This window comes from Lepisosteus oculatus (assembly GCF_040954835.1).
Source record: "Lepisosteus oculatus isolate fLepOcu1 chromosome 22 unlocalized genomic scaffold, fLepOcu1.hap2 SUPER_22_unloc_1, whole genome shotgun sequence".
NCBI classification, from domain to species: domain Eukaryota; kingdom Metazoa; phylum Chordata; class Actinopteri; order Semionotiformes; family Lepisosteidae; genus Lepisosteus; species Lepisosteus oculatus.
This window is the reverse complement of record NW_027167649.1, coordinates 734,157-806,245: the sequence shown is the minus strand read 5'-3', so window position 1 is coordinate 806,245 and position 72,089 is coordinate 734,157. Positions and strand designations below refer to the sequence as shown.

Sequence of the window (72,089 nt, the reverse complement as noted above, 5' to 3'; positions counted from 1 at the left end):
TGGAATCAGTGGGGAAAATAGACCCTGTTGAGCTTCACTCTAGTCTGGCACTGTGAAGAGACAGGAGAGGTGTAGAATAAATGGTGGGCCCCCCTCCTGGGGGCACTGCCGGTGAAATACCATTACTCTTATCTTTTCCTCACTTACCTGGTGAGGCGGGAGGGCGAGCCCCACACAGGCTCTTGTTTCTGTCACCCACCAGCCATGACCCACTCCGGGAACAGAAGCAGGTAGGGAGTTTGACCTGTCAAATGGCAATGCAGGTATCCTAAGACGAGCTCAGGGAAGACAGAAACCCCCCGTGGAGCAGAAGGGCAAAAGCTCGCTTGATCTTGACTTTCAGTATGAATACAGACCGTGAAAGTGGGGCCTCACAATCTTTTTGATTGTTGGGGTTTTAAGCAGGAGATGTCAGAAAACTTACCACAGGGATAACTGGATTGTGGCAGCCAAGCGTTAATGGCGACGTCGCTTTTTGATCCTTTGATGTCAGCTCTTCCTGTCATTGTGAAGCAGAATTCACCAAGTTTTGAATTATTCACCCACTAATAGTTAATAGTAGGTTAGTTTTACCATACTGATGATGTGTTGTTGCAATAGTAATCCTGTTCAGTATGAGATAAATCATTCGCAGATGACCTAGTTCTGGGTCAGGGTGTCGTACGTACTGTAGCAGAGCAGCCACCTCGCTATTTTCTACTGAATGTCAGCCCTCAATCCAAGCTTTTGTCGCGCTTTCTGACCAAGCGAGGTCCAGTGGTGGCCCGGATGTCCCACTTGCTCCCGGTGACCCGAGGCCCGAGCACAAAGTCACCCGGGTGACCAGACGGCCTTCCGACACAAGCAGGAGACCATACAGCTAACCGTTCATATTGGGTGACTAGGAGTCCCACCAAGTGTCAGGGGGTGACCAGGTGGCAGTCTCAGTCCTGTGTACGAAAAAGACTACGTCCCCTGGATGACCAGACGGCTAACCGTTCTTAGTGGGTGACCAGGAGACCCACCGATTGTCAGGCGGGAGGCACATTTACCTGCCAGCCGAGGCCAGGGAGGCATGGGTCCCCCTGTTTGAAAGCACCAAGGGTGAGAAAGAGTTCAGGGGAAAGAAAGCCCCGCTCACGGGTCAACCAGGAGCCGGACATGGCACAGTATTAACCGTTTCGGAGATATGATTAAGACTATGCCATCCATTTTGTCAATATTGAAAAATAGAGGACACATTGTTTTGGGAGTGCAGGACTTATGCTGACCTGAACTGGGTTCATGGGCACTAACTGAAAGCTCTGGGTCTCTACTTTCACATTCATTTGGTTTTAAGCTTGTAATATGCACAGTTTCTGAGATATTTGTGAAAATATGTCATCCCTGTTGTCAATTTCCCAAATATTGAACACATTTTTATGGATGCAGACATGATGCTCTGAGTCTTTGCTTTCATATGCATTTGGTTCGGACCTAGTTATATGCACTGTTTCAGAGATGTGAATGAAAATATGTCATCCATCTTGTCAATATTGAAAAATAGGGGACATATATTTTAGTGAGTGCAGGGAAAAAGAAATTAAACCTGGAAAAAAAAAGGGACCACCTAGCCTGGCGAGGACAAAGATGTTTGGCCGACTGCAGGTACTCCAGGTTTTTGTGATCTGTGTAAATCAAAAAAGGGTGATGAGCACCCTCTAACCAGTGCCTCCATTCCTCCAATGCCAGCTTAATGGCCAAGAGCTCACGGTTACCCACGTCATAGTTCATTTGGGCAGGGGATAATTTCTTAGAGAAGAAGGCACAGGGATGAAGAATCTGTTTTTCTCCATGACGTTGAGAGAGAACAGCCCCCACACCATGGCCAAAAGCATCCACTTCAACTACAAAAGGCAAAGTTGGATCAGGGTGTTTTAGGATGGGGGCTGTTGTGAACAGGTGTTTCAGACGCTGAAATGCTTCTTCGGCTTGAGGGGTCCATTTGCCTTGTCTTGGTCCTTTACGGGTCAAGGAGGTTATGGGAGTGACCACCGAGCTGAAGTTTCGAATAAACTTCCTGTAAAAATTAGCAAAGCCGAGAAATCGTTGAATGTGTTTGAGGTTCTTGGGTGTGGGCCAATCAGTAATCACCGAGACTTTACTCGAATCCATTTCCACACCCTCTGGAGAGATGACGTAACCTAAAAAATGAATCCTCGAAGCATGGAAGGTACACTTCTCCAGTTTGACATATAGTTTATTCTTGATGAGCCGGGAGAGTACTTCTCTGGCATGGAGAACATGATCCTGGAAGGAATCAGAAAAAATTTGAATGTCATCTAGATAGACCAAGACAAATCTTTGTAGGAGATCACGAAAGATGTCATTAATAAAAGACTGAAACACCGCTGGGGCATTAACCAAACCAAAGGGCATGACCAAATATTCGTAATGTCCATGGGTTGTCATGAAGGCCGTCTTCCACTCGTCCCCTTCCCGAATGCAGATTAGATTATAGGCCCCTCGTAAATCCAGTTTGGTGAAGACTTTGGCTCCATGAACCGACTCAAGTGCTGCTGGAATTAGAGGCAAAGGGTACCGATTCTTGATTGTGATCTCATTGAGGCCACGATAGTCGATGCAGGGACGAAGCCCACCATCCTTCTTTTCCACGAAAAAAAAACTGGCACATGCTGGTGAAGTGGATGGACGTATAAGTCCAGCTTTCAGAGAATCCTGTATGTAGACTTTCAGGGCCTCAGACTCAGAATTGGAGAGCGGAAAAATACGACCTTTAGGAGGGATAGTACCTGGCAAAAGGTCAATGGCACAATCATAAGGTCGATGAGGTGGGAGGGCCAAGGCCTCCTGCTCATTAAAGGCTTCCTGTAGATCGGAATATTGAGGGGGTATGGTAGGAACCCCTGAAGGGGACGTCGCCGTGATTGCAATTCGTACTGGTAGACGACAGCAATCTTTAATACATCTGGGTCCCCAAGCTAAAATTTCCTTTCGGGACCAAGAAATGTAAGGGTCATGCTGTTGTAGCCAAGGAAAGCCTAGCACCAGAGGATGTATTGGGGTCTCAAGGAGATAAAACCAGATGTCTTCCACATGGGTGGCACCAATCTGCAAGCTTATAATTTCAGTTTGCCATCTAATAAATCCTGGAGATACGGGGGAGCCGTCGATAGATTGAACACGAAGTGGTGTAGTCACCAGGGTCAAGGGTAATTTCCAAGTTCGAGCGATGGAGGCGTCAATAAAGTTTCCTGCCGCCCCTGAGTCTATAAAAGCTAGAAGAGGTCTCCTTTCATTACCCCAGAATAGTGTAGAACGAATAAAAAATCCAGAGGAAAACTGAGGGGATTGAGAAATCTCACTCACCTTAGGAACTTGAGAAGGTGAGCTGCGCCTCAAGGATGAGTATGAGGCAGGGCAGGCCGCTTTAAAGTGTCCCAATTTCCCACAGTACATGCAGCGACCCTCTCGTTGGCGCCTCTCTCGTTCTTCAGGGGTTAACTGGGTGCGGGCTACTTCCATAGGTTGATCTGAGTCGAAAGATCTGATAGGAGATAGCCGAGGAGCCTTTAATATTGGGGTCCGAGATCTTTCAGCACTCCTTTGACGAATTCTGATATCCAATTCCAACACTTGTGAAATTACTTCCTCCAAGGTACTGCCCAATTGCGGCATATTTACCAGACGGTCCTTTATTTCTTCACTGAGTCCTTGACGGAAAAGAAAAATAAGGACCTCATCGTTCCAGTGAGTCTCCGCTGCAGCTACTTGAAAATCTATAGCATAGTCTTGTACAGACCGGCGGCCCTGGTGGATGGAGGAGAGGCGGAAGGCAGAGTCTTGACCAACTACGGGATGACAAAAAACCCCCTTAAATTTTCCTAAAAAGAGATCATAATCCTGAATTTCAGGAGCCCCGCGATCAAGCAGAGCAGTAGCCCATTCCAAAGCGCGGCCGGTTAGCAGTGAAACTATGAAGGCGATCTTGTCCTGAGGAGAAAAAAAAGTTTCCGGATGGAGCCTGAAAACCAGCGCACACTGTGCTAAGAAGCCCCGACATTTCGTAGGGTTGCCGTCAAACCTGTCAGGTGGAGTTAGTGGAAGAGGTCGAGGGGCAGGTGTAGGAGCTGGCGGGGGCGGAGCCGAAGCGGCAGCTCCAGCGTTGCTTCCTTGATTGCCGATGGGCGGCATTGCAGACAGGTGCGCAGAGATCTGTTGGACAGAAGCCTGGAGCTAGAGTAAGGCCGAGCGAATCTCCTCTTGCTCCGCTGGGTCCATGTTAAATGGCTCAGTATTCTGTTAGGGATTTGGTACGAGGGACGGAACCAGTGAGTGAACCCACTTGCAGGAGCGAACAAAGCCAAGCCGTAATCCGAAAGCAAGCCGTAATCGTAGGAACGAGCCGAGAGTCCAGGGGAAGCCAGATATCCGAAAGGGAACGAGTACCGAAGCCGAAGCGTGATCTGAAGTCGTAGTCAGTAGAGCAATCCGATAATCCAGGGGTAGTCAGTGATCCGAAACAGAGCGAAAGTAACCAAGCCAAACCTGAGATCCGAAAAGCCGAAGTCCAAAGGGAAAAACCGCAAACTGAAAGCCAAGACGAACACAGGGTAGAAGTAGGAGTAGCGCAACCAGGAAGCTCGAAAGGAAAAACCAATACTGAGCAAAGAGGTAGGGAACGACAGGTGTTTAAGTAGGATGAGACGGGGGTGTGGTGGTGAATAGGAAAAACTGATAGGAAAGCAGGTGGATAGGGGCTACGCCTACTTCTGCCTCCTCCGTTGCCGGGAGGCAGGGATCGTAACAGAAGCATCAGACACAGAAACGGTAACAACATCCTTCTTTCTGTTCACTCAGTCTCTGGTGCCATGGCTCGGTGAAAGTGCGATGCGTGGGTCCAGCGATCTCATCCTGCCACTCAGATGGCACAGTCAGTAGTTAGTGGTACTTGATATTCCCTCCCAGCAGGATTGCAACGTCTGGAAGGGTATCTCTTCTTTACCTACACCCACTCGCCAGGTATCCGGTCGTGTCTCCTCTCTACTGGAGGTCCCCAAGCGTCCAGCACCTGTTCAAGAGCCCTGTGCACTGCTTCAGTTAACAAACCTACAATGTAATAGAGAGTTTAGTAAATTCAACAGTCCATTAGCCAAACTTGGCCTCCAGGGAGTTTCCTTGGCTGCCCGTGATAATCTCAAATGGGCTCAGTCTAACAGTTCCGTTTGCTCCAGCCCGCAAACTGCACAGGACCGCAGGTAGAGCATCTACCCATGGTGTTCCTTCAGTTGATATTTCCTTTGTTGGTCTTTTAGACTGTGGGTGATGGGGGCAATGTAACTTCCACCTCACCCATAGTGAGGCGATTACAACCTGGCACACCTTCCCAGTATGTATGCCCCTAGATCAGTATCCAAGGGGCAGGGCAGTCCGCACCACGGGATCATCTTTGTCATACACCTGGGTAGCCCCAAACTCCCTCTGACAAACTCAGCTTTTCCCATATTTTTCTCCTTCTTTTCCGTCAACTTACACTTTTCCGATATATAAACGGACCCTTACACTACTTTCTCAGACCATCAGTTAGCACACATGTTCGATTTCTTTAAGAGTTTTCTTTGTCGTGTGGGAGGTAACAGCTCATACAGTATGGGGATACTGTACTTTCACTTTGAAAAACGTGTGCATCCCTTCAGTCATTCAGCTAAGGCATCTGTTACCTCCAGATCTAAATGCCTCTCAGAGTCTTTAGAGAGGACTTACACCGCACTGTTCACAGGTAAGAAACGAGACCTCGAAAACCCCCTTTCTTGATCAGTAATTCACCATTAGCATCGCTGCTTTTGCCCCGGGGTGGATTTACACACTGAGCTTAATCAGGGCGATTCTCGGGTCTCAACATCCTTTAAATCCTGCTACTTAGTGCTTTGCCCTTTTATTATGAGGTGTGTTCATGTTAGTGTTGTGTGTATATGTATTCACAAACAAGGAAAACACCAAAAACATAGATATATATATCTTCTACTTCTCTCCTGTTCCCTTTAAAACAAAAAACCACGCCACGCCAATCCGTGCACGATCAAAGCGTAGCTAATCTCAGGACCCCGGGCGCAATTAAGGCCCACACCAATCCTGGATTATACGTGCATTTAATGCACCACTCTGCTTCAGAACCCCGGGCGCAATTAAGGCCCACACCGATCCTGAGCCTCAGAACTCCGGGCGCAATTAAGGCCCACACCAGTCCTGGATTACGTGCATTTAATGCACCACTGAAGCTCCAGAACCCTGGGCGCAATTAAGGCCCACACCAATCCTGAGCCTCAGAACTCCAGGCGCAATTAAGGCCCACACCAGTCCTGAACCTCAGAACTCCGGGCACAATTAAGGCCCACACCAGTCCTGAACTTCGCGGTAAAGGTCCAAAACCCGTTCAAAAACTCCACGCGCAATCAAGGCATACACCAGTTTCGAACACCTGTACACAATACCGCGAATCACTGTCTATCAGACCAAATTTTGGGCTTACAGCAAACCACCCATTACATACACTGGTGTTTCACCCAGGCCAGAGGAATTCAGAAACTCACGTTTACTCCATCATCTCAGGCAATTCTCGCAGGGAGCAAGACTTCCCAATCGGTCAGAGAGAGTCGGGACTTTTTTTAAAAAAAAAGAGGAGTCCTTACCTCTTAGTAACGTGAGCGCTGACCGTCTCTCCTGCCGATGGGAAGTTCTGCGCCTTCTGGAGCATCCGCCGACTACGCCAAAATTGTTGTAACAGAAAGAATAAGGTTCTGGATCCCGAAATGAAGTTAAACAGATGACTTTATTGCATGCAAGGAACAATAAAGCTGAAGTATTGTTCAATGTGCCGGTACAAACTTTAGGTTTATATAATCCTTCCTTCCTGTTGACCAACAATGATCACAAGGTAGAGATATTGTCCTTACAAGTTAAGAATGGCAAAGCTGTGATAAGGTAAAAGGAATAGAAATGCATTGAATTTGTAAAAATACTGTTTTTTTTCAAAATGAAAAGGCAAAACTGTTATGCTGAATTGCAGTTTCACTGTTACCTTTGTGCTATTATGTGGACTACTATGCAAGAGCTGTTTATGTTTTGGCAGTATGTAACTTCAAAGCACTCTGAAGTATGGAACTCTGTTCTGTTGACATTGTCTGTGATTAATACCAGGGACAAATACCCACACATGACATAAAATATACCAATCACATAGTATTGAGGGCAGAGCCACAAGATCACTGCAAACACTTCACTAAATACGCTTTTCCTGCTCATTTGACTTGATCCAGAATTTGTCATTTCTTAAAAGACCAGTCGGCCAAACTGCAGATCTGGATCCAAAATGTAAGCTCTAGTTAAATATGGTAATTTTGGGCAGCAAGCACAGGATTCCGTCAACGGGGACAGCGCTCTGTCTCCGAGACCTGTAAGCAGTACTATGCTGCTACATACCTGTATATGTTGGTTTTTGAAGGAGATGCAGTGCAGTGGGTCTAGGCTTGTGATCCTGTGGGTTGCTGTACTTCACAACAATATTTCTGGCCGTCTGAAGCTAAAAGCCCAGTAAGTGTTTTAATGCAATACACGAACTAAGAAAGATTATAATGGGAATATAAGTATTAGTTTCCTCATAAAAATGTATTCCTTTCATTTCATTTTATTTTTTTAAAGAAACTTACGTTACTATGATAGTTCCATTGAACTTGGGGGAAAAAAATCTTGGACTGCTGAATGCAGAATTCAAATCTATATCATTAAAATCACCTATTAGAGAATTAAAATTAGAACCTGCCCTGAAAGTAAGACATAACCAACAATGACCACAAGGTTGTCCTCCCACATAAAAAATGGCAAAATTGTGTTAAGTTAAAAGGAATAGAAATGCATTGAATTTGAAAAAATACTGTTTTTATTTCTAAATTAAAAAGCAAAACAGTTATGCTATAGTGTGGTATTGCTGTTATCTTTTTGCTATTATGTGGTCTACTGTGCAAGAGCTGCTTATGTTTTGGCACTATGGAACTCTGAAGCACTCTGGATTATGGAACACTGTGCCCTTCGAGACACGCCTATGAATGTTGCACAAATTATCATTGCATTGTGCATTAGGGACTAAATATGCTAAAAGTATGATTTTAAAATGTTATTTCACTTACTGTATGTTAATTCAATAAATTATTACATGTGTTTTGAAAAACAAGTCGAATTAAAATAAATGCTTTTGTTTTTATTTATCTTCTACCATTGAACAGGAAAATCTTTGTAGTTCAAGCCCACAAAGTGTCCTAATGATGCAACACATGATTTAAGGAAGATTATCACAGGAATATCAACATTGTTTCCTCATAAAAATGCATCGTTTCATTTTATTTTTAAATAAACTCATATTATGTATAGTAGTGTTCTTCAATTTTAAAAAAATCTAGCACTACTGAATGCATAATTCAAATCAATAAAAATAAAATCACCAAATAGAGAACTGAAATAATTTTCACTCAAAATAAGACATTACTAACAATGACCACAAGGTGGAGATATTGTCCTTACAAGTTAGAAAAGGCAAAACTGAGAAAAGGTGAAATGAATGCATTTGAATTTTAAAGACGAGTTTTTTTTTCTAAATTAAAAGGCGAAACAGTTATGCTGTAGTGCAGTTTCGCTGTTACCTTTGTGCTATGATATAATCTACTATGCAAGAACTGCTTATGTTTAGGCAGTATGGAACTCTGAAGTACTCTGATGTATGCAACTCTGTTCTGTTGACACTGCCTGTGATTAATACCTAGGACAAACACCCACACATGACATAAAATATATCAATCACATACAGTAGTATTGAGGGCAGAGCCACAGGATCACTGCTAAACACTTCACTAAATACACTTTTCTTACTCATCTGACATGATCCAGAATTGAAAATTTCTTAAAAGACCCGTCGGCCCGACTGCAGATCCGCAGCACCCGGCTCCGACCGGTGCACACGAGAGGGGCCGCGGCGCACATTGTCTTGTCCAGCAAAGACTCGCGCCCAGCCCCACTTCACACCCGATCCAGACCGACCCAGCCCTTAGAGCCAAACCTTATACCGAAGCTATGGATCTGACTTGCCGATTTCCCTTATCTACATTGTTCTAACATACCAGCAGCCACTTTCGCACACCCTGGTTGGAGCTCCCCCTCCCCTCCTTGCGGGGGAAGGCCAGGGTGCCAGGAGGGTTAAGCCATCATCTGCAGCGAGGGGGGGGGATGGCCGGCAGGCGGCGGGCGGCCTCGACCAGTGTCTAGGTGTCTAGCAGCTGGCTTAGAACTGGTGCAGACCAGTGGAATTAGACTTTTTAAAACAAAGCATCACGAAGGCCCGCGGCGGGTGTTGATGCAATGTGATTTCTGCCCAGTGCTCTGAATGTCAAAGTGAAGAAATTCAATGAAACGCGTATGGCTATGTCATTGGATCCTATCATCAGCACTCTGATGCGATCGGAAGAAGCACAAGTAAAACTCCAGAAACTCTGGATCCAGGTTGGAGGTGATGTTAGCAAAATCCTGCAGCTAAACGACCCAACAACCTTAACAGTGCAGTCAGAGGATATACTGCTTCCAGTGGAATGGGAACCCAGTCCCAACCAAAAACCAAAATTAATGACTCCATGCAACTGGCGTAATGACGAATTTGAGAACTGGACAAAATTACCTGTTCAAGGAAAGACACTATATCGCAGCACTTCAACTTCGGGCTAATGTATATCCCACCAGGGAAAGCTTGAACAGAGGACAAAGGGGATACCCAACACTCTGTCGCAAGTGCCAAGAGAAAACCAAAACATGCTCACATATACTTGGACAATGCCCTAGCGTTCAATGTGCTAGATTAAAAACTCAACAAGATCTCCGACATTTTAGCGAGCAGAATTGGGAAGTCAGAAAAGAACCACATTTCAGACTCGAAGGATCAAATGAACTGAGAAAACCCAACCTCATTTTCACACAAAACAAAGAATCAATAGTAATCGATGTAACAATACAATATAAACAGATCCTACACACACTAAAGGAGGCAGCAAGGGAGAAAGTAGTTTACTATGAGCCCCTGAAATACCAGATAAAAGAAACAACAAGAGCCGAAAAAGTTACCTTCTATGGCTTTCCAATTAGAGCGAGAGGAAAATGGCAGGAGAGAAACTACAATGTCCTTCAGAGTCTGGAGATTAGAGAAAGTAGACAGTAACAGCTAAGAGCCCTACTTTACTCTCTCGACATCCTCTCAATGTTTGGCGGCAAAAACACACCCACTGAATGTAACAATGATTGTATGTAACTCAAATGTATATAATGTAACTATAAAATGTTCTTCAATGTTATATTATGTACCTTTGTACATAACCGAAAAATGTTAACCCTTTTGCCAAATTAAAATCACAGCCATAAACCCCTTGCTGGCATCTAGCTAGGTCCTGCCCTTTATAGCCCTACCCTAGCCAGGACTGAAATTGACTGGTGGGCACTTGAACTAGACAACCCTCCTTGACTTGGGGATCTCATAATGATTACAATCGGCATGGGAGCCCTCAAAGGCATTGGTGGGTGTGTCATCCCAGATGCCGTCTTGCAAGCATCATTTTGGATGATTAAGTGGAGGGGCCACTGGACCCAGAAAAGAAATCAGTTAATCTGGTGATTATAAATAACCAAATACCTCGTCATCTAATAAGTGACGCACATGAATGGATGAACGAGATTCCCACTGCCCCTACCTACTATCTAGCCAAACCACAGCCAAGGGAACGGGCTTAGTGGAATCAGTGGGGAAAATAGACCCTGTTGAGCTTCACTCTAGTCTGGCACTGTGAAGAGACAGGAGAGGTGTAGAATAAATGGTGGGCCCCCCTCCTGGGGGCACCGCCGGTGAAATACCATTACTCTTATCTTTTCCTCACTTACCTGGTGAGGCGGGAGGGCGAGCCCCACACAGGCTCTTGTTTCTGTCACCCACCAGCCATGACCCACTCCGGGAACAGAAGCAGGTAGGGAGTTTGACCTGTCAAATGGCAATGCAGGTATCCTAAGACGAGCTCAGGGAAGACAGAAACCCCCCGTGGAGCAGAAGGGCAAAAGCTCGCTTGATCTTGACTTTCAGTATGAATACAGACCGTGAAAGTGGGGCCTCACAATCTTTTTGATTGTTGGGGTTTTAAGCAGGAGATGTCAGAAAACTTACCACAGGGATAACTGGATTGTGGCAGCCAAGCGTTAATGGCGACGTCGCTTTTTGATCCTTTGATGTCAGCTCTTCCTGTCATTGTGAAGCAGAATTCACCAAGTTTTGAATTATTCACCCACTAATAGTTAATAGTAGGTTAGTTTTACCATACTGATGATGTGTTGTTGCAATAGTAATCCTGTTCAGTATGAGATAAATCATTCGCAGATGACCTAGTTCTGGGTCAGGGTGTCGTACGTACTGTAGCAGAGCAGCCACCTCGCTATTTTCTACTGAATGTCAGCCCTCAATCCAAGCTTTTGTCGCGCTTTCTGACCAAGCGAGGTCCAGTGGTGGCCCGGATGTCCCACTTGCTCCCGGTGACCCGAGGCCCGAGCACAAAGTCACCCGGGTGACCAGACGGCCTTCCGACACAAGCAGGAGACCATACAGCTAACCGTTCATATTGGGTGACTAGGAGTCCCACCAAGTGTCAGGGGGTGACCAGGTGGCAGTCTCAGTCCTGTGTACGAAAAAGACTACGTCCCCTGGATGACCAGACGGCTAACCGTTCTTAGTGGGTGACCAGGAGACCCACCGATTGTCAGGCGGGAGGCACATTTACCTGCCAGCCGAGGCCAGGGAGGCATGGGTCCCCCTGTTTGAAAGCACCAAGGGTGAGAAAGAGTTCAGGGGAAAGAAAGCCCCGCTCACGGGTCAACCAGGAGCCGGACATGGCACAGTATTAACCGTTTCGGAGATATGATTAAGACTATGCCATCCATTTTGTCAATATTGAAAAATAGAGGACACATTGTTTTGGGAGTGCAGGACTTATGCTGACCTGAACTGGGTTCATGGGCACTAACTGAAAGCTCTGGGTCTCTACTTTCACATTCATTTGGTTTTAAGCTTGTAATATGCACAGTTTCTGAGATATTTGTGAAAATATGTCATCCCTGTTGTCAATTTCCCAAATATTGAACACATTTTTATGGATGCAGACATGATGCTCTGAGTCTTTGCTTTCATATGCATTTGGTTCGGACCTAGTTATATGCACTGTTTCAGAGATGTGAATGAAAATATGTCATCCATCTTGTCAATATTGAAAAATAGGGGACATATTTTTTAGTGAGTGCAGGGCTGATGCTGAGCTTGACTGTGTGGTAAATGGGCATTACACGAAGGTTCTGAATCTCTGCTTTCAAATGCTCTTAGTCTAAACCTTGTAATAAGCTCCATTTCGGAGATATTAATGAAATATTCCATCCATTTTGTCAATATTCAAAAATATTGGACACAATTTTTTATGGAGACAGACATGATGCTGAGTTTAAAACTGGGGATAATAGAAATTAAATGAAAGCTCTGAGTCTCTGCTTTCACGTGCACTTGATTTAAACCTAGTAACATGCATCATTTCGGAGATAGTAATGAAAACAAGCCATCCTGTTACGACCCCAAGTGTCTAGGGGTAAAGGGGTGTAACATTTAGAATAGTTTTTGGATGCAGTTGGGTTCTGGTGAGGGACTTAGGAAGCGTGATAACAAGGGATGGTGCAAAAAGTGCTTATTTTAAGGTGAATAAGTGACTGGTACGTAATAGGATACATTAACACAATGGGTAAGGAAACTAGAAAAAGAAAAAAGAAAAAGAAAAAATAGAAAAAATGGAGCTGGCTAAGAAAGTGAGGGAAAGCTAACCTAACTACAGAAGAGAACCCGAAACACTCAGTCTTCAGTGTCTTCTAACGCCCTAGCTAACCTTCACTGACTACCCAAAACCATACAAGACAAAAGGCACTCACCAGTCCTAAACTAGTGTTTCTAAAACAAAAATCAACTATGTGTGCAGAATGTACCCAACAACCTAAACTAACCCAATACACAAGAGTTCACACAAATACACAAGTGAACTATGAATACCAAAGGGAAAACGAGAGTGGACACAAGTAACAGGGTACAAAAGAACACCGAGGTTGATACAATAAGCCTTTGAAAGGTAATGGCTGAACGATGATGATGTAATACGGAAACAATGGTGTAATGAAGGGCCAATGGGGGAGGAAGAACAATCAAGGTCCGGAAGTGAGTAACATAGTGACAAAACACACATGGACCTCACATTTGGATGTAATACATCCATGTGGTCAATATTCAGAAATATTGGAAACATTTTTATGAAGGCAAACACGATGCTGAGTTTTTAAACTGGGGATAATAGACATTAAATGAAACATCTGAGTCTCTGCTACAAGCTACTGTACAAGCATTTTCTTTTTAAGCTTGCAGTATGCACCGTTTTGGAGATAATTATGAAACCAGGCCATCCAACAGTGCGGTAATTGGGCATTACATGAAGGCTCTGAATCTCTGCTTTCAAATACTCTTGGTTTAAACCTTGTAATATGCACCATTTCGGAGATACTAATGAAATATGCCATCCATTTTGCAGATATTCAAAAACATTGGCCACACATTTTTATGGATGCAGACATGATGCTGAGTTTAAAACTGGGGATAATAGACATTAAATGAAAGCTCTGAGTCTCTGCTTTCATGTGCACTTGGTTTAAGATTGTAGTATGCAGGAGGTCTCCAAGTTATCCCATAACTTTGGGATAATGATTGGCTCTAAGGGCTGGATTGGTCGGGCTGGGTTGGGAAGCGGGGCTGGGCTGGGCACAAGTCTCGGCTGGACGAGGCGCCATGTGCCATGGCCCCTCTTGCACGCCCCGGTCGGAGCCCACCCTCCCCTTCTCGCGGGAAGGCTGGGGTGCCGGGGGGGAAAGCCATCGTCCACGGCGGTGAATCTAGACATGCGTCGGGCCCTTCCCGTGGATCTCCCCAGTTGAGGCTCGCCTCGGTAAACCTCTTCCTGCCCGGGGAAGGCCGGCAGGTGGTGGGCGGCCTCGGCCAGTGTCTAGCAGCTGGCTTAGAACTGGTGCGGACCACGGGAATTCGACTGTTTAATTAAAACAAAGCATTGTGAAGGCCCGCGGCGGATGTCGATGCGATGCGATTTCTGCCCAGTGCTCTGAATGTCAAAGTGAATAAATTCAATGAAGCACGGCTAAACGGCGGGAGTAACTATGACTCTCTTAATTCCCTTGGGTAAGGAGTGGAGACTTATTGACCTCTACCTCCATGTGTTCCCGCTGGTAACTCTACTGCTCTGCTTGAGGATGTAGAGGCCAAATGAGGTCTAAATTATCTTACCCCTCCTGTGGGCCTGCCAACCCACTAGGTAGTACCCACGGCGAAACCTCAAAATGGAGAATAATGTTAATGATGAACCATACCAGATGGCATGTCGCCCAGGCAAATAAGATGCCCTGGAAGGACCTGGGGTTGGGACCTATTCCAATAAATCCCTACAGGACCCCAGTAGTTAAGAGTTATCAGCAGGCTCTCCGGAGGAGAGTGACCCGGGCTGGACTATACAGAAAACATGCTCTGGATGCTCCTCTCCTGGCTGGGTTTAAACAGTACCTTATACAGGACCTGGGTATGGTAAACTGCTCTCAGGAGGTAGGTATTTAAAATTGGGCAGAGACTCACAAAGTACATATTTTAACTCATATTTTAATTTTAACTAATTTTAGCACAGAATTCATCTATCTGAGATTGTGCCAGTCGCCCTGCAACTCACAACTTGCAGCCCACTGAAGCTAAGCAGATGTTAGCCGGGTCAGTACCTGGATGGAAGACCTCCTGGAAAAAACTAAGGTTGCTGCTGGAAGAGGTGTTAGTGGGGCCAGCAGGGGGCACTCACCCTGTGGTCCATGTGGGTCCTAATGCCCTAGCATAGTGACGGGGACACTATACTGTAAACAGGCGCTGTCCTTCGGATGAGATGTAAAACCGAGGTCCTGACTCTCTGTGGTCATTAAAAATCCCATGGCGTTTCTCAAAAAGAGTAGGGGTGTAACCCCGGCCTCCTGGCCAAATTTCCCATTGGCCCTTACCGTTCATGGCCTCCTAATAATCCCCATCTATGAATTGGCTTCATTACTCTGCTCTCCTCCCCACTAATAGCTGATGTGTGGTGAGCGTTCTGGCGCACTATGGCTGCCGTTGCATCATCCAGGTGGATGCTGCACATTGGTGGTGGTGGAGGGGACTCCCCATTACCTGTAAATCACTTTGAGTGGAGTGTCCAGAAAAGTGCTATATAAGTGTAAGCAATTATTATTATTATTATTATTATTATTATTATTATTATTATTATTATTAAAAATAAACCCTAAAAACATTTTTTTTAGATAGACAGCATTTCCAGATTCCTGTTTTTTATGGATCCGTCTGAAGCATCCTTGATGTTTGTGAAGGACATTCCCAAAACGTGCAATTTTTTTTACCATCTGAGGATGACTGGACTGTCTCACCAAACCATGCTAATTACATCAAAAACATCAACCAGTTCCTGTGCTACATCCTGAATACCACCAACCAGAATACCTACATCCTGAATACCACCAAGACAGAGCATCCTAACGGACATTCAGCAAAAAAACAGCAAGGATGTCTCACAGGACGTCATCAGAAAAAGGTATTTTCCATTTGGAACTCTGATTCCTGTTGGTTTCCAGTTCCAGTACATGACAGGAATTGACGTTAATGGTACTACTCCTTCTGCCACAGATAAAGCCAGCTGCAGAGTCCTTGGCCTAGAGCCAGTGACTGCTGGAAGGTGCTGAGGGCTACAAAGAGAGATGTGGAGCAGATACTGGAGAAGACGCACACCTCTGAAGACATCACCGTGCCTGAGCAGCTGGTTTTGCTGTATTTCCTACAGGCTATTCTCCAGCTGAAGCACCTGCAGCACCAAGGGGTGATAAAGAATATGACAGTAAGAATGACAGTCGTGCATATTTCAGTTGTTTGGTCAAGTTCTAACAATGACACAATTATCTGACATTTATAAAGAGACAGAATAACAGTGCTGGTCAGGGCTCATCACTGTCATTTAGGTGGCGCTCCCGTTACTTAGGGCCTTTACAGGGAGACTGGACTGGAGGGAGGGGTGAGGGAGAAGATGCTTTCAGCTCTGTGTTCAGTCAAGCAGATTTAACACACTGGAGATTGGTAGTGTGAGAGTGGAATTTGATCTCCACCCCAACTTCTCTTCAGTAACTCCATATGGAACAAGAGTTAGTGAATGGCAAACATCAAGTTCAAACAGCCTCAGCAGCACTAAATCGTAACGATTCTTGTTGACACCTCGTCATGTAAGTGGAGTGTAAGTGGAGTGTCCAGAAAAGCGCTATATAAGTGTAAGCAATTATAATAATTATTATTAATGTCCGCCTGGAATTTCCTCCCCTTAAACATTTTGTTATATTTCTGCAGCAGAACATAGCAAGAGCCTGGTTCAGGCCTTAAATTTAAGCTTTGAGGGTGAAAAGTCATATTTCTTATATTTCTTAATGTGTCCACTCAGCAGACAAACGGGAAAAAAAGCCCCAGAAAACAGTAGGCAGAAATGTTGTTTTGGTCCTCAGAGGTCAGAATTTTCAATTGTAGTCCTGTCAGGGTCCTGGGAATGATTTGAAAACCTTGTTCTAGGTGACTACTAGCTTGGATAAAAATCTGGGACAAATTGATCAATTAGAAAAAATTCGACATAAAGTTTTGTGAAGCCTGGATCTTGGATTAAATTTATCGCATATAATAAATAAATCATATTGAAATTAATATCAATGAAAACCATTGCAATTGCTATAAAAACCTTTAGACACTGCTAGAGACCCTTATCTGCTGTTATGCATTGAAAAGAAACCTCAGAATTGTCTTCTGGTGTGAAAAAAGGAGCACTGATAAGAAACTGATTGATTACCCCTTCTGAGTCAATGATTGACAGCTAGAAAGCAAGTGGCATGCAGCCAGAGGCTTCTAGAGGAAGTTTTACCCCCCAAGGCCTCTGAATGGCTGAAAATACAATGAATGACAGCGCTTATTTACCAATCAGATCGCCTTATTTCGGTCACTTTTGCTACAAATATGTACTACATAGTCCATAACCTATCAGTAGCCTCTAGGTCTGGAGGAGGGATAGTCTACGCTTTGTGGATGTATATCGTGCTTCAGAATAAGGTAAAAACACGGGATATATATATATTTTTTGCTGGTTTTTGCTTTTGCGGTTTTGTTTTGCTGGCTTATTAATTACCTCATCGATGCATTTTGGTTTTTAAAAAAACATTTTTTTATAAAGCTGTGGTTGTCGTTTTTCAATTAATAACATGGTTTTGTTTTTGTTGGTAAAAAACGATAAAAAATTATGCAGGAATCAAAGGTAGATATTAAATTTACACCGTTTTGTTGGTAAAAAACGATTAAAAATTATGCAGGAATCAAAGGTAGATATAAAATTTACAACGGTTTTGTGAAACTCAAGTTGAACCCTTTTCGATTAATAGAAGGTTTTCTATAAGGTATTGTGGTTTTGGTGATGTAAAACAATGAAGTGAGATGGGATTTTTGAGGCAAGTTTTTCTTAAACGTGGCAGATATGTCTTCGTCCAGCATTAAGAGAAGTTTACTAATTTATTTGTCTTCCAAAGGTGTCTTTATCTGGATGACAGGTGCAGAGATTCTTGTGATTCCTGTGCCACCTATGTCTTCAGGACTGTGCTGTTGTCTTTATGACTTCTCCATGGTACTCACCCACAACTTCTCCCTTTACAGGATTATTTTTGATTAGGAGACATCTCCAGATTCGAAGTGTTTGAAAAACCAATGAATACAACTTGTCTCCCCAATTTAACGTAAATGGTTTCTACAATAAAACCTTTGGTTGAACCTATAAAAAATTTTTTTTTCATTTTAGTTAACGATGACAAAATGCTAGCGAATATAATCCACAGTGAATGATGAAGACTAAATTGCTTTGCATTTTTATTTGAGCGAATTAAGATGAATCAAAATGACCTGTTTGACTAAAACTCAAACTGAAATTAATTTAATCACATGAAGTTTGCCGTTTGTGCATTTACTTTCTGTGTGGCCAGTAGCAGGCTGGCTATTGGGAATAATCCCGGGGCTGTGCAGTGCCTCAGGGCTACTGCTGTGTGAGAATCTCCAGTATCGGGGTGTGCCGTTCTCTCTCTCCTCTTCTCCCTTGTTGAGCTGTAGTTCTTTCCAGCCATTCTTCTCCACACCCCCCATCATGAATCCCTATTGTGCGTTAATTGATTGCTACCCAGATAGACAATGAGATGTATACACTGTAGTGGTTTGATGGGTTTACTGAGACAATTATTAATTGTAGCAGTAATCACGAGGTTGTTCGCTTTTAGAAAATCAATCGTCAGAACAACTAACAACGCACACACACGGGTTCAATACACGGGATACATTTATTAATATAAACTGTGCACCAAACATATACTAGTCTGCCTGGATATGAGCGGCAGACCTTACTGTGAGGGTTATCAATATACAAGGTATATAATCTCGAAGAGATGCAAACACAAAGAGATACACAACAGAGAATATATGTCAATATATATCGTTCGGTTACAAAATCGCTAATCAGTGTTATTACCCACTCTTACTCTAAACTCGGAAGTAAATACATTACTCATGAATTAAATTGATAACAACTTGTGTTGAGGTACAATTGAATTCTCGAGACGCAATGTAGAACATGGGGTTTACTTATCCACTGTGTATGGATTTGGAATTTCCCGGCACGAACACCAAACCAGCTGACAGGCTCTGTTGCAGCCTCTGTTCCAGCGGTTGTCCAATGGGCGTTGTGTCGGCGTCCTCTGGCTACCGGCCAACCAGTCAAGGTGCAGCTCGGAGTAGGACGGGCGGAGGAATCTAACTGCGGCGCGCAGGGCAGTCGTTGCTCCGAGGGGATCTACCAGCAGTCCGGCTGGGTAGTAGAAAGTCTCTATGCACAGAGTGTGACCGCGAGTCCTCACAAGTCACTCTTTTGCCTGGGAAGAAACCGGTTTGTTCCCGGTCCAGCGCTGCTTCTGAATAAGCTATTCAGGTTGTCGACGAGGGTCCAACTGTAGGCTGCCGTTGATCAAGCGGAGCATTCACGTTGGTAGAATTCTGAGTACGTACGGGATCCTTGGCCTCGCGCTTAGAACAAAGTCCAAGTCCTTTTGCAGACAACAGCAGTTGTCACGTGATTGTCTCTGAGGATGCGCGAAAATGGCCAAGGAGAGCCCAGAACTGAGCTTGCGCTCCCTTTTTGATCAAGACCCAGATGTGTGCTGATTGGTTGAGAGTTTGGCGGGCATTGGAGACCCACGTGCTATTACCACGCCCTGCCAGTCCCTGATTGGTTGGTCAAGGTGAGATATAAGTCACTTACTCTTGACACTTAGGAATGCAGTCCAGATGTCCATTCGGCACTCTCTAGACTGATAGGCGCCAATGGATGACCATTGATCATGATAGCCAGGCTTAGCTAATTGCATCCCCATCTGGGAGCTTGTTTCTTATCAAAAGAAAACATCTTAAATCAGCCTGCATGAATTCTTTCTCTGTGGCTGCACCACAGAGATGGAGGGTGAGATGGATGTTTCCTTTAGGAGCATACCAACGCTTAATTCTGTCTTATTAATAAGCATTGCCGCTACATATCCCCCCTTTTTGAAGGTCACCAGGTCCTGAGGCGTTGTTGCCTTCAAAACAAAAACAGAGTTAAGTGATGTCTGTTGTACCACGGTGGATTCTACCACCCAATATTCACATTACCTCTCGAGAATTTGTACAGGAAATAGTGTTGGAAAGAACATTGCGTATACCTGCTCTCAGTTATAAGGTACATAGAAATGAGGCATCGGGCATCATCATTAGCCCTAGACCTTAAACTTCCGGCAGTTCACTATCAGTATCGGATAGCTCTGCAGCAGGCAGACGTTTGGGAGTGGTTACCTGATTTCGGTGATACACCATTGCTCCCTTTGTCTCATTCAAACTACCCCGCAAGGCTTTGATACAAGAGAACAGCATCCAACACATTACCCCAGCCATGATCCAGCTACCCAGCAGCAGTGTCAAGATGACCACGTTTACTGTTCCTAGCGCCCCAGAGGATCCACAACGACTGTGCTTGGGACCTACCAGTGTAGTTTTTAAGTTTGTGTCGTTGAGAACAAATTCGACTACCTGTACACCCTCAAGACTTACTGTCTCTTGGATTCTCAAATCCAAGTCAACGCTGTGTCCTCTGAAAGCGTCCACAATCTCGAGTTCCGTTTCATACAGTTCTGACTCCAGGTGATACAGTGCTAAATCGTTGAGCTGCACTATAGCTCCTTCAGGAACTTGTAGAAAAACTGTTTGGTTGGGTAGCTGCACTTTGGTAGCTGTATCATGTCTGTCATAGGTTATTGTAACAGTTAACTGTGGTGTGCTGACCAGCCAATGCTTTCCCACCTGCTCAACCTGGGGTTCGTTAACCTCACTTTTGCTCGTCACTGTGGCTTTACACTTTTCAGTGGCAGCCCCCTTTCTGATACCAGACAACTTCTGAGTTGTGTCCCTAAGGAATGGCTTACTTGGGCATACCCAGTGGATATCCTTGGTTGATATACACAGTTCCAGGTTTGGAACAAGGTACAAATTCGGATCATCCTCCTGGTAAGCTACGAGCGGTGGGGTGGTCAACTTCACATGCATGTCCCCCCTCCAGAAGCCAACGTTCGATATAGACTTGAGTCTATAGATATCCTTGCTACTCACGATGGGAAGGTTCAACAGGAAACCTATTTCCTTGGCTTCGGGGTTGACATGTATGGGAATGGCACTGCCTAGACTGTATGCAAGATGTACTTGCAATGGCTGCACCATCTCGGAAGTGGTTGTCTTCAGTACTTCTTCAACTAAGGACAGTGGAACCAAGTAGGTTGGAATCTGTCCCATGGCTAGGCTAGTTACTGTGGCACTAAGCTCCCTAAGCAGATCCTGCGTCAGCATTCTGACCTGTTGCACATAAGCGTAGTCCCACTGTAACACGTCGACAATCCTGCCCACTGGACATCCTGTGGAGGGTGTTATTTAACACTGCTGCATGAAGGTTTACTGCTAAAATTGTGCCCTGTAAGGTTTTCCCTAGGCTTTCCAGCCGCTGCTGCTGTTGATACAGCTTGTCATAAATTTCTGGCATTTCCTTACGTAACCCAGACACCTGCCTTCTCAGGGTGGTCAGGGTGACAGTGTTAGCAGCAAACAGACCCGCTGAAAATAGCGAACCCACGGCGGAGGCTGCAGCAATCAGACCCCCCAAGAACCTTTTGGGGCGGCTGAGGCCTGTCATCTCCTCCTGGGTGACTGTTGCCTTCCTCAGCTGGCGGAGCATGTGTATAGTGTCTAGCTGGGCATGCCATACAGTATCCCCAGCCCACTGCCTACCATGATAGGACACCCTACTGTTCACGTTGATGTGCTTCCGAAACACATCATGTGTGTCGCTGAGTATATGTTCTGCAATTTGTTAACAACAATCCGGGAGCGTCCTGCAGGACTATGCCGGTAGGAGGACCGGGTTCCACAACTTCAAGGGGCTGTGTCGAGGCGATCCCCAGTACTGTCAGGACCAGCCGTGGCAGTTTTAGGATTACCATTCTGGAACACAGGTGAGGCACATGGTACAGTTCCACTATATTTTTGAATATATTTTCCTAGCAGGACCTACACTACAGTACCTAACTACCTGCAACTACAAAGGGGCACCCCCCTCTTTGATCGGGTTTGGACTTTTAACCGTATTCTGTGTCCTCCGGCGCCATTTGAGGTGGGCGATACAACTGGAGGTGGTTGCGATGCACCCACTTGTAGACCAGAGATTGCCTTCCTTTTTCAATCCGAATTCGATAAGCTACCGGTGATACCTTATCGACAATCTCGTGGGGTCCTGACCAACTGGGTAAGAACTTCCGGGCCACCCCTGTGGGTTTGGCAAATTGGAAGTACAGGACCTTGTCTCCTACTTGGAGTTCCTGGTTAACTGCCTTTCGGTCATAGTATGCTTTCCTACCCTCTGCACTCCTTCCCAGATTGTTCTGGGCAAAAGCAAAGGTTGCCTGCAGATGTGCTCGCAGGTCTGACACATACTGATGGGCCGTAGCAGCCCCCGTCGTGCTCAGGTCCTCCACCCCATAAAGACAGTGTAGGGGAAGAGTCATCTTCCGACCTGTCATCATCTCAAAAGGTGGGACCCCCGTAGAGCAATGGGGCGTAGCTCGGATGGCCATCAGAACCAGGGGCAGCTTAATGTCCCAGTCCCTACTGCTGGTGGAGACAAACTAACCACCGTTCGGTTTGCCCTTTCTGCCTGGCCCGAGGATTGAGGGTGGTAGGAGATATGCAACTGGGCCTTGACCCCAAGCATATTCCACAGGGTTGCCATTACTGTAGCTGTGAAATGGGTTCCCCGATCCGAGTCCACGGTCAGGGGGAGTCCCCATCGACTGAACACATGGTTCACCAACAGCACTGCAGTTGTCTCTGCCGTGTCGTTGGGTGCTGGAAGGCACTCAATCCATTTTGTGAATGCACACGTAACAGTGAGGAAATATTTGTTCCCTCTGGATGACCTCACCAGCGGCCCCACCCAATCCATTTGTAGATTGGACCAGGGGAATGTCATCCTGGAAGATCTGACGCAGCTGCTGACGCTGGCTTTCCGTTTCCAGGGCATCTGCCTTACCAACCTGTTCCTGTACCTGCTCTAGGAACCCCGCTTTTGACGGCATGGCGGTATCCCGGGTCGCACTCTCGGCTGAGTGGTCCGTCGGAACACCTGCGTGTACTGTGTACACAACCATCCTTATCGCTAAGGTCCACTCTGCATGTATGATGTTAATTACTCATTTAAAATGTGAGTGCTAGTTGAACACACCATGAGTGCTGTATTTCAGCTTCATAGTGGCACTCTGTCGGAAATGTGATTTTTGTTCATATGTTATTTATAAACTGAGTTATTTATAAAGTGAGTCTATGAAATTATTTTTGTGTACTGTACACTTTACATTATGTAATAATTATCAGAAAATACTTTTCTTTTTGTTTAGTCTATTTATATACGGATGCAGCCATTCAAACTGCGCGGGCGATACCGCATTATTTTGCGGTGCGCTTTACGCGGCCTATCGCGAGTTACCGTAAATTCTCCTATAATACCACAATTAAAATAATAGTATCCGGAATTCCCGCAAGGTGGAGCTAGTAAAGCTCAACCTCTCATGTTTGAGCTGTCGCCATCAAAGTCTTTAACGAAGATATTACTAATAGTATTAATAATGAATGACCTTGGACAAGCTGTAAACAAAATATTGCCTTTGTCCACGTTCTTTTTTTCATTGACCGTCTTTGTAAAAGTAACACCACAGCATTTCGCAATCACGCATTTGTTTCCAGTCATGCAAAGTACAGTAATTTTTGAGAATTGATTCACCATGCCCTTCACATGCTCATAAAAGAGATTGATTTAGGAACATAAACATATTACCGTATGCAAACTGTACTGTATACAGTATGTATATGTATATTTAATGTCTTAACTGTGCCCGTTTAAGTATTGAATATTTATATGGAATTTTACCACTGAAGGGAAATCTTAGTAGCTGAGCACAAAAAGAATAGGAGCATACTGCAACGCGTGTGAAGGCCATAAACGATATTAATTTTGGAACTTAAACATACAGTATATGGCTGGTCTCGGTACTTTAAAGAAAACATACACACCAGTATTCCATTTCTCCCTAAACATTAAGCATCGAAGTCTTTAACTAACGTGATACCGGAGTCAACAAGGATACTTTTAGAATTTGATTAAAAGGGAATATAATATGGAATCGCATGAATTATATTCATGTACCGCAACACAAGAATAGTACACGCTGTACATTGTCTGTTGATAATGTTTCTGTAGTGCTTTTTCAGCACTCTGCACGTGACTTTGCCGGTGGTGCTGTGGGTTAGGTTCCTGACTCCCATGTCACATGGTCTGTGATTGAATCCCATGGAAGTATGACTTTATTTTTTAACAAACATTTCTTTGAAATAATGAAACGTTTCCTTAGTCAGAGATTAATTAAAACCTCACTCGCACCAAACAAATTTATATTTCTAAATATCACAACATGATCGAATTTAAGTCATTTTAATAACAATGAATAGTCACCTAGGCGTTACAACAAATTTAAATCAATATATATTAACATTTATATTGATTTAAATCTCCTTTATTTAAAACCCATAAATAAAGCTGATCCTTTTTAGACTTTTAATTATTTAAAACTGTATTACAGCAGCACAATGCACAATGCAACGTAAATCGCTATCTTTGTCTTCTGTGTAATAATGTTCACCTCTCTGTCCAGCAAATTAACAATAGTAATAATAATGAACTTTATTGTATATGGCGCCTTTAAAGGTGGCTCCTCAAAGCGCTTTACAGGTTAAAAACAATAACAACAATACTGTTAGGCTGGGCAAATGATTTTTTTTTAAGAAATACAAAATGAGATATAATTATGTGTTCCGGCTTAGACATTAACGAAGAGCATAACACATGGGCAGTGTAGACGTCGGCTCTGGCTTTCCCATCTACTGTATACACTGCAAGTACAACCCCCTCTCTGCAGGAGTGCTGGCTGTGACGAATTAAACCGGTTTCACAGGTATTTTCAAAGTAGAAGGACACGTCCCCCCCTCAAAAACCCAGTAAGTACAGTACTTACTAGTTAAAGGCTAGGCTCCTCAATGAAATCGCTTTAACATGCTAATGCGTTGGTGTAACAGTCCGGGTGTGGCAAGCTTCTAAGTTCAACCCGACTACGGCGAAAGGAACCCTTCTTTTATTAGAAGACAACGAACATATTTTAGCCCTGAATGAATTAATAGGAAACATGGTTTACATAAAAGACATTTTTCCAAGAAAGTTTAGCCTTTGTCACTAATGAAACCACTAAATAAAGACATAAATATAAAAATCTTAAGATTTTTAAAATACATGACTTTGCTAAAATTAATTTGAAAATAAAAACGATTACAAACGCCAGGGGAGAGAGAGAAAAGGGGAGGGATGTTGGTTTTGCATTGTTTGGGAATGTGGAGTTACATGTTCTGGCTGTTTGTGAATTATCGTTGTTGAGTATGGAGTGTTGAGGGATTGATTTTGTGTAATGCTTTATGTTGAAAATTGAGGTGGATTTTGTTTATGATAAAGAGGATAAACTGGGATGGGAGGAGGGTTTGGTTTTGCATAAGGGGCGGGATTATGATAATTGGAGGAATTTGCGAGAGTATAATGGTTTGATATATTTGATTTTTGTATTGTGGTTGTTATCTATGTTTTTGGTTGGTATTATGTTTATATGGTTGTTTTTGTTGGTTGGTTGTTATTATGGTTATTAATAATACGATCTATAGTTGAAAAATGAGCCTAAATAAAAAGAAAAAGCAAGTGATTAGGTTTATGAGCTATCTAATTATTTATTCGTTTAAAACGCTATATAAAATGAAGTTTATTATTAATTTACTGGACAGAGCGGTGAACATTATTATGCATAAGACAAAGATAACGATCCTGATCAGTTTAGAAATCTGTGTACGCTGTAAGGTTTTTACTTCTTAAACTTTTAAAATACACGTTTCGAATAGAAAGAAATCCTCTTCCTGGTACAGTACTGTATGTATAGCAAACTAGCACGTCTTTTTTTCTCCAATCAGAGGGGTGTCAGATGGTGTCAGCCAATCACCATTCTGAAGCCCTACCATAATCTCTGGTATGGGGAGACCCCAGAATTCTGTCCCATAGTTTAGACAGATGATAGATACTTTTATTGATCCCGTGAGGGAAATAAAGTAAATCATTTTCATTTTAGGAAATTATTAAACGCTCGGTTAAAAGCAAAGGAGATTGTCTGTTATAGTGGACATAAAAACAAGAGTTCGCTGGCATTATATCCTAGAAGGCACAGACCGGCGCCAGACCGGTAAAATGCCTGATGAACTAGGGATTGGACAGTTTCCAAGTGCTTGTACAATCGATGGAAATGTGCAAAAGAAATAAACTAAATAATCATTTATTTCTTTATCATATTAGCTAGCTAATGTCCTCTCTTTGCTAGTTAGTGGTTGTGTTTCTGCGTTGGGTAGCAACTGGTGACTGTTCTAAGGCGTAAGATGTAAACAGCTTAATTTTCGTGTTAAATAATTTTTTAAAATTAAAATTCATTCTATACAGCAATCGCATATTTGGGTACCGTTTCATAAAACTTTCATGCTTAAAATGTTTAGGGAGAAATGGAAGACTGGTGTGTATTTTTTCTTTAACTACCAAGACCAGCCATACACAGTACAGTTTATGTACATACAGTAATGTTTATGTTCCTAAATTAATATCGTTTATGACCTTCAGATGCGTTATGCTCCTCTTCTTTTTATGCTCAGCTACTAAAATTTCCCTTTAGTGGTAAAATTCCATATAAATATTCAAAACTAAGCGGATTAAAATGTGCACAGTAAAGACATTAAATGATTAAATCTTTTCACTACCAACCAATGCACCAACGAGTGCCCCTGTCGGTCATTTTGGACAGCCAATCAATTACTGCGGTGCCACTCCGGTGCCCTGCGGTGGCTTGTGGGTAGGTTACTGTACCGCAGTTTGAATGGCTGTATCTGTAGCTGGGTATTCAGCTAGAATATTATAGAAAATATTGTGGCACCAACATCTTACAGCGTCTTCTTCTATTCCGTCTTATTTCTTCAGAAGAGTGTGGGTGGAGTGAAAGCGCTGAGACACACTGAAGCACAGTCCGTCACTGTTAGTATGATGTGTATATAAGATGATATTCTTATTTTTTCAGAAGAGTGTGTTAGCATGATCTGTATAATGACTGAGATTCTGCATATATGTAATATGTCACTATGCACCTTCTTTCAAGTGTCATGTAGATCACAGCTCCGAACTCACACAGGTTTATTAAAATACTCACACCTGCTCACACCTGAAGAAGGCTTCACAGCTTCTGTCTTCTCTTTTCAGCATAGAATAAACCCATTACTTGTTCCTTCATTAAAATATTCTCATTATTGTTTTAGCTTTGTTTTCACTGTGGCTCTAAAGACCGATACATACAGTGCCTTGCGAAAGTATTCGGCCCCCTTGAACTTTTCAACCTTTTGCCACATTTCAGGCTTCAAACATAAAGATATACATTTTTTATTTTATGTGAAGAATCACCAACAAGTGGGACACAATTGTGAAGTGGAACGAAATCTATTGGATTTTTGAAACTTTTTTAACTAATAAAAAAATGAAAAGTGGGGCGTGCAAAATTATTCGGCCCCTTTACTTTCAGTGCAGCAAACTCACTCCAGAAGTTCAGCGAGGATCTCTGAATGATCCAATGTTGTCCTAAATGACTGATGGTGATAAATAGAATCCACCTGTGTGTAATCAAGTCTCTGTATAAATGCACCTGCTCTGTGATAGTCTCAAGGTTCTGTTGAAAGCGCAGAGAGCATCATGAAGACCAAGGAACACACCAGGCAGGTCCGTAATACTGTTGTGGAGAAGTTTAAAGCCGGATTTGGATACAAAAAGATTTCCCAAGCTTCAAACATCCCAAGGAGCACTGTGCAAGCGATCATCTTGAAATGGAAGGAGTATCAGACCACTGCAAATCTACCAAGACCTGGCCGTCCCTCTAAACTTTCAGCTCAGACAAGGAGAAGACTGATCAGAGATGCAGCCAAGAGGCCCATGATCACTCTGGATGAACTGCAGAGAACTACAGCTGAGGTGGGAGAGTCTGTCCATAGGACAACAATCAGTCTTACACTGCACAAATCTGGCCTTTATGGAAGAGTGGCAAGAAGAAAGCCATTTCTCAAAGATATCCATAAAAAGTCTCGTCTAAAGTTTGCCACAAGCCACCTGGGAGACACCCCAAACATGTGGAAGAAGGTGCTCTGGTCAGATGAAACCAAAATCGAACTTTTTGCCCACAATGCAAAACGATATGTTTGGCGTAAAAGCAACACAGCTCATCACCCTCAACACACCATCCCCAAAAGATTTTAGCAGCCAGGGGTCATGGCAAAAATAAACAGCTTTTGGTAAAGTGGCGCGGCTGGAGCGATTAAATTCAATAGTTGGGTAAAGGCTTCCGAGGTCTGAGACATATAGAGGTGGTGAAAAATGAACCCCAATGGTTTGTATGTGACGCTGGCCAGTAATTCATCCTCAAAGATGTTTCCAAAGGACACCAACGCGTGCTTCACAGAGCATCTGGGAAAGGCAATTGACCTGGACGGGAGCTGGGAAGTGGGCCAGGTCGAGCTGCACTATCCGCATACACTAAACACTTTTGATGAAGACAAAGTTTTTCTGTTCGTCAGCAATGAGCTCCAGACTATATGGACATGTACCTTACCGAGAGGGTACTACAGCAACATCGAGCAGCTCTTGCATGAAATGAAACGGGCTGCGGAAAAATCCAAGTTAACGGCTGTAAGTCTTAAATACAACCCCATTAGCCGGTTGGTAAGGATTGTTAGTGATAAACGGTTATACAGGTGCGTAACCGCCTGGCGAGGATGTTGGGTTTCAAATCGGGTGTCAGAAGTGTAAAATCACCACACCCTGTCGATATGACTAGCGGATTTAACACCATGTGTATATATACACCGATATCGTAGAACACCAGTTAATAGGCGACGTCTACGCACCGCTTTTGCGTTGTGTGCCCTTCAGAGGCGTGAATGGTGAATTTGTCACAGTTTTGTACGACAAACCCCATTACATGCCTGTGAGCATCGATCATTTTAACAACATCACTATTGAAATAAAGACGGATCAAAACGAGCATGTGTCATTTGCATTTGGAAAGGTCATCGTCAAGCTGCATTTCAAACCTGTGAAAGCGACAAACATCTAAAAGGATGAAGGTCATCAAGAGCTACGGGGATCCTTCTTTGTGTACACACTACTACAAACAACAGGCTGGTTATGGATTACCAGGATTTTCAGGGCTACCGGTTCAGTACTGCCGGGTATCGGGAGTATTTTCAGAGCGCTATTTAGAAAAGCCATGCCTTTTCTGAAACGAGGGTTTGAAATAGCTAAGCCACACATGGCATCGGCGGCTAAAAACATCGCCAACATTATAAGCGCTGTCATGTCTAAGGTGGCCGCACATCAGCAGGAAGGTTCGGGTCTAGCATACATCCGCAGGGGTGTCAAGAGAAAAAGACAGACGTCATCATCTCACCGTCGGGGGGCCTCCGAAACCTGATAAAAGAACGGCTAAGCGCAGACAGTCAACTCATAAAAAGCTTCAAGAAGGACGTGACACACCGCAATCAACGAGATACAAAACGAGACATATTTTAAATATGGCTTTTGTTTGTGATGGGTCTGCAGAATGCGCCAAGTAGGAGCTGGACATATTTCAATTAGCGCCTACCCAAACAAGCATCTCGAAAAGCTTTTACATAGAAGTTCCACCCCTCACGGCCCTAACGGAAAACACACCTCTGGAGTTCTACGTTGCAGGCAACGGAGAAGATTATTTAGATTTAAACAACACGCTGCTCTATTTGACCTGTAAAATAATGGAAGCAGACAGTCGGGACATTGATGTGGCAGCCCGTGTGAGTCTAGTGAATTACCCCATCGTGGCCATCTTCAGCCAGGTTGACATCACCGTAGGAGACCGATTGATCAGCCAGAGCAACAACTGCTATCCTTACAGAGCCTTAATAGAGTCTGTCTTGAACTACAGTGAAGAGACGCTGAAGACGCAGTATTCAACAGGGCTCTTTTACAAAAACGCAGCCGGGCAACACGAGTCCACAATTTTGGATGGCCCCAATCAGGGGTTCCGAAAAAGAGCATCATACACAACGCAAAGCCGAAAACTGGAGCTCCTGGGTCACATTCACGCAGACCTGTTTTTTCAGGACAAACTACGACTGAATGGCGTAGACCTGAAAATAAAACTCATGCGCAACAGAGATGCTTTCTGCTTAATGAACGTCGGAGAACACAAACTGAGCGTATTCTCTGCATCTTTGTCTCTGAAAAGAGTCAGAGTGTCACCCAGGGTCAGACTGGGACACGCCGAAGCACTCCTGATGGCCAACGCTAAATACCCCAAAGACCGCGTACAGATGAAAGTTTTCAGTCTGCCTGCAGGGAGCCGTGTGTGTAACCAAGAAAACCTCTTTCTCGGGCAGTTACCCAAAGTGGTAATTCTGGGGTTTGTGGGCAATGCGGCATTCAGCAGCAGTTTTACACAAAACCCCTTCAATTTTAAACACTACATCGTTAACTTTCTGGCTCTCTACGCGGACGGTGAACAAATCCCCACTACCAACCAGACTTCCAGAATGGACATTGCGTCTGTGAATATTTTAATCTGGTGGAAACATCCGGGAAGCGTCTGAAAGACAAACCACTTCTGGTGGACTGCGAGGAGTACGCCCGCGGTTACACATTGTTCGCTTTCAACCTCAGCCCGACAACGAGTGCACAGGGCATTATTCACTTATCAAAATGGGTCATCTGAGAGCTGAAATACGCTTCGCGCTACCGCTACCCACTACAGTTAACATGGTTGTGTATGCGCTGTTCGACAACATGATAGAGCTTGATATGAGACGTCAAGTCATTTACGACTTCAGCTAAAAAGCATGGGAGGCCACACAACCTGCACATAAAGATGAACACCAAACAGCTGGAAGACATTCTAACCCGAGACCGCTACACCCGAGACAGTTTTCTAGGTGTGTTCCCCAGTGATGCCCTACCGCGTGAGAGACTGGCGCGGCGCCCGCTGAGTTTAATAGTTAATACTCACCCACACGACCGCCCCAGTGAACACTGGCTTGCTATTTACTTACCCAATGACGAGGGAGCAGAATTTTCGACTCCTACGGATTTTCACCCAAAGCCTTTCTTTCCCAACAACATTATTGATTTCTTAAACAGAAATGCTAATTCCATATTTTACAACAACAGACAATTGCAAGATTCTTTTGCGGTGACCTGCAGTCTACATTGCGTCTTTTTTTCTCTACCATAGATGTAAAGGCTTATCTTTTAGAAACATTTTAGAACTTTATTCTACGAATGCAATCCAGAATGACCGCATGGTGGAAATGTTTCTGAAAAACCGACGCTGTGTGAGACGGAGACCCCTGTACCCTTTTAAGCCATTTGAAAATAAGAATGTTCAATTATGCGGGTGTTTACGACAATTTAAAACGTCATAAATGTTAATTGACCGTCTAAAATAAAACTGAAATCGAACCATTTAATTGTCAATGTGGTTATTACTTAAAAAAGAACACAAAACATGAATTAAAATCAATACAATATTTTTATTATACATTCACGGTTATAGTGAATTTTATTACAAACATTTTTAACTATGTTGCTCGCGCTTTTTCATATACATTTCAAGTCATTTATCACAAACGCACCATGTGAGTCTAGGTATTAATGATCGTCTCCTTTCAGCGGTTATCTTAGAGACCGGGTCGACCGTCGACAACTCTACCGGTTGTTTTAAAGTTTTGACCGATGCTGCACACCCCAGCGGGGTATCCTTGAGTTTTTCAAGTAGCTCTCGGTTACCAGCGTTGGCTAGCAAGGTGCCCGGCACGTTGATTTCTGCCATAGCCTCCATGAACAGATCCCAACCTTTTGGCTTCTTACCGACCGCAACTGCTTGCTGCTGCGTGAGAGCCCTCAACGGGTGCCCCCTTGTACACAAATTCCCCTTTTTCATTCCAGGCTATTAATGGTTCATTGCGGGCCATGGTCTTTAAGAATATCTCGGCATTTCTCCGGAACCGCCGAGACACGCTGTCCAAAATATACCCAAAGTCAGCGTCGCTTGATGACGGCGGTTGTGCTAACGTGTGTGATAGCTCGGTGGGTGCATTTTCCGGTAGCACAACGGTTAAAGTCCCCTTTTCGGAAGTCTCCTGGCGTACTAATGTCAAATACCGTTGTAACACCTGGCTGTACAATTTCACTTTTCATATTCGGCCAGATGTGAGTTCTGAAGAATGTCTCTCATTTCATCATCCAACCGACGGGTTGTTATTTTTCTTACATCGCTTTCAAGCCCAGACCACTCTCGGAGTCGATCGAGCTGTTTCTGAGGTACCAGGTACATTTTTTCAGCGTACTCCATTATTGACTTTGTAGAAGCCCCATAATCAATGGTACTGCAATACTCAACAGGGTCCCGATAAAACCGCTGGACTGGTTCACCAAGAGTCTCTTTCTTTTAAGAGAAAGACCCTTTCGACTCAACGTCTTTATAAGCTTATGCTTTCTCTTCAGGGTCCCAAACTGCTTAGCAGATAACGGTATGTTCCCTTTCAAGGTATTCAAGGCGATTTCAGCTATGGCCTGTACAAGATCATTTGTAGCCCTGCAGAGAATAGCTTTCCACTGATTGGGGGTGGCTTTTACCAGAAAATTTAAGAGAGTCAGGTTTCTCCGAATGTGTGAAAACATGACGACGCCCTGAACGTGTTTTTTCGACTGAGTCTGTGGTTGCGAGATCACCGACTTTTAGATTATTTTATTTTAATACATAAGCCATGGGTACATCTGGGGGGAAAAGACCTGTTCGCAATCTGGAGTCATCTGGGGTGTCGGCATTTAAATCCACCAACAAGTAACCGAAAGGTTTTTTTAGTAGCGTCCTCGAACGCTTCAGAAAAAAATGTGGCTTTACCGGGGTACGTCTGCCGGGACAGGGTTGTAATCTGTAGTTTATCTCTAGGGTTTTTAAACAGCACCATGTACTTTGTATTTAACGCTATGGTTCTACTTTTCCGGCCTTCACAAAACACAGTTTGGACGATATACATGATGCTGAGGCTTTGGTGGTGTACTGTACGTACAGTATTTGGTAAAAGCTTTTTCTATCTCATTATTTTCACACTCAGACTCCATCAAATCATCAACTATAATCAAATTTACTCTACCCGGCGGCAGTAGCTGGTCGTCGGAAAACGACGTCGGTAGTCCTTCTATAAACTGAATGTATGGAAATTTCACAAGCAACTCAGCGTATAGAGGTTGTCAGCAGCTGTAACACCAGACTATGTTTTTGGGTTTACGAGTCGTAACGGTATCACCGTTCTCCAAGAGTTGTTTTATAAAATAACTTTTACCGCAATTTGAGGGTCCGGACAAAATGCATGAAAAAGGGTGTTTTAACCTGACATCCATCGTGTTAATATCTGTAGGGCAACAATGACTAATTTTCTTGCAGCACCCGCTTGTCGTACACCACCTTCTGGGTTTTCTTTAAGGTCCGGGTCTCAATGCGCCAATCCTTTTTAACACGCGCGATCATCGGCTGTTGAATAGAAATGTTTAAATTCCCGGCACTCTGCATAAGGGTTAAAGCCATAGTCAAAAACCAAGTCCCGCAGACTCTCAAAGTTAACTTTTTCACAATTGTTCACATTGAGCGTAATGCCTTTCACCTTTAAACAGGCTTAACACAAACTCGGTCATGTGTTGTCCAGCATCGATTTCGCTGGTCAGCTCACCCAAATAGTCACCCAGCCCCGGATTCCACTCACCCTCCCGGCTCACAAAGATAACGGAATCTGTGTCGTGGTACAGACAGCGGCCTTGCAAAGCATTTAGCAGATTGTATAACTCCAAGCGGGCATAGGCAGTTGTAAAGCTAGCAATGAAAATGTTAGTGTTTGAATGGCCTGCATAGTGGTGTTTAGTGGGTTTCCACATAACACAGGCTGTGTTTTCATCGATAAACTCGCAGGCTGACACCTCATGATATGGCGTAAATAAGTACCTGAACAATTCATCGGTGTTTCTCACAATGGTGGTCTGTGGTAAATTGTCTCTTTTGCCCATACTTGCCCCACAAACTGTTCAAAGCAATTTTTGAAAGCTGTCTTTTGGCCGGATTCTTTTTAATGTTGCCGGGGTCCAGCTGGACACCCTCTTTTCATAATATTCGCTGCTATATCTATGTTGTTTTGCGACATCTGGAAACCCGAAGCTTCCCGTTTCCCTTTCAGATGCATTTTGATGTAGTCAGAAAAAAGATCGTGTGAAATGCCAAATTTAGTAAATTGTACACACTATACTCCAGATCTAAGGCCATCTGTAATTCAGGGGTGCACCAGACACCAGTCAAGGCGCGATCTTCATCACTGTGCTCGCAGGGAGTGGTCTGTTTTGTTTCAGCACACGTACAACACAGTGTGAAAAACAGTTTTTTGTCAAATTTGGTTGGAAGAACTGGAAAGTACAAACGTCTGGGTGGGTAAACTTTCACCTTCGCTAAGCCGAAATACCATTTTAAATCTCCAAAGTTGTTATATATTATTCGGGGGTGCCCCAGTGGGTATTTTTTAGTTTTGTTCACAAATGGATACAGACTGGTGAAATCATAGTAATGATTTTTTTCACCGGGCTGCGCTGTGTAATGCAAACAAATAGCATTTGTTCTCCCCCCAAAAAGCAAATCACGTGGTTGCAGAGGCTCTGGTAACTGCGCAGCTGTTAGAAATTTACCCAAGTCTCCATTTTCAACAAGCATGTCTCTGAACTCGTGCTCCCACAAAACTTGCACGTTAAAACCTCTCATTTTTAGAAAATTAATTTTCACCATCGTCTTTCTGTACAACCAACCAAAAGTAGTGTTTGTTCGCGGATTAAACTCGTTTTCACAATAACAAACACTACCACCGTGAAAAAAGCAACCGTTGAACTCAAAGGCTGTCTCACCGGCCATGGTTAACACGTGTTGGATTTTAATGGGCTCTGTGTGTTTGATGTACATAAGCCACTGAATGCTGGGTGTAGAAAATCGTTTTTGCTGGCGGTGGTAATTGTCATGGGGTAGCAACGCTATCGTCTCTTCCTGTAAAAACATAAGTCTGAACATGGCCATGCAGACACTAGCGATGGTCACAAACTGAAAGGGGTCGATGCACACAACGCAGGCGGCCCCTGACTCACTCACGCGTGTCTGTCTGGTCATATTCATGACCTCGTCCCGAAACCTGACACAGCCTTCTCTTAGACTTGCCACATCCAAATGGCAGTAACGTTTCAACTCTCTCTAAGTTAAACACACTTCCCTTGCAATCTTCATACCAAACCAAAAACTCGGCTTTTTTGCTCGGCAGAAGTGTTCATCAAGTGTGGAAAATGACCCTTACCCCCGGGGAACCCCATGGCTGCCGGCAGTTTGCTTAATTTCATAGGTAGAAAGTTTAGAGAATCGATAAATCTGATGTTCAGAGCTTTTACGGTCATACACATTATCTTACCACCCTGATTTAATTAGTTCAATGTCCATCTTTTCATCTAACAACTGTCTGATTACTAGGTAATTGTCATATCCCTTGCCATTGTGCGATATGAACGTATATCGATAAATTGACACACAAAATCCTTAAGACAAGTTTCACCATAAAATTCCCAGCTTCGTTTATTGTTAATATGAAGGGCGTGGACGTAATTTGGTATGTGTGTTCCCGTTTCTTGCATGCATTCAAAGTCTAAAAAGATGTACATGTTTGAAATTTTGGGGTTGTCCAAAGGCGGTATGTAGCACAAATGTGTGTGAGGGGTGTCGATCACATTGTTACAACGCGTGCACAGTTTCTCTTTACATTTGTGACTTGCGAGGTTATAAACCCCACATTTCTCACAAAAGACCCTGCGCTCATACTTACTAACACCCGTCGCCGCATTCTGAAAGTGTCTCGCCAAACACTGAGTGCTACGACAAAAGACCTTACAGACCGGGCAATTCTGAATTTCTGCATCAATTTCGCAACACTGGGGATCTAAACAGGTTTCACAAGCTTTAACACAGGCTTGTGCATTCTTGTGGCTATACGCCGCATGGCAGTTAGTGCAAAAATACGCTGCCCCCACTAAAGCTTTAATATTTAAAACCCTTTAAAAATGCTCTTCATGCAGTAGAACAAAAAGTATTTTAGAATTTGGTGGTGTGGGCCCCGTTGAAAAATATTTCCAATCACCCTGGTCGTGGTCATGACCACCTTTAAATGTTTTTCAAAAGCAGTAATGTCTGACAAACAAATTTTCCGATTCTCTGGAAAACCCAACTCTTTGTGCATTCGTTTAGCGCCCTGTAACATTTTCCCATCAGTACAACCTTCATTCCACAAACCGTACACACTCCCGGCGAAACACAGATTACCCCCCATGTAATGTAAAGTCGATAAGGTGCGCTTTTTTCCGAGCAATTACCCGGCTGTACAGAACGGATTTAAATCTTCGGCGGGCACCCCCCTGCATATTCCGAACTATCGTCGCCACTAATCGGAGGCTGTCATCGGTGAGAACTTCTGTGTAGCTCTGTAGGAGGTCTGAGATGTGGCTTAAAAAATCGGCAGCATTTAATTCTCCGGGGTGTCTCCTGCGTGAGAACAAGGGTTTGTTAAAACCACCCGCAGTCGAACGCAGCTGTACAAAATCATTTGCCCCAATGTTTGGAGAAAGTTCATCCAATATTCTCTGGACTGCACCATGCACAGTGTCCATAGCCTGTACATACAAGGCTATTCTGTTGAGATTAACAAAACGAAATTTAGTCATTTATCCCGGTGGGTCTTCGCCAATGAACCATGAAATAGCATTATCAGGTAATGAAATCCAGAGGTTAGAGCGGCATCCTCTTTAGAAAATACGTCTAAGAGGCTAGCACCGTAAACCTGGATCGGTTTTGGAAACACTAAATGTACACTTGCTAAAGAGGCTCTTAGATTCTCTAAACCCCGCTTTTTATCCACCTCATTAGTGCCCTCCTTTGATACTAGCTGTGCAATATACCGCACTGAGTCTCCCAAATCACTAAGCACCAAGTCTCTAATTGCGTTATTATTTCGCTCCAAAGGCTTGACACGTTTGGTTTTGGGCAGAGTAGTAACAGCCGTCTTCGATGCAGTCACCACCTTAGGGTGCGACGTTTCCCCCACATTTGTTTCGCCGCTCGTCGATACAGCTGCTGTGTGAATAAATAAGACTTTTTAATACCATGCCAATGCTCCATATCTCAAAATCAGAAAACTACACTGTGATAAAAATAAAAGACTTTTCAACACAACAATCAATGAAATCTAAATGGTCAAAATCAGAAAACTACGATAACTATGATAAAAAAGCCACACGTGGTGCATCCTTACACAAAGGGCTGCGGGTGAATGGAACAAGTTACCCAGACATGTTGTTACACCGGTTTCCTTTAAGACTGTGGTGGCGCTACTGGGTCAAGTGGCATGGTTAACGGCATATAGACCCATGGCACAGACCAGTCGCTTTTAACTTTAAAAGCTAAGCAGTTTTAAAATAAGGCTTTTTAACACTCCCAAACAGAAAACAACGTGAACTAGGATCTTTTAACGAATTGACATTCTAACAAAAGAAGTAACGGTTACCGTAAGTGGATCATAACACATCTTGACCACGCTTAAATTATATTAACCTTTGGTTGTTGATTTCAGTCGTTTTGAGCTTGATGACCCTTTTAACGTGTTAGCGCGGCGTCGCAGTTTATTTTTTGAAGGTTAGGGTTCTGCACGGAGAGGGAAAATACCATTAGTGAAAGAACTCAACACTGCAAATTACCAAAAAATAGAAAAACGGTGGTAATTTTTATTATAGACACGTTTTAACTGGGCATGCTAAAATAATGTGTTATATAGTACCCACCTCTTCGTCCAGGCGATCTGATAATATGCTCCGCACCCTCTGGTATGACGTGAACATCTGCATGTGTCTCCACAATGTTTTGCAGTGGTATTGTAAACCCCAAATGAGGTTTTTTTTAAATGTGTAGCGACTTGTCCCTTCGTCCGTGTCTGTGGAATAGACTCATGCGTGTATTGGTGTGGAGAAAGTACTCCTGTGTCTTTAAGACTCACATGGTCGTAAAGCGTTATTCAAAACATTGTCGTAATTACTCACCAGTGTTGGGCTGCGCCGTAACTGGTCTTTTTACAGCTGTGGTTTTTGGGGCTAATGGAAATGAATGGATACACACAGTCACGACCACATTATGGAACAACTCCCTGGTAATTCCATTATAATAATTCAATATTGCCTAGTATACAAATATTATACAACGTTTTGCAACTATTGCTAACATGAGACATGCACCGTGACGTAATTTTCTCACAATAAGCCAGATATACATACAGCTGAAATTCGTGGAGTCCTCGTCTTCGTCTATCAAATCGAACAGTGTTAAGTCTGTAAATAAACTATCTTCAGACTGTTGTACAGTAATTGATCGGCATGATCCATTCTGAAGAGTTAGGCGATAACGCGAGACTGTAAGAATTGGAATCCAGCCAAATCTTTGCCTGTTACACCGCTGGTACTTATACCCCAAACCGATAAACATTCTCTTCTAAGAAACACACATGCCCCCCCATAAAACCATTAATCTTAGGTATCATTGGGCGTGCACGTACTGGTTTGTAGAAATTATTTTAAGAAACATTTTAGAAAACGTTTTAGACTGTTATAATGTTAAAATCTATATTATTTTAAGACATACAACGGTGTCTAAATTTCACAGCGGTTAAAATGTGGTGAAAATGTGCCTCGGTGTCTGTGTTTGATTCGCCAACAGACCGCTAAGAATATTATTAAGCAAAATGTTTTTATTAACGGTATAGCTATAAGAAAATGTATCTATTCTTTATATCGACGTGTTCACAAACCAAGCTTGACGTTTTGAGGTTTTACTTTTCGCGATGCGATGTTAAGAATATTTTTGCATTAAATACATGTGGTGATTATAAATTAGAAACCGTTACATGAATATAAAATGTTTATTAACTTTCCCTGAGGTCAATTTTAGCCCCCCCCCACTCTGCATTCCAGAGCTTTTAAGTACTGTGACCCCCCCCCTCCACCACCGCACGTCTCCAAAATATCTCTAATACGTGATTTTAAAACTTTAAGATCAATCCGTTAAAGTATAAAGAACAACACCCCATCATTTGTTGCCTGTCAATACCTTAAAGACTTTTACGCTTGCGGTGTGTGGAAATTTATTTCAAACTTTCGAAAAAAGCTGTCGCGAATGTGTTATTACATTATTTTAAAAACTTTAAGGCCAACCCCGCGTGTTTTAAAATTTCTTTTCTGGGCAAACATATAATTTGTGTTTGCGTTGTGTGTTAATACTTTTAAAGTTTAAAACTTATAAACTGATATGTGAATACTTTTCGCTCTTGATAAAACAATGGCGGGGGGGGGGGGGGTCGTTCTAAAGCAACACAACCAATTGAAAAATGTAGGCGTGGTTACACCATTGGCGCATATTCTTAAACGCTCCGGCTTGACAGGGTCGCAGTGCGTCCCTGGAGCTGTCAGACACCGCCTGTTGTTGGGAGCTTCTTTGTGTGGAGAAACATCGGGGTCCGCTGCTCTACAAAGTGAAGAGGTATGCGGCTAAAATATTTTTTCTGGTCGTGGAATTGTTGTATCGGCGCTTAGTGTATGTCATTTTAAGACTTGGTCTTCTTTTTAGCAAAAGCCAACCCCGCCCTCTGCCCCATGTGACAGCGGCGGGCGTGTGAGTTCAGATGGGGTACCAGATATTGAAGAACTGCCGGGTGTTAGTGATGATACCTCGCTACAAATGGTAAATATTAACGAAAAACCTTAGCTCAAAAGTGCGTTAAATGCTCGATATTTTAGGTACAAAGCATGTCTATTTTGTTAAGCCTTCCTTTTCTTTTTCCTTTAATAGAATAAAGAGGAGGTCGACGGTCAATCTTCAGACTACCAGCACAACTGAATGTTTCGTGTCTATGCTTGTGTGTTCGGCCAAATGTTAATAAAGCTGATGCCTAACCAGGTTTAGCTAACGATGTCCCTAATGAGCCTGATGTTATGGCCCAGATTGTGAAAGCAGTAGTTAATTGCATCTTCTAACACTGTTTAAAGGGGCTCCTGGTTGATGACTGCCTGGCATGTTTGATTGACCATCCCGGTCAGCGGGGTCACACATGCCTGTCTGTCGGCTACACAGATGGGTTTGAAGATGTGACGTTTGCTGCTTTAGAAATTTATAAGTCTCTCAGTTTAGCCCGAATTTTTTTCCGAAGGGCATGTTATCGCAATGTGGGCATTAACACTTCACCAGTGGATTATCCTTTCTGGTTTGAAATAAAGTGTCAGTTTTATACATTTTTCCTTACTGTCTATGGGATCATTGTTTGGGGATGTAAATGTAAGACATATTATCAAACTTTGGTCTTCTGCTTTATTAAATTTATTGGAGTGTATTGAATAGACCTTCAATGGTGATGTGCCTTTCTGGGAAGGTGGTTCTGCCACAGACATGGTATGGAGCCTTCATGATTTGATGTGGTAAGGTGGAAACGATTGCTCTTATGTTGCCCAAGTACCAGTTGATAATTGATTCCCACCATGCATTCTGATAGACTGGGAAGTGAAGATGCCTTGCAGGTGTTCTGTATCAAAACACTACAGATTTTCTCTTAAATCAGATCAGCTTTTATTATTTTGAGTGTAGAACTACTCAGACAGCATTCAAATGCTACTTCAGCTTTCTGGCCTATTATCCTTTGTAAACACAAATTCTACACAGCACAGGGGGGAGGAAAAACCTCATTTAACTGCAAGAAAACCTCCGGGAGTTCACGGCTTGGGAGTCCAATTTTGGATCATAGATGTTTTGTGAGAAGTTCTCTAATATTAGATTCTATGTTGACTTTACCTGGTTCAGCATCTACTGGTAATTTTGGAAATCTGAATAGCTTTAGATCCCAGAAGGGTTTTGAAAGTCTTGTGTATTGTTACAGGTAATGGTGTCCATTTCTTTGTCACTGATTGCAAGCTATTCAAAGACTAAATAATGAAACCAGGCCATGCATTTTGTCAATCTTGAAAAATAGGGGACACTTATTTTAGGAAGTGCAGGGCTGATGCTGAGCTTAACAGTGCGGTAATTGGGCATTGCATGAAGGCTCTGAATCTCTGCTTTCAAATGCTCTTGGTTTAAACCTTGTAATATGCACCATTTTGGAGATATTAATGAAATATGCCATCCATTTTGTCAATATTCAAAAACATTGGCCACGCATTTTTATGGATGCAGACATGATGCTGAGTTTAAAACTGGGGATAATAGACATTAAATGAAAGCTCTGATTCTCTGCTTTCACGTGCATTTAGTTTTAAGCTTGTAATATGCAGCAGGTCTCCAAGGTAAACAGCCTCTGGCATGTTAGAACAATGTAAGTAAAGGCAGTCAGCAAGTCAGATCCATAACTTTGGGATAAGGATTGGCTCTAAGGGCTGGGTCAGTCGGGTTGGGTTGGGAAGCAGGGCTGGGCCCGAGTCTCGGCTGGACGAGGCGCTGTGTGCCATGGCCACTCTCGCGCACCCCATTCGGAGCCCTCCCTCCCCTTCTCGCGGGAAAGCCGGGGTGCCAGGGGGTCAAGCCATCGTCCACGGCAGCGAATCTGGACACAGGCCGGGCCCGTCCCGTGGATTTCCCCATCTGCGGCACTGGGCCCAGAGGGGGGAGGGGAAGGCCGGCGGGCGGCCTTGGCCAGTGCTTAGCAGCCGGCTTAGAACTGGTGAGGACCAGGGGAATTCGACTGTTTAATTAAAACAAAGCATCGTGAAGGCCCACAGTGGGTGTCAACGCGATGTGCTCGTGTCTAGTGCTCTGAATGTCAAAGTGAAGAAATTCAATGAAGCGCAGCTAAACAGCAGGAGTAACTATGACTCTCTTAGACCCCTTGGGTAAGGGGCGGAGGCGTAGTGACCTCTACCTCCTCGCGGTCCTGCCGGTAACTACACTGCTCTGCAAGAGTACGTGGAGGCTAAATAAGGTCCAAATTGCTCTACCCCTCCAGTGGGCCCGCCAACCCACCAGGCAGTATTCATGGCGAAAATTCATAATGGAAATAAATGGAAATAATGAACCATACCGGATGGCATGTCACCCGGGTCAACAAGGCACCCTGAAAGGACCGAGGGCTGGGTCCTGTCCCAGTATCACAAAGCCTCCCACAAGAACAAGAAATGGAGAATTAAGACTGGTCTCTGTGAGTACACAGACGACATATGATGACTTAGCCCAGGTCATGTTTGATAAGAGTCTAATCATCCGCCACCCCGGAGAAATATCGCCTAAAATAGCTCAAGCTATTGTGATATATGGCTCTCAATACAAGACTGTAAAGCGAATTGATGAAGCCTTAGAGATTGAAAGCTTCATACAGGAGTGTGATCTCTCCCTGATGAGCATCCTGGAGGACTATGAGTGCGACTCAATAGGATATTATGATGATGAGTCCACAACCCCTCCACAGGAAGAAAACGTAAGCAACCCAGATATCGATGAGTCACTTGAAAAACCAGCCTTCCTAAGTGACTTAACAATAAAGATGCAGATACTAAATGATGACCAGACCTGTGCCATCTGCAAAGAGAAAATTGGAAGTCCAAGGATGGCACAACACAATGAGATATCTCTGGAATTCCAATGCTCCAATTGCAATAACCTCCACTCCATCCAATGTCATCTCCCCAAGTGCAAGGTGAAGACAGACAAATCCATCAAAGAAAATGAGGGCGAATGGAAGTGTAACATCTGCAACATAAACTTCCAAACCAAATCCGGCTTGTCACAACATAAGCGACATGCCCACCCAGATACCAGAAACAGTGAACGAATCCAGGAACTAAACAAAAACAAGAACAAAGATGCCAGCTAAATATGGACAGAGGAAGAATTAACTAAACTAAAGACACTGGAATTAAACTATAAAGGGGCCAAAAACATTAACCGGCTCATTGCCCAAGAGCTTGGTACAAAGAACAATAAACAAGTGGGTGAAAAAAGACCATCAAGACACAGAAAACCCCTTGAAATTCTATCATCAAACAATAAATCAAACCCACCATCATCCAGAATGATGACAGTTAAAACCCCAACATTTGCAAAAAGAACGGGCTCCAAACTCAAAAGACTCTCTAAAGACATTGTCAACAGAGAGGAAACCGATGCGACAGTGAAAGAAGCTATCTACACTGAAAGCAAAGACCCAGAAACCATCAAACAATTACATGAAACCGCCTCTGAAAAACTACTGCAGACCCTAAAACCTGAAACAACAGATATAAGCAACAAGAAACAAAAACCCAACAAACATAAAAGGGGAAAGAATGGTCATGGACAAAAAAGAGGGCGAGAAAAAGAAGACTATATAAATATCACCAGTCTCTATATAACAAGAACAAATCAAAGCTGGCTTCCCTAATCCTTGATGGAACTGAAAATCCATCTTGCAAAATTGATATCAAGGAAATTTTAAAAGAAATGGGAAGAACACACAGCATTTTCAAACTTAAATAACTTCATATCAAAAGGGAGAGCTGACAATGAAGTCTTTGAATCGCTGATCAGCGAAGATGAAATTTAAGAGCAATAAAAAAGACCTCTGCGCCAGGTCCCGACAACATAGATTGGCACGTCATCCAAGATCTGGAAGGTGATGGAGTGACGCTATTCCAGCTGTTTAACCTATGGCTAATCACAGGGCACATCCCTAAAAAATTGAAACAGTGCAAAACAATCTTAATACCGAAGACCTCGGACGAGAAGAGTCTGGAAGACATTGGAAACTGGAGACCCATCACCATCAGGTCAATGCTCCTCAGACTCTTCTCTAGAATAATCACAAAACGCCTCAAAAGAGCTTGCCCAATAAACCAAAGACAACGAGGCTTCATCAAAGCTTCTGGCTGCTCAGAAAACCTAACAACCCTACAGTATATACTGGAAAATGCCAAGAAATCATGCAAACAAATTACAGTGGTGTTTATTGATATCGCTAAAGCATTTGAATCTGTGTCTCATGATCACATCTTCCAAGTATTGAGACAAAAAGAACTGGATAACCACATAATAGATCTAATAGAAGATTCATATCAAGGCTGTAAAACCACAATAAAAACCAAAAACCAGTCCTCACAAGAAATCTCCATTAAAGTAGGAGTTAAGGAAGGCAATCCCATGTCACCCATACTATTCAACCTTGCAATGGATCCCTTGATCAATGCCTTGGAGGAACTCGGATGCGGCTTCAAAACCGCAGCTGGAAACATCTCAATGCTGGCATTTGCGGACAACCTGGTCCTGCTGAGCAACAGCTGGGAGGGGATGAAAAGAAACATCAGCATCCTTGAAGAATTCTGCGCACAGACAGGTCTGATGGTTCAAGCCAAAAAATGCCACGGGTTCCCGATTTCACCCACCAAGGACTCATATGTCATTAACAACTGCGAGAACTGGTCAATAAATGGCAACAAACTCCATATGATAACTCCTACTGAGTCCGAAAAATACCTGGGACTCAAAATTAACCCGTGGTCAACAACAAAACTACCAGAAGCTTCTAATTTAATCCAAACATGGATTCATAAAATTGATAAAGCACCTCTGAAACCTTCACAGAAGGTAACTATCCTCAATATCCACACAATCACCAGACTGATTTATCAAATGGACCATGCGTATACCAATCAAACAACCCTCACACCCTCTATGGTATCATAAGAAAAGCAGTCAAAAGCTGGCTGCGTCTCCCTGAGTCCACATGCAATGGACTAATCTACTCCAGGACAAGAGATGGGGGACTGGGCATAATCAAGCTAGCCAACCTGATACCATCAATTCAAATCGGAAGACTGCAACGCATGGCAATGTCATCAGACTCCACTGTCAGATCGCTAATGCAAACCAATGAAATACAAGAAAAATTCCAGAAAATATGGATCCATGCTGGAGGTGAAGAAGATCAGACCCCACAGTTATCTGACCCTTCAACCTTAACAATTCCAACAGATGAAATAACATACCCAGATGGTTGGGAATCCAAAAACAAACAAAAACCAAAATACAAAACACCCTGCAACTGGCGTAAAGACGAATTTGAAAACTGGACAAAACTACCAGTCCAAGGAGCGGGGATCAACAACTTCCAAGATGACCCCGACAGCAATTCCTGGCTATCTCACAATATGGATTTCAGAGAGAGGCACTTCATTGCAGCCCTTCAACTACGAGCCAACGTATACCCCACCAGAGAATGCCTAAATACAGGCCAGAGAGGGCTCCCAACACTCTGCCGTAAATGCCAAGAGGTAACTGAAACCTGTTCCCACATACTCTGACAATGTCCAAGCGTACAAAACGCAAGGATTAAAAGGCACAACAAAATGTATGACATCCTAGCCGAAGAAGCTAAGTAGCATGATTGGGAGATCAGAAAAGAGCCACACTTCCGGCTCAAAGATACTAATGAGTTGAAGAAGACACTAATGTGGCTCTGTGGCTAAGGATCTGCGCCTGTGACTGGAAGGTTGCCGGTTCAAATCCCGCGGCCGGCAGAGGAATCCTACTCCGTTGGGCCCCTGAGCAAGGCCCTTAACCCCAACTGCTCCAGGGGCGCTGTACAATGGCTGACCCTGCGCTCTGACCCCAAGCTTCTCTCCCTGTCTGTGTGTCTGTGTCTCCATGGAGAAAAAGCTGGGGTATGCGAAAAGACAAATTCCTAATGCAAGAAATTGTATAGGGCTAATAAAGAAACATTACATTAATGAGTTGAGTTAGGTAAGGAGTGGAGACTTAGTGACCTCTACCTCCATGTGGTCCATGTGGTAACTCCACTGCTCTGCTTGAGTACGTGGAGGTCAAATGAGGTCTAAATGATCTTGCCCCTCCTGTGGGGCTGCCAACCCACTAGGTAGTACCCATGGCGAAACCTCAAAATGGAGAGTAATGTTAATGATGAACCATACCAGATGGCATCTCGCCCAGGCAAATAAGGTGCCCTGGAAGGACTTCGGGTTGGGTCCTGTTCCAGCAAAACCCTACAGGACCCCAGAGTTATCAGCAGGCTCTCCGGAAGAGAGTGACCCGGGCTGGACTATACAGAAAACATGCTCTGGATGCTCCTGTCCTGGCTAGGTTTAAACAGTACCTTATCCAGGACCTGCGTGTGGTAAACTGCTCTCAGGAGGAAGATATTTAAAACTGGGCAGAGACTCACAAAGTACATATTTTAAGTCATTAGCACAGAATTCACCCATGTGAGATTGTGTCAGCCCTAAAAATAAACCCTTGAAACTTTTTTTTAGATATGTAAGGTTTCCAGATTCCTATTTTTATGAATCAGTCTGAAGCACTCTTGATGTTTCTGAAGGACGTTTCAAAAGCGAGCAATTTTTTTTACCAACTGAAGATCATCTTCCAGAGCATCCTAAAGGACATTCAGCAAAAAAACAGCAAGGATGTCTCACAGGAAGTCATCAGAAAGAGGTATTTTCCATTTAGAACTCTGATTCCAGTTGGTTTCCGGTTCCAGTACATGACAGGAATTGATGTTGATGGTATTACTCCTTCTGCCACAGATACAGACAGCTGCAGAGTCCTGGGCCAAGCGCTAGTGACTGCTGGAAGGTGCTGAGGGCTGCAAAGAGAGATGTGGAGCGGAACTGGAGAAGACGCACACCTCTGAAGACATCACCATGCCTGAGCAGCTTCTTGTGCTGTACTACCTGCAGGCCATTCTCCATTCTCCAGCTGAAGCACCTGCATCACCTAAGAATATGACAGTAAGAATGACAGTCTTGCATATTTCAGTTGTTTGGTCCAATTCTAACAATAACACAATGATCTGACATTTATAAAGAGACAGAATAACAGTTCTGGTCAGGGCTCATCACTGTCATTTAGGTGGCGCTCCCGTTACTTAGGGCCTTTACAGGGAGACTGGACTGGAGGGAGGGGTGAGGGAGAAGATGCTCTCAGCTCTGTGTTCAGTCAAGCAGATTGAACACACTGGAGAGCGGAAGTGTGAGAGTGGAATTTGATCTCCACCCCAACTTCTCTTCAGTAACTCCATATGGAACAAGAGTTAATGAATGGCAAGCATCAGGTTCAAACAGCCTCAGTAGCACTAAATTGTAATGATTCATGATGACACCTCCTCATGATATATGTAAGCCCCTTCTCTCCTTCACATTCATCTTTTGCACCTCTCTTCCACACCATCCTCTACTTGTGAGTCCTCATTGGGATCCCAGCAGCCTTGTCCTACAGAAGCTTAGCACCCAGCCAAGTGGGTCAGACTGACTGACTTAAACACTCAACACTCTCCATATACTTAATTACTGGGTGCTGCTGTTGCTACTGTAAAATGATCATTGGCAGTTTTGAATCGGATATTATTTATTGAATTGCTTGTGATTTCAAGTCCAGTAATGGATGCAGAGAAAGAATTTTGTGTCACAAAGAGGGAAAAAACTGGCGAAAATAGCAGTGACAAAGCACACAACCTCCTCACAGCAGCTGCCATGCTTTGCCTGAATGAAGAAGAGGAACATGTAAGTCTAGTTACGCTGATATACTCTCTCCAGTTCATTGCCAACATCTGTCTTCGGCATTCAACAATAGTTGAAAAGTACAATAACTGCATTTTGTCTGTTTTTTCAGATGTTTCACCTTTACTTCACTAAAATACACTGTACTGCCACTGATAGCATCGGTGGAACAGAGACTGAAATTGTTTTCATTTCTTCTGTGGGGGAGCCAATTTATAATCCTTCCAACGACTTGCAAAGACTGCATGAGAAGTAAACTAAATCACAAAGTTGTTTTAATGTATTAATTGAACTGTCTGTGGCTTGGAAACAATAATATACTGTGTGTATGTGTTTGTTTTGTAGATACCATCTTCCACTCACCACCAGCCAGGCTGCCAGGAGGGCATTTGAGACGGCCACAGAGAGGCTCACAGATGCACAAGAGAGCATCGTGGCGGTTTATCTGGCCCACTCAGATGGTACTGCAGAGAAACACTAGAGCAGTAGTTCTCAAACTTTTTGGACCAAGTACCACCCCTAATCCAACCAAAGCATCCAAGTACCACCTACAAGTCATCATCTCATAGGAACCCTAGAAATTCTCAATGACCAACATGAACGCATGTGCACACACACTCACACATACATATAATAAATATTATAATAATAAACTTTGTTTGATATATTAAAATGTGGCTTCTCAAAGTGTTTTTCAGAAAAAAACCCAACAGCAAATAAAAATAAAAAAGCACAATTTCAGTGAGAGGGGTGAGCCTGTTTAGTCGAGCAAAGCAGACGTGAATTAATTTTTCGAGCCTTGATACAATTCACAACGGTCTTAACAGATTTTAAATCGTCAGGCATTTTCTTGACGACAAAGGTCTTGAGGTGGATGTTGCAATGAAACCATTAATTTTTGGAGCAACCTCTCTAATTCTGCAAGTACACCGCTGTGTCGGCTTGTCATTGCTCTAGCACCGTCTGTACAAACTCCGACACTTTTTATCCAGTCGATGCCATTCTCTTCGATAAATTCATTCAGAAGCTGAAATATGTGCTCTCCTGTAGTTCCTGTTGGTAGCAGCTTACAGAACAGAAAGTCCTCACGGGACGTACCCTCAAACTCGTATCTAACGTAAACGAGCAAATTGGCCAAATCTACTACAGACTCATCTAATTGCAGTGAAAAACATCTGCTCATCTTAAAGCGCTCTATCAATGTACTTTTAATATCTTCCGCCATTTCAATAATTCTATGAGTGACTGTGTCTTTCAGGGGGGGCAGCAGGTCGAGTTGTTTAGCAGCTTTTTCTCCACACATAAAATGTGTCAGCTCTTTTGCCAACGGTAAATAAGGTTCTTCAAAAATAGTTTGGGGCTTACCTGCTTTAGCAATGCGCAAGCTTGCATTTTTCTGCGTTTCCGTATTTATTATTTCATGCGCATGGGAGCGAAACACAGAGACACTTGGTGTATTTTTCTCAAATTAACCTAGAACAGTTCTTAAGTACTTTTCTGTTATCTATCACGCTTTCCTGTGCTCACAAGATTACCAGCATTCACAGCGCGTATTTCTATTCATTCCTGTGTTTTCAACATTGGCATTGTTCCAAAATCACGCAAATTCTCCTACCTCCCTATATGCTGGAGATGAGTTTTGTTTTAAATACAATTGGTCACTTACATTCATAGCATGCATTCCTATAAAGTGGTATAGAATTACATAGTATCTTTTGTGTCCACTGAAGTATTAGCATGCGCTGTATCGTAGTACGTAGGCTGCGTATTTGACACGTATTAAAACAGAAAATATGAAAACCCATCTCGATTTTTCAGGACACACAAAACAGTTCCAGGGTCATATGGCGTACCAGCTGGCGGCGCTCCACGTACTACTGCTGGTACGTGTACCAAAGTTTGAGAACCACTGCACTAGAGGATGCTGACACATGACAACATCTGCTTAGCCATTGAAGTCATTGAAGGTGTTGCAGAGGAGGGAGCTCAGTAAGTGTCACCATGTTCTGAATAAATGACAAAATATTCTTGTGTCAAAAACAGCGATTACTTCATGCTTTTGAAACATCAAGAGAGCAATCGCCACTCAGTGCTGCAGGATGCACATCTACTGTGTTACTGGAAGAGGAAACACCACTTTCAGTTCTTTTCAGCCAACATGTTACAGAGATTATTGTGATCTAATATTCGCTTTTACATCAGATCAACACCAACATCCACTGTGGCAGCTGCAGGATCTGGAAATCTGGAAGACAGATGATGCCACAGCCTTCCAGGAGCTGACACAGGAGTTTCCAGTGTCGTTAGATGCGCAGCTTTCCAGAAAGAAAGAGCGCCTGAGACTGACTGGAAGTCATGACTGACACAGTTACGACAGGTGGAGATCAGATCAGATCAGAGGAAGATGAGACTGCAGAACATTATTGGTAAGTTTACACATCAATTATTTTCACTGAGAAACAGACAAAGTGAATTTGGAATCAATTCTGAGGGTTTCTGTTCTGGTTTTCATTCCAGATCATTATGCTAGACGGTTACCAACAGAAGGCCAGGTGACCCGCTATTTTCAAAACATGGGCTGGACTGCAAATACACCAACAGCGTCTGAAGTGCTTGAGAAGTGGAAGCCCACACAGATGCACAACCAAATGAAAGGCAAATTAAAAAGATGGAAAGCGTCAAACCTGGAGAGGCCTGAGTATCACTGACGATCCAGAGGTGGTGTGTGAATACCATGGTGAGGTCATCGCAAAGACAGCTGCAGAAGCCCTAAAGGCACAGATGGCAGAGGGAGAGATGAGATGTCTGTTCTTTTTTGATGGACCTACACAAAAAATGTGCATTTATGTATGTGAAGAACATTGCACCTGTCACACGGAAAAGGAGATGATCGGAAGGCGGATAAATTCCTCTAAGAAAAAAGACAACATCAGGGCTGTTAGAGAGTCATTCAGGGTGAAGGACAGTCTCTGGAGTGGTTGGATAACTGACCAGTTCCAGAAAATACTTTGAACATACCTGTATATGTTGAACATATTTTCTTTTAACTATTAAAGATAGTGTCTTCTTGTGACTTGAAATCCATCTCAGTATTGCTTGTGTCATTGTTTTGAAGATGACATGTCTCGTTCTCCAACAGCTAGGACACCAGGAGGGGATAAGAGACAGTAGAAAAGTAGATAAATTAAGCTCAGAAGAGCATAGATTAGCCACCCCACTCAAATATTCCCAAGACAAAACACTACGCGACATCTGTCCAGCTCTTGTTCTTATTGAATGTTTTGGAATTAAGAGGTCTAATTGTCACCACTTTTGAAAATCTGTTGACTTTTTCAGAAGAGTGATCACTCACTCATAGTTTTCAAATTAGTTCATGATCAGTGGAGCAATGCAAAGAATCTTTTTCAGAGTAAGACATCAGCTTTTGGGTCAGTTTAAATTGAACAAACTCTCAAATCATTTTGAGATGATGTGTTACAGTAATTATTGATTTATGGAGTTATTGTTTACAGACAAAGGCGATATTCATTGTCAGAAGACGGATGATGGCCAAGCATTCCCAGAACGAACACTGGAGATTCCAGCAGCATTAGACGGGCAAACCGCTTGGGAAGAGACATCGCCTGAGACAGACTGGACTTCATGAACGACACCAAGAACAGAGCCTACAAGATGAGTCTAGATAACAATTCCTTAATCGTTTTAGTGAATGTTTCTGAAAAGGCTAAGGACTACAGCAATTGTTTTTGGACTACAGATATTTCAAAACTTCATTAAGAAGTTAGACATTTGATAAAAAGACATTTTAAATGGCTTATCTTTACAAGAATATTTTAGAACTTTGATTGCAGTTCAATAGATGCCGTAGACCTAATCCACAATGTCTGCATTTTATTTTAATTTTAGCCATAAACTGTTGTAAATAGTTTAATTGAAAAAAATATTAATTCAGAACACACAGTTGATTTTGAAATTGTGAGGCAATTATCAACTATAGTGGCTCGTATCTATGACTGAGCTGTGATTTCTGTTTAACAGAGACCTGTCTGTTACACAAAGGACATTTTTCACTTTAACAGGTGTCACTTCCCAGCAGAACAAGTGTCTGGAACAAGTGTCTCCAGATAATCAGTTAAGCATCCTAAAACAATTGTTGATTTTAATTTGACAAGATTGTCGTAATGTAAAAGCTATAGTAAAGTGTAAAGTATAGATTTGTTGAATTCTTTTGTTTTTGTCTTCAACACCATCATATGCAGATGTTTATGTTACTTTTTTGTAGCAGCTGCCTGCCAGTCAAGATGCCAGGAGGTACATGATGTGACCCACAAGTACGTAATGTTGCAGAGAAGAGCATTCAGTATGGGAAAAAGAAAACAAGACATTTATCTGTTAACACATCCAGAATTCAAAAGATGGGTGATGGGACAGCATTTCAAGACCAGGCACTAAAAGTTAAATTGAAGTTTTAGAAGTGATTCTTTGTGTTTGGCTTCAACACAATATGCTCACATTATTCATTTTTACATACTGCCTGATATTCATTACAGTCCGGGGTTCCCAGGAGTACACACGGCACAGCCAAAATGTGGCTAGCTGAAGTACAGCAGACCATAGGGTGAGATCTCTTGCCTACATTAATGTTTCTGCTCTGAAAAGCACTGGATAAAAGTATGTCACAGACTGCTGTTCAGCTGCTGATTTTGTGCAAAACATTGCAAATGAAAGATTGAAATATCAGCATTCTATGAATTTCAGACATGAGTATGTATGAGCTAGATTTGCAACGCATGTTTTAAAAACTGAAAAATTGTAATAGTGCATGTTGTAATGTAATGTAATTGTAATTGTAATGTTGTAATAGCTCATGTTGGGTTTATTTTGCTATACAAGATGCTCACAGGAGTAATCCCCTTTGATAGAGGTGATCATTTAGGTTTATTGGCATTTGTAAATAGTTCTGCTTTTCGTCTGAGTGTACCTCAAATTTATTAGAATGGAACTAACCGTATGCTCCCCACTATAATCACAGTTTTAGGCCATCCTCTTTTAAGGTAAGAAGACTATGTAGTACTTACATACTAGACAATTTTGAACACATCACAGACTTAGCACAGCGCATCCATGATGAAGGACAAAAATATCACGACTATAATCCTGATGATTAGGGAGTGGGAAAGTGGCTGTAGTCTGTGTTCGGAGCCTGGGGATGATCACTGGTACAATATTTCTTTATTGGCCTAATACTACTAATCATTTTTATTTTATGTATTCACTGTCTTAAAGCTGTATGCACAAAGGTAACTAACTCTGTTAGTTAGTCTCATTGTTTAGAACATAGTGGTGTGAAAATAAATATGTTCTAAAGGAGGGACTGAAGGAATGTTATAAAATTTATAAAAGCTAACAAAAACTGCTTGTCTTTTAGCTTCCGAAATGCTTATAACCCTAGCATATGGAAACATCAGTGGCAAAATACAGCTTATGTCTTAAATGTAGTAAAAAGGGAAATCAAATGTCTTGTTTTGCCAATGTAAGCAATAACAAAAGTCTTGGTGCAGGTGGATGCTGCACATTGGTGGTGGTGGAGGGGAGTCCCCATTACCTGTAAAGTGCTTTGAGTGGAGTGTCCAGAAAAGCACTATATAAGTGTAAGCAATTATTAATTATTATTATTATTAATAAGAAGTTGTTTTGCTGTACCCGATCTTGACTAAAAAACTAATGGTTCATTTTAGGGATTAGATAATCTATGTTAAAGGTTGGAAGTTTGTCTATCACTATGTATAAAAAGCACTGAGCAACGTCTTTTCGGAGAGACTTGCTTTTGCAAGCAGCTCTTCTGTGTGCACACGAATAAATAGCTTTTCTTTCACCAACATCATAATTCTGTCAATTTTCATTTTTCTACATAAGTGGACACTTATTTTATGGAGTGCAGGGCTGATGTTGAGCTGAACGTTGGGGTTAATGAGCATTAAATGAAAGCTCCTAGTCTCTTCTTTCATGTACATTTGGTTTTAAGCTTGTAGTATGCAGCGTTCTGGAACTATTAATGAAACAGGCCATCAATTTTGTCAATATTCCAAAATATTGGATACAAATTTCTATGGAGGTGGACATGATGCTGAGTTTTTAAACTGGGGATAATAGACATTAAATGAAAGCTCTGAGTCTCTGCTTTCTTGTGCATTTGGTTTTACGCTTGTGTGAACCGTTTTGGAGATATGAATGAAAATATGCCATCCATTTTGTGAATATTGAAAAATAAGGGACACATATTTTAGGGAGTGCAGGGCTGCTGCTGAGCTGAACTGTGGGGTTAATGGGCATTAAATGGAAGATCTTAGTCTCTTCTTTGACATACATTGGATTGGAGACAAGATCTCTAGTACCACGATACTGAACACCGGAACCCCGCAGGGCTTATACTATTGAGGGATCAAACATTTATTTTGATTACATATATACTAGTTTGCTTTTACTGTGTAAATAATGTACTAACATCATTTACTAAGTATCCTGCCAGAATAATGGAAAATGACTAACTGCAACTTAAGTGTGAGCTGGCTACGTGCCTGGAACATGAAGAGCAGAGCCAGCTTCGGGCAGCCTGACCAGAACTGAGCGTGCCTGATATCTGCTTAAGTCATGATTAACAAATTCTAGAAGTACATAATATCTTAAACAATTATTAAAGGAGCCCAAGAATATTCTTACAATTCTTATAGTTTATTATGTACCAAGGCACAGCCTTGGCTTTACACGATATATGGCATGGAACTGTACTGAAACTGTTCTGGGTGGGTTATCTGTTTGTGATTTTGTATAAAACGTGTCCTTTTGTATCAATAAGTAGAGTCATGGCTTCATCGGCTTTGGCTCCCATATGCAGACGTAATAATGGTAATGCCTGCTTCATACAATCTCCAGATTGTGTCTCCTTTGTTGGAGGCAACAAAACACATGTTCAGTCTAAAAATTTTATCCATATTCTGTCTATCCAAAGTGACTAGTGTTTCAAAAACTTCATCCACTTTCAGAAATTGACAGAAATGTTCACAACTCATCAAAACATGCTTCTCTGTTCATTCTAACGATTATATGCATATTCTATCTAAAGTGTAAAGTCTAAAGTGTGGTTGAGAGGTCTTTTAAGAAATGAGCCGGGTGCTGCGGATCTGCAGTCGGACAGACAGGTCTTTTAAGAAATGACAAATTCTGGATAATGTCAAAGGAGCAGGAAAAGTGGATTTAGTGAAGTATTTGCAGTGATCCTGTGGCTCTGCCCTCAATACTATGTGATTGATATTTTTAATGTCATGTGTGGGTATTTGTCACTGGTATTAATTACAGGCAATGTCAACAGAATAGAGTTCAATACTCCAGAGTGCTTCAGAGTTCCATACTGCTTAAACATAAACAACTCTTGCTTAGTAGATTCTATCATAGTACAAAGGTAACAGCAAAACCACACTACAGCATTACTGTTTCGCTTTTTCATTTAGAAAATAATACTGTATTTTTTTCAAAATTCAATGCATTTCAATTCCTTTTACCTTTTCTCAGTTCTGCCTTTCCTAACTTTTAAGGACAATATCTCCACCTTGATAGTAATGTCTTGAGGGAAAATGTTTTTTCAATTATCTATTTGATTATTTTATTTTTATTGATTTGAATTGAGCATTTAGCAGTGCTATTTTTTTTAAATGAAGGCCTCTACTGTAGATAATGTGAGTTTATTTAACAAAACAAATCAAAATGAAAGGAATGCATTTTTATGAGGAAAACAATATTGATATTACCGTGATAATCTTCCTTAGATCATGTATTGCATCATTAAGACAGTTTGTGGGCTTGAATTAGAAAAGGTTTTCATGTTCTATGGTACAATATAAAAACATTTATTTTAATTAGATTTGTTTTTAAAAACGCATGTAAGAATTTATTTAATTAACATGAGTGAAATAAAAAGATTTTAAATATTACTTTTAGTATATTTAGTCCCTAATGCACAATGCAATGATAATTTGTGCAACATTCATAGGTGTGTCTCAAAGGGCAGAGTGCTCCTTACTCCAGAGTGCTTTGGAGTTCCATAGTGCCAAAACATAAGCAGCTCTTGCATAGTAATTAATAATAATTATAATAATTGCTTACACTTATATAGCGCTTTTCTGGACACTCCACTCAAAGCGCTTTTACAGGTAATGGGGACTCCCCTCCACCACCACCAACGTGCAGCATCCACCTGGTGATTTTAGTAGAGCACATAGTAGCACAAAGTTAACAGTGATACCGCACTACAGCATAACTTTTTGGCTTTTTAATTTAGAAATAAAGAACTATTTTTTTCAAATTCAATGCATTACTACTGCTTTTACCTTATCTCAGCTTTGCCATTCTTAACATGGAGGACAATATCTCCACCGTGTGGTCATTGTTGGTAATGTCTTACTTTCAGGGCAGGTTTTCATTTCAATTCTCTAATAGGTGATTTTAATGTTATAGATTTGGATTCTGCATTCAGCAGTGCAAGATATTTTATCCAAGTTCAATAGAATTTTCATAGTAATGTAAGTTTCCTTAAAAAAATAAAATGAAATGAAAGGAATACATTTTTATGAGGAAACCTATACTGACATTCCCATGATAATCTTTCTTAGTTCATGTATTGCATTAGAACTCTTTGTGGGCTTGAGTTACAGTGATTTTTCTGTTCTGTGATACATGATAAATAATAACAAAAGCATTTATTTTATTTAGTTTTGTTTTATAAATTACAGTTAAGATCTGATTTCATTAACATATGTGAAAAGCACTGCATAATGCAATGAACAAAGTATTGCTTACAATTAATAATTGCTTATACTCATATAGCACTTTTCTGGACACTCCACTCAAAGCGCTTTACAGGTAATGAGTTTCCCCTCCACCACCACCAATGTGCAGCATCCACCTGGATGATGCGACGGCAGCCATAGTGTGCCAGAATGCTCACCACACATCAGCTATCATTGGGGAGGAGAGCAGACTGATGAAGCCAATTCATATGAGGGGGATTATTAGGAGGCCATGATTGGTAAGGGCCAATGGGAAATTTGGCCAGGATGCCGGGGTTACACCCCTACTCTTTTCAAGAAACGCCCTGGGATTTTTAATGACCACAGAGTCAGGACCTCGGTTTCATGTCTCATCCGAAGGACGGTGCCTGTTTACGGTATACTGTCCTTGTCACTGTACTGGGGCATTAGGACTCACATGGACCGCAGGGTGAGTGCCCCCCTACTGGCCCCACTAACACCTCTTCCAGCAGCAACCTTAGTTTTTCCCAGGAGGTCTCCCATCCAGGTACTGACCAGGCTCACACCTGCTTAGCTTCAGTGGGTTGCCGGTTGTGAGTTGCAGGGTGATATGGCTGCTAGCTTAGTTCCTTAGTTCATGTATTGCATTGAAACACTTAGTGGGCTTGAGCTACAATGATTTTTCTGTTCTGTGATACAAGATAAATAATAACAAAAGCATTTATTTTAATTAGTTTTGTTTTATAAACAACACTCAAGGTCTGATTTCATTAACATATGTGAAAAAAAATCATTGCATAATGCAATGAACAAGGTATTGCTGACAGGCCTCTGCAACAGAGTGCTATGCTTTTTGACACATACCTGTGCTTGTTGCAAAAATTACCGTATTTTACTATAGCTTATATTTTGCCTGCAGACCTGCAGTCTGGCCGACAGGTGTTTTAAGAAATGACAAATTCTGGATCATGTCAAAGGAGCAGGAAAAGTGCATTCAGTGAAGTGTTTACAGTGATTCTGTATTGCCCAGGGCATTAATCAGGATCAGGATTTAGCTCCAGCCGGGCCAGAAATAGTGTTGTGTAGTACAGCAACCCACAGGATCACAAGGGTAGAGCCACAGCACTGTTTCTTCTTTAAAAAACCAACATGTACAGGTATGAAGCAATCACATTGTAGCAGGAGTGACATTGATTAAGTGCTTGCATTTCGGGGCTTGTGGAATCTATAGGGTATGATTTCCACTGAAGGCCTTCAGAGCCCAGTATATCAAATGCCTAGCTGTAAGCCTGGTATGTTGTATCACAGAATCGCTTTTAAACTTATTGCTCAGTGCATGACGAAAGTATTGCTTCCCGGTGTCTGACATAGAGCACTGTGACACCCTTTGAGAATCCCATGCATGTTTCATGAATTATCATATTTTACTAGATCTTACGTTTTGCTTGCAGATCTGCAGTCTGGCCGACAGGTCTTTTAAGAAATGACCAATTCTGGATCATGTCAAAGGAGAAGGAAAAGTGTAATTAGTGAAGTGTTGGCAGTTGTTACGACCCCAAGTGTCTAGGGGTAAAGGGGTGTAACATTTAGGATAGTTTGTGGATGCAGATGTGTTCTGGTGAGGGACGCGTGATAACAAGTGTTGGTGAAAAAGTGATTATTTTAAGGTGAGTAAGTGACTGGTCTTCGGCGTCTTCAAAACACCCTAGCTAACCTTCACTGACTACACAAAACCATACAAGACGAGAAGCACTCACCCATACTACCTGCTGCTACTAATATAAAAATCAACTACGTGTGCAGAACGTACCCAACAACCTAAGCTAACCCCATACACAAAAGTTCACATAAATACAAATAAGGAAAAACGAGAGTAGACAACAGGAACAGGGTACAAAAGAACAAAAGACACAGAGGTAGATAACACGTTAGGGCAAGGTAATGGTGAAATAAACGATAAACACAAACAAATGAAAGTACGAGGAAAACACAAACCAACAAAGGCCGAAGCTATAAGAAAACACACACAAAAGAAGCCGAAGTAAAAACCGAAGCTGAAGTAAAAACCGAAGTCAAACGAAAGACCTTCCTTCTGAAACCTCCAGCGAATATACTGAATTATCTGCATTCTGATTAGTCGAGAGTTAAATGAAGATGATGTCACACAGAAACATTGATGTAATGATGGACCAATCAGGGAGGGAGAAAAATCAAGGTTACATCCCACACAATGTAACACCCCCACCATAAAAACAAACAAATAATGTTTGTTAAAGCATGGGAAAAAAGAAACAATAGGCTGAACTATACGGTTATGCGTCATACAATCAGCAATGATATGCCCTTTTCTATGACAATAAAAACATTTGTGTGTTTCTGACGAACGTGATGCTTTAATTGTAGTCGGATTTTCTCCAGGTGGTATTCTAGTATTCTAGTTTTAGGCAGTATTTAAGCAGTAGTATTTGAGTCTTTACGGCGTGCAGACGTAAAAACTTTTTTGTGCGTGAGCATAAACTCATCTGCCAAAACAGCTGCTTGCGATAAGGAAGTTACTTTTTGTTCGTTCAAATAGACAGCAACGCGTTCAGGCAAACAGTTCTTAAATTCTTCTAATAACATTTAACTTGTGCAATGAGATAAAGTCACTCACTTTACTGGCTATCAAAGAGAATTCCCTTCTCTCCAGTGAATTCAACAAACGTTTGACCTGACACTTTACTATGATTTTGAAATCGTTGTCTATAAGCTTCAGGAACTAATTCGTAAGCCCATAATATAGCAGCTTTCACAATATCATAATGCAAACTTTCTTCTAGAGAAAGTGTAGAGTAAACTTCCGGAGCTTTGCCCACTAGTTTACACTGCAAAAGCAGTGACCAGACCTCCTTAGGCCAGCGAAGGGATGTGGCAATGCGCTCAAATGTACCAAAGTACGAATCAACTTCCAACTCCCTGAATAGAGGAACTAAAGCAATCTGCTTACTTACATCAAAGGTGGTCGAGAGTGGAACTTGCAAAGGAGACACGCTAGAGGCCTTGGAGTGGGTCAGCTGCGCAGCAGGAGCTTTCCTTCTTTGCTTCTAATTCAAGCTGTCCGAGCTTAAACTCGTTCTCCGCCTTGATCTCCATTTTACGAATTGCAATTTTATGTTATTTTTTTATTTTATTTTTGTGAACTTCCTCAAAATTAGTTCAGTTTTTATGTATATAGTTGGCTTTGCGACATACCTTGGGATTTGTTGTTGGTGGGGTGTCAATTAAGGTGCACCCTGGGCGTCATAGGCCTTACGTTTTTCTGGTGATTTCTCAGACGCATTGTCGACGTCAATTGGGTGAGAGGTACGTTACTGTCTCTCTCCAATGAACTTATGCGACTTTATTTGAATCAATTTATTTTCTGTTTTAAACGATTACTAGTGTGGCGTAATATATTGGTGACCATGTGACGAAGACTGTGCCGCATTATTAGGTTGCATGTAATGTTTTATTTGATTAATTAGAAAGTTAGGATGTCTGATCTGGAGGGCCTGTTGCTATATGCTAATGTACCGTAAAGGAGGGTAGTGTGGTGCAAACGACACGAGGTCATGCAGGTTAGCATGCGAGCGTTATTTTTTTAATTTATTTTTATTACATATTAATGCGGTGATATTATTTATCTTTTTTCTGTGAATATTACAGTTGTGTGCCAAATTAATCAAGGTAGTGCATAAAGGTAATGTTTAATGCATTATATGGTGTTTAACCCCATGTTATATTTTGCTAAGCAGGAGAGAGAGACATTTAGCGTCTGTAACGCCCATGTGTTTTATGTTCTATAAGGTATGTCGTCCATTTTGTTATATTTTTTTCTTTCTTATTTAATATTTTAGGTGTGTCGATTTTATTAACCAAATGTAAACGTACAACACTGGAAAAGTTGCATTCTAGAGTTAGATAACGGCAATTGGCTTATATCGTGGAGAGTACGTATAATGTGATGATAGATAAAACATGGGAAAAGAAAGGGGGGATTTATGCGTGTATTACAATCGTTGTAATTCAGTGGTTCTCAAACTTTTTGGACCAAGTACCACCCCTAATCCAACCAAAGCATCCAAGTACCACCTACAAGTCATCATCTCATAGGAACCCTAGAAATTCTCAATGACCAACATGAACGCATGTGCACACACACTCATACATACATATAATAAATATTATAATAATAAACTTTGTTTGATATATTAAAATGTGGCTTCTTAAAGTGTTTTACAGAAAAAAAACCAACAACAAATAGGAGGGGTGAGCCTGTTTAGTCGAGCAAAGCAGATGTGAATTCATTTTTCGAGCCTTGATACAATTCACAACAGTCTTAACAGATTTTAAATCGTCAGGCATTTTCTTGACGGCAAAGGTCTCGTGGTGGATGTTGCAATGAAACCATTAATTTCTGGAGCAACCTCTCTAATTCGTGCAACTACACCGCTGTGTCGGCTTGTCATTGCTCTAGCACCGTCTGTATAAACTCCGACACATTTTATCCAGTCGATGCCATTCTCTTTGATAAATTCATTCAGAAGCTGAAATACGTGCTCTCCTGTAGTTCCTGTTGGTAGCGGCTTACAGAACAGAAAGTCATTTTCATTTCAATAATTCTATGAATGACTGTGTCTTTCAGGGGGGGCAGCAGGTCGAGCTGTTCAGCAGCTTTTTCTCCACACATAATAGTGCGGGGCTTTAGCAATCCCCAAGCTTGCATTTTTCCACGTTTCCGTTTTTATTTCAGTGTTTATTTTAAGTATTTATTTCATGCGCATGGGAGAGAAACACAGAGACGCTCTGTGTATTTTTCTCAAATTAACTTAGAACAAGTCTTAAATATTTTTCTGTTATTTTTCACGCTTTCCTGTGCTCACAAGATTACCAGCGTTCGTAGCACGCATTTCTATGCATTCCTGTGTTTACAAAGTTGGCATTGTTCCAAAATCACGCACATTCTCCTTTCTCCCTATTTGCTGGAGATAATGCAGTAGCTTTTTTTAAATACAATTGGTCACTTGCGTCCGCAGCACGCATTCCTATAGAGTGGTATAGAATTACAGAGTATCTCTTGTGTCCACTGAAGTATTAGCGCACACTGTATCGTAGTACGTAGGCTGCGTATTCGACGCGTATAAAAATACGAAATATGAAAACCCGTCCCAATTTTTTCAGCGCACACAACACAGTTCCACGGTCATTTGGCGTACCACCTGGCAGCACGCCACGTACCACTGCAGGTACGTGTACCACAGTTTGAGACCCACTGTTCTAATTGATTTGATATTGATGTGATATATGTGTAGTCATGTGAATGTACATAGATGGTGGGTATTGTGTTAATAATATATTATATGATTGCATTTATATATTTAATTATTATTTTATATATCATTCTTTATATTGTTAGATCTTATATATCATTCTAGGAATTATTATTATTCTGTTATTTTATATAATATGATCTCAGACGCATTTTGGATGCCAATCGGGAGAGAGAGAGAGAGACATTTAGCGTGTGTAACGCTCACATGTTTTATGTTCTATAAGGAAATAAAATCGCAGACCTCTACCTGGTGTCCCTGGGTGTTCATTTGACACAATGCAGAGGAAGCTGTCTGCTACAAAGGTGCAACTCGAATTCTACCTGGCGTGCCTGGGCTTTTTCCTGTGCCTCTATTTGCAAGCAGGCCAGATTAACTTTCAGGCGAATCTCATTTTTTGACCCAGTGGAGACTGGAGAAAACAGTTCAAAGGGAGGTAATGTGGCTTTGACCTCTGCCCCCCCAATATTTTGTCATTTATTCAGCTCCCTCCTCTGCAACACCTTCAATAACTTCAATGGCTGAGCAGATGTTGTCATGTGTCAGCATCCTGTAGTGTTTCTCTGCAGTACCATCTGAGTGGGCCAGATAATCCGCCACGATGCTCTCCTGTGCATCTGTGAGCCTCTTTGTGGCCATCTCAAATGCCCTTCTGGCAGCCTGGCTGGTGGTGAATGGGAGGTGGTATCTACAAAACAAACACATACACACAGTGTATGATTGTTTCCAAGCCACAGACAGTTCGATTAATAAATTAAAACAACTTTGTGATTTGGTTTACTTCTCATGCAGTCTTCGCAGGTTGTTGGAAGGATTATAAATTGGATACCCCACAGAAGAAATAAGAAATATAAAAAAAATCAGTCTCTGTTCCACAGATGCTATCAGTGGCAGTACAGCGTAGTTTAGTGAATGTGAAACATCTGAAAAAACAGACAAAATGCAGTTATTGTAGTTTTCAACTATTGTTAAATGCTGAAGACAGATGTTGGCAATGAACTGGAGAGAATATATCAATGTAACTTCGACTTACATGTTCCTCTTCTACATTCAGGTCAAAGCATGCCAGCAGCTGTGAGGAGGTTGTGTACTTTGTCACTGCTATTATCACCAGTTTTTGCCCTCTGTAACGACCAGTTCTTTCCGGACCCTATGCGGACGACACAGTCCGACGGAGCGCTGTCCAAAGTGCGCTGGTGCACGGGGGAGGTGTGATCGAGGCGAACAATCCGAGAGTAGTCCTTAGGGAAAATCCAAAACGCAAGGGTAAGTCCAAAACCAGGAGATCCATCAGAACAAAGAATTAAAAACCACGAAGGCCGGGTCGGAACCGGCGGACGGGGAACAGGAACGGGAACGGGAACAGAGGTTAAAACCTTAACGGGACCAGGCGCTTCCAGGTCCCGGACTCGCACGATACGGAAATCAGAGCAGAGCCCGGAAGAGCGTCAGCGCCTGGCTTTTAAGGTGGGCAGGGAATGGGAAACAGGTGCAGAGAATGAAGTCTTAAGAGAAAGGGCTGGAGCACCCTTAAGGAGGGGGGACTAATATCGTGACAGTACGCCCCTCCTTTTCAGGGCGGCTCCGAAGCCCTAAGAAAAAAAAAAGGGAGAGAAAAAAAAACCGATGGAATCCAGGCTGCCAGGGTGCCGTCCGCGGGGTCCAGGTGTAGGCTCTGCATTCTGTAACGAACAGTTCTTTCCGGACCCTATGCGGACGACACAGTCCGACGGAGTGGGGAAACACTGGGGGAAATGTCATGCAGGAAAACGGGGCAGAAGACAGGGGGGCGTGTCCAAAGTGCGCTGGTGCACGGGGGAGGTGTGATCGAGGCGAACAATCCGAGAGTAGTCCTTAGGGAAAATCCAAAACGCAAGGGTAAGTCCAAAACCAGGAGATCCATCAGAACAAAGAATTAAAAACCACGAAGGCCAGGTCGGAACCGGCGGACGGGGAACAGGAACGGGAACGGGAACGGGAACGGGAACAGAGGTTAAAACCTTAACGGGACCAGGCGCTTCCAGGTCCCGGACTCGCACAATACGGAAATCAGAGCAGAGCCCGGAAGAGCGTCAGCGCCTGGCTTTTAAGGTGGGCAGGGAATGGGAAACAGGTGCAGAGAATGAAGTCTTAAGAGAAAGGGCTGGAGCACCCTTAAGGAGGGGGGACTAATATCGTGACACCCTCTTTGTGACACATTTTTTCTCTGCTTCCATTTCTGGACCTGAAATCACAAACATTTCAATAAATAATATCTGATTCAAAACTACCGCTGATCATTTTACAGTAGCAACAGCAGCACCCAGTCAGTCTGACCCACTTGGCTGGGTGCTAAGCTTCTGTAGGACGAGGTGGCCGGGATCCCCATGAGGACTCACAAGTAGGGGATGGTGTGGAAGAGAGGTGCAAAAGATAAATGTTAAGGAGAGAAGAGGCTTACATATAACATTAGGAGGTGTCATCAAGAATGATTAGGATTTAGTGCTGCTTAGGCTGTTTGAACATGATGTTTGCCATTCACTAACTTGTGTTCCATATGGAGTTACTGAAGAGAAGCTGGGGTGGAGATCAAATTCCACTCTCACTCGTCTGTTGTCCAGTTCATTCAATCTCCCTGACTGAATGCAGAGCTGAGAGCATCTTCTCCCTCACCCTCCCTCCAGTCCAGTCTCCCTGTAAAGGCCCCATGTAACGGGAGCACCACCTAAATGACAGCGATGAGCTCTGACCAGCACTGTTATTCACTGTTATTCTCAGTTATTCTCACTGTTATGCTCCTGGGAGAAAGGAAGGTAAGTAAAGTAAGGCTGCTGGAATAGGTGTTAGAGGGGCCAGCAGGGAGCGCTCATCCTGCAGTCTGTGTGGGTCTTAATGCCCCAGTATAGTGACAGAGAAACTGTACTCTAAAAAGATGCTGTCTTTTGGACGAGATGTAAAACTTACCCCAGCATCCTAACTAAATTTCTCATTGGCCTTTACCAATCATGGCCTCCTAATAATCCCCATCTCTGAATTAGCTTCATCACACTGTTCTCCTCCCCACTGACAGCTGGTGTGGTGAGCATTCTGGCACACTATGGCTGCCATCGCATCAAGTAATGAGTTTTACATTTGTTCTGTAAGTACTTTATCAGAGATGTTCTGAACAATAACACATTAAAAGCTAACTTTATAATATTCATGTTTTAATGAAATATTAGTGCTATTTTTAACATTTCAAATAAACAGAGAATGTGGGAAACAGTCTCTAAACAATGAGAGATGAGTTAGGAAGTCTTAAAGTTTTAATCTTAGTCTTTAAAAGCAATAAATATCTAGTCAAAACAGATCATTAAGATCATTGGGACATATTTAGCTCTGCTTCCACTTTCCTTTATCAATATACTGACACTATTACATCTTCCATGTAATTGATGATACTTCACAGTTTCAGAGTGTCAACTCTAATTCCTGGTCCTGAATCTTCAAAAAAATCATGCCCTGATGACTACAGGCCAGACCAACTGCTCTAATCAAATTTTAGAATTTGATTAATAGGAAATATAATATGGAATCACGTATTTAAAGAAATTAATAATGATATAATTATATTCATGCACTGTAACACAAACAGTAATATATGTGTACGGCTGTTCCAGTAGTTATCATGTGACTGTCAGTGGTGTGATGGTTTAAGTGCCTGAATTATAAGTGAGAGGTTAGGTGCTCAAATCCAGCTATTGCCATGAGTTTTCTTTTAACAAACATTTCTTTGAAAAACTAAAATAGCAATAGCAAAATTATGGACACGCTATTGACTTTTTTATATTTCTAAATATCACAGCATGTCCGTAATGTATGTACACAGTGGTACTGCAGGGTGTAGGGTGCAAATCCACGTGAGCCCGAAAGCCCTACATTAATATTGTACGTTCGCCTGGCGCTGCATGGTTTTCACATCTCTCTCTCCCTCCCCCCCCCAGGAGTGCTGCCTGTGCTGAATTTCACTCCACTGTCTGAGTCTCTGTCTACATTGTTTGTAAACAAACCGGTTTCACAGGTATTTTCAAAGTAGAACAGGGCAAGTCTTCCAATGAAAGACACACACTCCACCTTCTCCCACAGACACAGATTTTTTACTGTTACTAAGCTAAAATATAAAAGATGCCAGATGGAAATACAGACAGATGCACTTACACCTAGGGCCAATTTGACCAGAATCCATTTAACCACCCTTCAATATATCTTTGGACTGATGGGTAGAAACCAGAGCCCCTGGAGGAAACCAAAGCAAACTATGCAATATTACAATTTTTCAGTTATTAAAACATGCGTTGCAAATCTAGCTCATACATACTCATGTCTGAAATTCATAGAAAGCTGACATTTCAATCTTTCATTTGCAATGTTTTGCACAAAATCAGCAGCTGAACAGCAGGCTGTGACATACCTTTATCCACTGCTTTTCAGAGCAGAAACATTAATGTTGGCAAGAGTTCTTCCCCTATGGTCTGCTGTACTTCAGCTAGCCACATTTTGGCTGTGCTGTGTGTACTCCTGGGAACCCTGGACCGTAATGAATATCAGGCAGTATGTAAAAATGAATAATGTGAGCATACTGTTTGAAGCCAGACACAAAGAATCACTTCTAAAGCTTCAATTTAACCTTTTGTGTCTGGTCTTGAAATGCTGTCCCATCACCCATCTTCTGACTTCTGGTTGTGTTAACAGATAAATGTATTGTTTTCTTTTTCCCATATGCTCTTCTCTGCATCATTAAGTACTTGTGGGTCATATCATGTACCTCATGGCATCTTGACTGGCAGGCAGCTGCAACAAAAAAGTAACATAAACAATAACATCTGCATATGATGGTGTTGAAGACAAAAACAAAAGAATTCAACAAATCTATACTTTACACTTTACTATAGCTTTTACATTACGACAATCTTGTCATATTTACAATCATCAATTGTTTTACTGATTGAATTGCTGAACTGATTATCTGGAGACGCTTGTTCCAGTGAACAAACAATGGCCTTTGTTTAAGAGACAACTTACATTTTTAACCATTCTTTTAAAGATAAACCTCTGAAAATGTTTTTAATTAAACTTCCAACTTCTTAATTATGTTATAAAATAGCTGAAAAATTATTTAGTCCTTCACCTATTCAGAAACGTTCACTAAAATGATTAAGGAATTGTTCTCTCAACTCATCTTCAATTCAATTCCATTTATTTTTATATAGCACCTTTCACAACAAGGATGCCCAAGGCGCTTAACAAAGCAAGTGACCAGACACGTTATGAATACAGAATAGAAAAGACCAGAAGACAACAGAGGAGAGGAACCAAAAACTCCTTACTAAGGAGAAAAAAAAACCTCTAGGGGTCAAAGGTCAACTGGCTGCCCAACCCCTTTGGGCATGCTAGCATTATACAATTAAAAAAAGGAATAAATTAATAAGGGTATTAATCCATCCATCATGTCATGTCATCTCCTCTCCTCTCAGGCAACATGGCTGAAGATGAGTGGTAGGCGGATTCTACAGAACAACAGAAGCACATTAATATGATTTTGATGAAGACACAATGAAAGAACAACTTCCAGAACTCCATTTGTTGCACTTTTCTATTGCTTTTACATGATCAGAAGGCTGAGGCTGCTTATCTGCTCCAATGCAGTAAATCCTTATGGAATGTATAAGACTCTGCTGGGAAGTGACACCTGTTAGAGTGAAAAATGTCCTTTGTGTAACAGACGGGTCTCTATTAAACAGAAATCACAGCTCAGTCATAGATACAAGCCACTATAGCTGATAATTGCCTCACAATTTCAAAATCAACTGTGTGTTCTGAATTAATATTTTTTTCAATTAAATTATCTACAACAGGTTATGGCTAAAATGAAAATAAAATGCAGACATTGTAGATTAGATCTACGGCATCTATTGAACTGCAATTAAAGTTCTAAAATATTCTTGTAAAGATAAGCCATTTAAAATGTCTTTTTATCAAATATCTAACTCTTAACAAGGTTTTGAAATATCTCTGTAGTCCAAAAACAATTGCTGTAGTCCTAAGCCTTTTCAGAAATCTTCACTTAAAGGATTAAGGAATTGTTATCTAGACTCATCTTGTAGGCTCTGTTCTTGGTGTCGTTCATGAAGTCCAGTCTGTCTCAGTCGATGTCTCTTCCCAAGCGGTTGCCCGTCTAATGCTGCTGGAAACTCCAGTGTTCATTCTGGGAATGCTTCTTCTGACAATGAATATCGCCTTTGTCTGTAAACAATAAATTCATAAATCAATAATAACTGTAACACTTCATCTCAAAATGATTTGAGAGTTTGTTCAATTTAAACTGACCCAAAAGCAGATGTCTTACACTGAAAAAGATTCTTTGCATTGCTCTACTGATAATGAACTAATTTGAAAACTATGTTTTAAGTGGAGTGATCACTCTTCTGAAAAAGTCAACAGATTTTCAAAAGTGGTGACAATTAGACCTCTTAATTCCAAAACATTCAATAAGAACAAGAGCTGGGCACGAGTGGGATGACTAATCAGCCTCTATTCTCTTCTGAGCTTCATTTATCTACTTTTCTACTCTTATCCTCTTCTGGTGTCCTAGCTGTTGGAGAACGAGACATGTCATCTTCAAAACAATGACACAAGCAATACTGAGATGGTTTTCAAGTCACAAGAAGACACTATTTTTAATAGTTAAAAGAAAATATGTTCAACATATACAGGTATGTGCAAAGTATTTTCTGGAACTGGTCAGTTATCCAACCACTCCAGAGACTGTCCTTCACCCTAAAATGATTTCCATGAAACTCTGTAATCAAAGAGGAGCTCTTCTCCCTCAGCAATGTCCCTCTTCGATCTTCCGATCGTCTCCTTAGCCGTGAGACAGGTGCAATGTTCTTCACATGAATGCACATTTTTTGTGTAGGTCCATCAAAAAAGAACAGACATCTCATCTCTCCCTCTGCCATCTGTGCCTTTAGGGCTTCTGCAGCTGTCTTTGCGATGACCTCGCCATGGTAATCACACACCACCTCTCCTTTCTGGAAACGCCTGGAAGTCACAACCTTCTTCCCCTTCACTGGATCGTCAGTGATACTCAGGCCTCTCCAGGTTTGATGCTTTCCATCTTTTTAACTTGCCTTTCATTTGGTTGTGCATCTGTGTTGGGCTTCCACTTCTCAAGCACTTCAGACGCTGTTGGTGTATTTGCAGTCCAGCCCATGCTTTGAAAATAGTGGGTCACCTGGACTTCTGTTGGTAACAGTCTAGCGTAATGGTCTGGAATGAAAACCAGAACAGAAACCCTGAAAATTGATTCCAAAATCACTTTGTCTGTTTCTCTGTGAAAATAATTAATATGTAAACTTACCAATAATGTTCTGCAGTCTCATTTTCCTCTGATCTGATCTCCACCTGTCGTAACAGTGTCAGTCATGACTTCCAGTCAGTCTCAGGCGCTCTTTCTTTCTGGGAAGCTGCCCATCTAACGACACTGGAAACTCCTGTGTCAGCTCCTGGAAGGCTGTGGCATCATCCATCTTCGGATTTCCAGATCCTGCAGCTGCCACAGCGGATGTTGGTGTTGATCTGATGTAAAAGCGAATATTAGATCACAATAATCTCTGTAACACGTTGGCTGAAAATAACTGAAAGTGGTGTTTTCTCTTCCAGTTATACAGCAGATGTGCATACTGCAGCACTGAGTGGCGATTTCTCTCTTGATGTTTCAAAAGCATGAAGTAATTGCTGTTTTTGACACACAAATATTTTGTCATATATTCAGAACATGGTGAAAGTTACTGAGCTCCCTCCTCTGCAACACCTTCAATGACTTCAATGGCTGAGCAGATGTTGTCATGTGTCAGCATCCTCTAGTGTTTCTCTGCAGTACCATCTGAGTGGGCCAGATAATCCGCCACGATGCTCTCCTGTGCATCTGTGAGCCTCTTTGTGGCCGTCTCAAATGCCCTCCTGGCAGCCTGGCTGGTGATGAATGAGAGGTGGTATCTACAAAACAAACACATACACACAGCGTATGATTGTTTCCAAGCCACAGACAGTTTGATTAATACATTAAAACAACTTTGTGATATGGTTTACTTCTCATGCAGTCTTCGCAAGTCATTGGAAGGATTTTAAATTGGCTCCCCACGGAAGAAGTGAAAAACATTTCAGTCTCTGTTCCACAGATGCTATCAGTGGCAGTACAGTGTAGTCTAGTGAATGTGAAACATCTGAAAAAACAGACAAAATGCATTTATTGTACTTTTCAACTATTGTTGAATGCCGAAGACAGATGTTGGCAATGAACTGGAGAGAGTATATCAGCGTAACTAGACTTACATGTTCTTCATTCAGGCAAAGCATGCCAGCAGCTGTGAGGAGGTTGTGTGTTTTGCCACTGCTATTATCGCCAGTTTTTACCCTCTTTTTGACACAAAATTCTTTCTCTGCATCCATTCCTGGACTTGAAATCACAAGCAATTCAATAAATAATATCTAATAATAATATCTGCCAATGATGATTTTACAGTAGCAACAACGGCACCCAGTAATGAAGTGTATGGAGAGTCTTGAGTATTTCAGTCAGTCAGTCTGACCCACTTGGCTGGGTGCTAAGCTTCTGTAGGACGAAGCGGCTGGGATCTCAATGAGGACTCACAAGTAGGGGATGGTGTGGAAGAGAGGTGCAAAAGATGACTGTGAAGGAGAGAAGGGGCTTACATATATCATGAGGAGGTGTCATCAAGAATCATTACAATTTAGTGCTGCTGTGGCTGTTTGAACCTGATGTTTGCTGTTCATTAACTCTTGTTCCATATGGAGTTACTGAAGAGAAGTTGGGGTGGAGATCAAATTCCACTCTCACACTTCCGCTCTCCAGTGCATTCAATCTGCTTGACTGAACACAGAGCTGAGAGCATCTTCTCCCTCACCCCTCCCTCCAGTCCAGTCTTCCTGTAAAGGCTCTAAGTAACAGGAGCGCCCCCTAAATGACAGTGATGAGCCCTGACCAGCACTGTTATTCTGTCTCTTTATAAACATCAGATCATTGTGTCATTGTTAGAATTTGACCAAACAACTGAAATATGCAAGACTGTTATTCTTACTGTTATATTCTTTATCACCCCTAGGTGATGCAGGTGCTTCAGCTGAATAATGGTCTGCAGGTAATACAGCACAAGAAGCTGCTCAGGCATGGTGATGTCTTCTGAGGTGTGCATCTTCTCCAGTTCCGCTCCACATCTCTCTTTGCAGCCCTCAGCACCTTCCAGCAGTCACTAGCGCTTGGCCCAGGACTCTGCAGCTGTCTGTATCTGTGGCAGAAGGAGTAGTACCATCAACATCAATTCCTGTCATGTACTGGAACCAGAAACCAACTGGAATCAGAGTTCCAAATGGAAAATACCTCTTTCTGATGATTTCCTGTGAGACATCCTTGCTGTTTTTTTGCTGAATGTCCTTTAGGATGCTCTGGAAGATGATGATGACGTTAGCTAGGCTTGGATCCTCCTGTCTTAGGTTGGTGGCATTCAGGATGTAGCACAGGAACCGGTTGCTGTTTTTGATGTAATTAGCAATGGTTTGGTGAGACAGTCCAGTCATCCTCAGTTGGTAAAAAAATTGCTCATTTTGGGAATGTCCTTCACAAACATCAAGAATGCTTCAGACGGATCCATAAAAAATAGGAATCTGGAAACGTTGTCTATCTAAAATAAAGTTTTTAGGGTTTATTTTTAGGGCTGGCACAATCTCAGATGGGTGAATTCTGTGCTAATGACTTAAAATATGTACTTTATGAGTCTCTGCCCAGTTTTAAATACCTACCTGTCACGAATCTCCCTCACGCAGGCAAACGCTCCCGTATTCCCACGAGCTCTCCCCGTACCAAACGTACACGCGTCAATCAGTCCTCTACTTAAAGCCTCACCAGGTCATTGCTCACGATTGAGATTCTCTCCCGGAGCATACCTGCTGTCCACGCCTTCGCCTTACTACGAATTCTCCCCTGGACCTCGACCCTGCTTTTCCAATTACCTCTTTGCCACTCGATTTTGTACCTTCGCCTCTAGAACGCTCTCTCGGATCCTGACCCCTGCCTGTCTCTTCGATTACGCCTCCACCTTCTGAATCCACTCCAACACCTCTTCTACCCCTTCCCAGTGTAGTGTGCTCTCTGAAGGCACCAGTTCTGTAGGGTTTGGGCATTTACTGGGACAATTATTAATTGTAGCAGTAAATCACAAAATGATTCT

At 42.4% G+C, this 72,089-nt stretch overlaps 3 long non-coding RNA genes across 9 annotated transcripts; 1 reads left to right on the top strand and 2 right to left on the bottom strand.

Moving 5' to 3' along the window:
• Positions 1-31,626: 31,626 nt before the first annotated feature.
• LOC107079739 (uncharacterized) lies at positions 31,627-38,630 on the bottom strand. Its single transcript, XR_011184074.1, has 4 exons — positions 38,430-38,630; positions 37,944-38,249; positions 37,717-37,806; positions 31,627-37,239 (listed from the first exon to the last, which is right to left on the bottom strand). It is a non-coding gene; the product is annotated as an uncharacterized lncRNA (long non-coding RNA).
• On the top strand, positions 37,527-53,553 carry LOC107079738 (uncharacterized). Of its 7 annotated transcripts, none has more exons than XR_011184069.1 (12): positions 38,215-38,305; positions 39,590-39,687; positions 39,775-39,888; positions 39,997-46,608; positions 46,701-46,904; positions 47,546-47,675; positions 47,785-47,924; positions 48,018-48,133; positions 49,491-49,661; positions 49,875-50,098; positions 50,190-50,409; positions 51,185-53,553. It is a non-coding gene; the product is annotated as an uncharacterized lncRNA (long non-coding RNA). The 7 variants fall into 7 exon arrangements; XR_011184072.1 differs by having other exon boundaries at positions 46,701-47,675; positions 51,185-51,803; positions 51,958-53,553; XR_011184071.1 differs by having other exon boundaries at positions 46,701-47,675; positions 51,185-51,803; positions 51,955-53,553.
• Positions 53,554-62,224: 8,671 nt separating this feature from the next.
• LOC138225633 (uncharacterized) lies at positions 62,225-63,089 on the bottom strand. The gene is made up of 3 exons (XR_011184106.1): positions 62,858-63,089; positions 62,606-62,747; positions 62,225-62,512 (listed from the first exon to the last, which is right to left on the bottom strand). It is a non-coding gene; the product is annotated as an uncharacterized lncRNA (long non-coding RNA).
• Between the last annotated feature and the right edge of the window lie 9,000 nt (positions 63,090-72,089).